Here is a 72,089-nt window from a genome sequence, read left to right as displayed (position 1 = left end):
TGATTTGTACATCATTGAGTGAACAGAAGTGGTTAGAGAAACACATGGGGGTTGCAGCCCAAGGCCTGGGAACAATAGAATGGAGCAACCAGCCCAACGTGGTGCTGGGAAGAAAGAAGCAAAAAACAGAATGGAGCTGTACATTCTTGAACTAAATGAAGCCCATTCAAGAGGCTGGGTTTCTCACTGAACCACAGGAGAGAAATTTAGACTCCACAACTCCCCTACCCCTCAGAACAGTATTAAATTGTCTCAAAGATAATACTCAAAGTATATATAGTATACACTTGGTATACTATAAGTACTTAAAGTATACTGAAAGCAAAAGGACTGCCAAGATTCATATTTGGGCTTGCAGGAAGAAATTGGCAAGTGCCATAAATATTAATCATTGTTCTCAGTCCCCTGCAGGTTGTCAACAGAGACTACATAGTTCTGTGCCTCTCCCTGAATCTAATAACAAATCAATTGCAAAAATAAATATCACTAATGTAAAGCCATCAAAATATTAAATAAAAGCTATATCATCTAACCAAATAGTGTCACCAGTTGGAAAGTTCCATTACTTACTGACCCAAATAGAAAAATAACTAATGTTAAAATTAAAAATGGAAAAAATTTAAAGAGTTTAAATTAAAAAATTTAAAGTAAAAAATAACTCAAGTTAAAAGAAAAATATAACACACAATAACCCGAGACCTCAAGAAACTATGACAGGGGCTGGAGCAATAGCACAGCAGGTAGGGTGTTTGCCTTGCAAACGGCCAATCTGGGCTCGATTCCCAGCATTTCATATGGTCCCTGAGTACCACCAGGAGTAATTCCTGAGTGCAGAGCCAGGAGTAACCCCATTGCATTGCTGGATGTGACCCAAAAAGAAAAAAAAAAGAAAGTAAAGAAAATAAACTATGACATAAAAAGAAAGCAAGTTTCTATAACCCACTTCAGAAACATGGAAAAATGACCACCTTTTAGAGAAAACAAAATTTCATCAAAGATGTTGAAGAAAACTCAGAAGAATGTTTTATATAGAGAACTTAGCAAACTATAAAAAGATACAACAGAACTCTAAAAAGGAACAAAATCCATAAATGAATGAGCTTTGAAATAAAATCAATGGCTAGAAGGTAGAAATTAAAGTTTTAAATATGAAAATTACAGTCTATATTAAGGGATCAATATGCAATATAAAGAGCACTAGAGAAAGCTAAGGAAAAAGAATGGATCAGATGGAGCACTAGACAGTGAGCTCAAAAATTGTATATCTAGATAGTAATATATAAAATTGACTTAGAAGAGAATTGGATGTAAAAATATAAAACTACTCTAAGAGAGGGGGTATGGTGCCGCCAGCAGGTTAATCTGTACCTGTGAGGCGAGTGCATCAGCAGCCTGATGGCGCCTTCAGACTTCCAGATACCCCAAAATTGCTGCTATGCCTTTGGCCAGACCCCGAAAACTTGGGGCAAAGTTTATCAAGAAAATAAACAGCCAAAAGTTAGGTATGTAGGAAACACACCCACAAACCACCTCTGGCTCAGCTATATAATTGGAGGCATGGCATCTCTGGTTCCTGATTGAACTTCTTAATGGCCATGATCCCAGAGACTCAGAAACAAATCTAGAAACCCACTGGCTTTTGGCAAAAATGCGTACGGTCCCTGCAATAGGTTACCGGTGCTGGGCCAACCCAGGTGGGAATAGGTTTCGTGCCTTCGTCTGTTCCCCCTGGCGGCCCACTGGCCACAGTCTTCCAGAGGCCACTGGACAGTCAGGTTTGGGCCCCCAGTGACAAGACACGCAGGGCCTCATGGGATGGGGGTGGAACGGGTCCTGTCCTCCCCACCCAAATGAGACTCCAAGTCATTGCCTACAAATGGCCTCTGTGGCTCCTGATCAAGCTGCTTAACAGCCATGATCCCAGAGACTCAGAAACAAATCTCAAAACCCAGTAGCTTTTGGCATAAATGCATCCGGACCCCACAGTATGTTACTGTCGCCAGGCCATTTCAGGGGGGGGGAAGGGTACTGTCCCTCCACCTGCTCCCCCTTGGCGACTCGGTAGCTGTCATCCTCCAGAGGCCATTGGGTTGTCAGGCTTGGGCCTGCAGTGACGAAACTTGTTGGGCCTCACAGGATGAGAGTGCAACCAGTCCTGGTCTCCCCATCCCAACGAGACCCCAAGTCATCGCCCACGAACAGCCTCTCTGGCTCCTGATCAAGCTGCTCACTGGCCATGATCCCAGAGATTCAAGAGCAAATCTTGAAACCCAGTGGCTTTTGGCAGAAAGCCCTCCAGATTTAAGTGTTAAAATTTCGGAATTTCAAAATCACGTGGCCCTACTGCAGCCACGTGACATCATATGTTATTCATAACCAGCAATATAACACAAATTGTCTACTGTTGCCTTTTCAGCAGATCTGAGTGTTGGGGTAAAATCTCAAATAATAATGGTGGGTCTGGTCGAAATATTGAATGTGATCAAAGTAGAGAGAGAATAATGTGGAAATCATCTGCCCCACAGGTAGGGGGAGGGTGTGGGATGGGGGTATACTGGGGTGTTTGGTGGTGGAGATTGGGTACTGGTGTTTCATTGTATGACCAAGACTTGAACCCGAAAGCTTTGTAACTGCTCCTATGGTGATTCAATAAATAAAATTATAAAAAATGGAAAAAAACTACTCTATGAGAACTATTAAATGCATTTGCAAAGGTTATCATAATAACAGATATTCTAAAAGAGAAAGAGAAAAAGAAGCAACAGTTATTAAAAATAGCTGAAAGATACCCAATATTCAAGTCAATGATATTAATGGATCATATATTTATTTAAATGTAAAGAGAATCTTACGAAGATATTCAGCAATGACGATAGCAAGACCTCAAGACAATAAAAGAATATCAGATTTTCATTAAAATTTTCTGATACTCAGCAAAAAATCCAAGAAAGGTGAAAATACACATATTATTTTATTTTTTGAATTTTGGTGTTTGGGCCATAGTGGAGATCCTTAAGGCTTACTTCTGGCTCTTCACTAAAGGTTAACCCTTGCAGTTCTTGAAAACCCATAAGGGGTGCCCCTTGGGTTTTGAACATGGGATGGCCTCATGTGCAAAGCAAGCTCCCTGTCAGCTGTATTTTCTTCAGTCCAAGAATGACATACTCTATTTGAAATACTTAAAAATAAAAATGCCCAGCCAAGAATACTTCTAAAGTATTTTGTAGATAGATATGAGGAAGAAACAAAGGCCTACACATAGAGACATACACACACACGCACACAGACACACAAAATCTCTCTATCTCCTCTAACTCTTCTCTCTCTTCTTCCTACTCTCCTCTCTCTCCTGTCTCTCTTACAATTATCATACACCTCAAAAGATAGAGAAGCTGAATTTGTCAAACTTGATTTTCTCAACAGGAAGTGTTGAAGGACCTCACTTATACTGAAACAAATATAGTATACAAAAAATTGAACAAAGAAACAAATGACCAGAAATAGTAGAAGAAATAAAGCCTTATATTAACAATTACCCTTAAATTAAATGTATTATATTATCAATCAAAAAGTACAGAGGAACTTTTGGATTAAAAAGTTAAATTCTGTTATATGCTATTTACAATATATTTATTACACTATTAGAACCTAAATAACTTTAAAGTAAAGAGAGAGAAATCAGTCCAAGACAATAAAAATATCAAAGTCCAGTAACTGCTATGGTTACATTAGAAAAACTTACCTATGACAAAAGATAGTAAGAGACAAAAATGCTTATAATATAATGATAAAGCATCAATACAATTGGGAAAAAGACATTAGTAAATATGTGCCAAGCAGAACACCTTCGAGAATAAATCAAATATTACAAATATAAAGATAACATTGTCAGAACAATAGAAGTGGGGGACCTTAACATTTCACTTACAAGAATAGGCAGATCATCTAAACACAAAATCACTAAGAAAACAAAGGCCTCAAATGACATCAGTGAATATATTGACTTGGAAAAATATTTACAACGTATTGATAAAGATAAGATTGACTTGGAATATATTTACAAAGTGTTCCAACACAATGAAATCACAATGTATTTCTGTTTAGCTTAGTTCATGAAATGTAATATCCTCTTGGGGAAGGCATGTTGCAACTCCCAAGGCTCTTTTCTTCTTGTCTCCTCTCTGCTCCTCTTCCTATCCCCTCCTCTCCTATTTAGTACCTTTCCATTTTGATGCAAGTTTCTTTCACTGTGCATATGATTCTTGGCTTGACAAAGTCCCAATTGTTTATTTTACTTTTATTTTCCTTGTATTAAAGTCCCCAAAGCATATAACCTTGCAAGGAGGATACTTCCTTTCTATCTCCTGTTTTTTGCAACGCCCGCCTATCCTTTGCCAACTATAAGACCAAGATGACTGCCCTCCGATGTCTTGATGGATCTATCACATCTTCTAGACAGGCAATGGAGAAGATTATCCATGACATCTACTTGGATCTCTTCGAAAGCCATGTCCACCTGCCCACATACCAAATTCCACAGGATGGATATATCATTCCCAACATTCTCCCTTCCGAAATTCGACATGCCATTTCATTGGTAAAGAAGAGAACAGCACCCGGCCCAGACAAGCTCAGACCCAAACACCTGAAGAACCTACCCTCAGTACTCATCAATAAACTGGCTCAGCTCTTCACACACTACCTTTCTGAATGTAAGGTTCCCTCCCAATGGAAAACCAGCAGGACTGTACTACTGTACAAGAAGGAAGACATCCACGACATTGGCAACTATCGTCTGATCTGCCTGTTGTCTGTCATCTATAAGCTGTTCGTTGGAGTCATCCTGAATAGGATTGGCAGAAAACTAGATGAAGTACAACCATGCGAGCAAGCCAATTTCCGAAAAGGATTCAGCACAATTGATCATATCCACACGATAACCAAGCTCATTGAGGTTTCTCGGGAGTTCAAGATGCCGCTCTGTCTAATGTTCATTGATTTAAAGAAGGTCTTTGATTCTGTTAAGACTGAAGCAGTCATCCAAACCCTAGCCAAACAGGGCATTCAAACTCAATACATGAGGATCCTCTGTGAGCTTCATTGCAGATTCACCAGGATCTCACCATTCTACAGGGAGGTGATCATCCATGTCAAGAGAGGGGTTCGGCAGGGTGATACCATTTCACCGAAACTCTTCAGTGCCACCCTTGAGAACAATATGCGACGACTGGAATGGGAAGGAACAGGAGTGAATATAGACAATTGGCAACTACACCACCTCCTCTTTGCTGATGACATTGTTCTAACAATACCAAACATTTGCCAAGCGGCACAAATGCTGGCCAACTTTGACCATGAATGTGGAAAGGTCGGACTCCAGCTGAATCTCATGAAGACAATATTTATGAGAAACAGTCTCATTCCTGATGTTCCATTCACTCTCACAGGATGAAAATCTCCGAATGCAACAGTTATGTGTACCTAGGTCATGAAGTCAATACAACAAATGACCTGGCACCTGAGTTGCGCAGAAGGAGGAGAGTGGCTTGTAACTCCTTCAAGAGCATTGAAGAAATAGCTAAGAGGACAAAGAACCTCCATCTCCAGGCACATCTCTTCGATTCCACTGTTCTTCCTACATTAACATAAGCCTCAGAGACCTGGGCCCTACGAAAACAGGATGAGAATGCTATTCAGGTCTCCCAAAGAGGAATCGAAAGAGCTATGCTTATCATGTTTCACTCAAATGAGAGAAAGAATCCAGAGTTCCGACCTCAGCTGACAATCAAGAATCAGGGAGACTGTCTCATTTGCCAAGACATCAAAAATCAGATGGGCTGGACAGGTAATGAGATTTGGAGATGACTGCTGGACTAGAGCCATTACCGACTGAATTCCACAGGACATCAAAAGATTGTGTGGCTGCCCACCATGAGATGGTCAGACTTCTTTGTCAAGACCCTGAGTGATCAGTTTGAGGCTGTTCGTGTTCCTAGAATGAGCAGATGCCATTGGGCTACACAATCACGGGACAGGGATGAATGGAGATGTTACTGGTGCCCACTCGAGCAAATCGATGATAACAGGATGTCAAGTGATCAAATGATCTCCTGTTTTGAATTTAAAGATTGATGATTATTATTGAGGTATTGAAGCTGTGTTAACATTTATTCAATTAGTGTATGTTATACACCTTCATACCTTCACCATCACCACTAAATTATCAAAGGTGTTTCACAATTAGAAAGAATTCTAGTCCTTCTCTCTCTTCATCTCACTCTTCACCCCACTAAGTTGTAACCAGTCTGTGGTCAAAATCTAAGGATTTACTATTTTCCATATCCTTCTACAGGGCTTTTTTCTTTTTATTTTTTCACAATAGCATCAAATTATAGTTTTATGTTTGCAGTGCTGCTACTCCAAGCTCACTACCAAAATGCCAGATCCCTCCACCATTATCCCAGAATTCCCTTTGCATGCAATATTCTGAGATCAGTTTCAGTGACTATATCTCAGGGTTGTGTGAATGAAGGCTTGCATAATCTCCTGCTTTGTTTCTTTATACTCTTCAAATAATTGAGATGATCTTGTGTTTGTCTTTCTTTTTGGCTCTCTTCACTTGGCATGCCTTCCTCCAGCTCTATCCAAGTCATAGCAGACTGCAAAATTTCATTTTTTTTCATAGCTTGAGTATTGTATTTTGTAAATATATCACAATTTTTATACACTTAAATGTTGGGAACTTCTATCTGTACTTTCTTCTATGTATTTTGTGTTTCAGATCATATGTACAAGTCTTTAATCCATTTTAATTTTGGTTTTGGTGTTAGATCTACTTTCATTCTATTTCCTGTAGTTGTCCTGTGTTCCTAAATCATTCATTGAAAATAGTTTTCTGGCTCACTGTAAGCATTTGCTCCCTTTGTTATAAACTCATTGTATATGTGCCCTGTGTTTCTAAATCATTGAAAATAATTTTCTGGCTCATTATGAGCATTTCCTTTTTGTTATAAACTGGTTGTTCATATATGTTTATTTTTTCAGCGTTCTCCATCCAATTCCACTGATTTTTATAATTTTTTTCATTCCCAAACTCTGCAGTTTTAATTACTATCACTTTATTAGAGGTTAGGAATTACAATGTATCTACTTTTTCTATTTTTTCTCTAGAGGTTTATATTTCTATTTTAAAGCTCCTATAGTTCCAAAAACATTTTGTAGTGGTTGTTATATTTTTGTAAAGAATGCCATTAAATTCTTACAAAAATTTTATTGAGTCTGTACTTTGCTTTAAATTATATCAGCTTTTAATTATGTTAATTTTTCCAATCTAGGAGAGGTATGTATCTTTTTAGCTTTTCTCATTTTTCCAAGTGTTGAGATTTTTGTTTGGCTGCTTAAATGCAATATAATATTTTTGATATTATGAATATTTATATCCTGATATTCTTTTTGCTAGTTCATTATTTCCATACAGATTTTTTAATATATAATCTTTGTAGTCTGTTGCTTTACATTATTAGTTTCTTATTGCTAAAAGCTTTCTTTTACCAGAGTCTTTATGATTTTTCTTAGTAATTTTTTGTCAAATGTAAATAGTGACAGTTTTCCAAGCAATCTGAGTTATTTTTGCTTTTCTTTCTTGTCAGATTGCTTTTGCTAGGACTTCCAATATGATAGTAAACTATCTCTTGATTTTGTTGGTCTTTTAGATTGTCTTTTTGAGCTATTATTAACTTCTGCTCTTGTAAAAATTATTTTCCTAGGGGGCCAGAATGATACTGCAGCAGATAAGGTGTTTGCCTTGCATGCAGCTAACCCAGATTCGATCCCTGGCATCCCACAGTATCCCAAGTACTGCAAGGAATAATTCCCTAGTGCAGAGCCACGAATAACCTTTGAGCACTGCCCCAGAACCAAACTAAAACAAGATGAAACAAAAGAAAATTAATTCCCCTCATCCCATGACTTTGAGTTTTCTCCTCTTATACTTGTGATTCTTCATATTTCTGAGATAGATTTGCATTGCTGTAAACTTTCACATTGGCAAATCTTTTGCTTTATGCTGCAAGTTAAGCAAAGTTATGTCTTCATTTCCATTTTTCTTCAAGTATTTTCTTTAATTTCCTCATTAACTCACCCAGCGGTTGCTCAGTGTCATGTTGTTAATTCTTCACATATTTGTGGTTTACTGTTACCTTTTTCTTCTGGTGTCCACAAACAGCTCTGTCCAATTTGAAGGTGAAAGTACTCTGGCCAATGGAATGTTCCTGTGGCAGATGTTTCCTTTGTAAATTGATTTTGACATTCATATCAAAGTATTAAAAGTGTATTAAAAGATGTTTTTCTGATACACTGTTATCTTAAAAGGTGTTTTATATTATTTCAATATTGATATATTAATTGAAACTGTGTTATGGTATTTTGTGTCCCACCTAATGTTAGGACATATGTCCCAACATATGGGCAATCTTTGAACACTTGAAAAGAATGTGTATTCTGATATTTTGTGTTGGAATACTTTGTAAATATATTCCAAGTCAATCTTATCTAAGTTGTCATTTGAGGCCTTTGTTTTCTTAGTGATTTTGTGTTTAGATGATCTGCCTATTCTTATAAATGAAATGTTAAGGTCCCCACTTATATTGTTCTGACAATGTTATCTTTATATTTGTTAATATTTGATTTATTCTTGAAGGTGTTATGTTTGGCACAGTATTTGTGCTGCTTGGCTAATGTTTGGCATTATTAGAACAATGTCATCAGCAAAGCGGAGGTGTAGTTGCTGACCGTCTCTCTTCACTCCCATTCCTTCCCATTCCAGTCATCACATGATCTTCGCGAGGGTGGCACTGAAGAGTTTCAGTGAAATGGTATTGCCTTGCTGAACCCCTCTCTTTACATCAGTGATCATTTTCTTGTAGGTGAGATCCTGGTAGTGAATCCATAATATTGCTCACGGAGGATCCTGATGTATTGAGTTTCGACTGGCAGTCTCCCAAACCTTTCTTCACTCTGAGAATGTCACATACAAATTAAGAAATGAGATTGGATTGGCTGTCTGGATCAGGATAATGGATGACATTGAATTCAGGCCAGCGAAATTCAGTTTTATTTTGACACAAATTGGAAATTGTTATAAATGTTGAAGAATGTGATAAATATGAGGTGTTGTGGATATTATCCTTAAAATGTTGTACAGGATGCAGTGGAACGCAAAGAAGCAAAGAGACTGATTCAGCACTCACAGTTCTCCAGGAGTAAATTAATGTCTAGACTTGAATTTTAGGTCTAGAATTTAAAGCATGACATCAAAATTTAAAACTAAAAAGAGCAATTAGAGGATAAAAGAATGCACAATACATTATCGTTCCAAATAACTTCAAGTTTTCAAGTGAGGGATAAAGAAACTATTACATATCACCTCTGCATTTTGTTCCCATAGCCCCACCTGCCTATAAACTCTGCTCATATTAGTTGATCATTTCTAGTGTGGATTAGGAGATGGTTAGATACTTCAGGCCAACATTCAAGCCAAGAAAACTGCAGTTCTTGGAGCCTACAGCACTTCCACTCTTGCAGAGAATCATTCTCTTAGCAAACTTTCCTAAGATCAATGCCCAGGGCAGAATCCAGATCTTGTCAGAATTAGAAATTGCATCACAGCTGAAATAGCAATCAAACAATACACTGACTGAATGCAGATTCGTATTACTAGCATTTACTTACTAATTACCTTCTTGGCTCTAATTCTTTGACCTAGAATCCATTCCAATCTTAAATGAATTTACTTTCTGTATTGATTAAATAAAAAGATCACAGACCCCACCTGCCAATAACCTGCTTCCTCATTCATTTTCTCCTTCATCTGTTACAGAAGAGTGCTATTTATAACACCGGAAGAATTTTTCCTGTGTTCCACTCTTTCCCTACTTTTATTTAGAAACTTTATTGAATTAAAGTTTTTCTTTTAGTGCTTTGTCTCTTATGTCTGCTTTTCACTATTTTTTGAACTAAATCACTCACTAGATGCATGAATACCCTACAATATCTTGCATACAAATTAAAATATATATTCTCCTTGAAAATAATCAAACATTACAGAATTTCATGGGATAACAGAAGTTTCCTAAATGGTAAAATAAATCCTGAGATTAAGGATTGAAGGTGAAATGTTTCTATCTTTAGACTACATTTTAAAGTTTAAAATTCAAGACAGTATGGCACTAGAACAAAACTAAGAAAGACCTTTGAATCAATGAAATAGGACCGAGAGTCCAGAATGAAAACCCACACTTATCAAGCAATTAATTTTTGACAAATGAAACAAGAATGTACAATAGAGAATGGAAAATCCCTTCAAAAAATTATGTTCAAAACACTGAGAGCCACATGTAAAATACTGAAACTAGACCACTACCTCAAACCATACACAAATAAATAAAAGCAGCAGAAAATAATACAGGAGGTAAAGCCTTGGATATGGTGGGTTGCTATTTTATCCATGGCACTGCATTACCCACCAAGCACTGCAAGAGGTCACTGAAGACAGAAAACCCAGGAATAGCTCCTAAGTACAGGATGTGACCAAAATAATCTCTCCAAAATAAATTAAAAATGAATAAAACACTTAAATTTTTATTTAAAATTATAAAATATATAAAAGAAACCATAAGAAAAACACTCTCACAAAATTGTTTTCAGGATATTTTGGGGATGACATGCCAATAACAAGGGAAGCAAAAGCAAAAATAAACTTTTTTTTTACATCAAGATTATACATCAAACATGGGGGATAACTGCTTATCTACCATATGCTCTCTGCCACACCACCATCCTGGCTCCCACCACACACACACACACACACACACACACACACACACACACACACACACCTGTCTTTTAGCTACATCCTGTGCACACACACACACCTGGCTTTTAGCTACATCCTGTGGTGCTCAGGACCTGCTCCTGACTCTGTCTCTAGGGATTACACCTGTGGGTCTCAGAGGACCATATGTGGTAGTGGATAACAAACCTCAGTTGGCTACATGCAAACATCCTACTCACTATCCAATCGTCTCAGCCTCAGACATAAACGATTGGAACTAAGTCGAAAGATAAAAATTTTCTCCATCTCTCCCTTATCAAAAGGACCCCCCTCCACATCTGCAGTTAGATTTCACACTGCTCGCAGTTATATGTCCTCTCAGTGGGTGAAGTGAGGGCAGGGAAGGTAAAGAGAAATTCTCAGGCTAATCCCTTCAAGACCCCCAAGGGATACAACTACAAAGATTCACCTTCAGCATAAAAGAGGCAGAGCTCACTGGCAAAGCACAAGCTTTTCCTGTCCTGTATGGTGTGTTCAGTTCCCAAACCAACTAACAAACGAGAGAGAGAGAGAGAGAGAGAGAGAGAGAGAGAGAGAGAGAGAGAGAGAGACTGAGACAGACAGAAACAGAGAGAAGAACCTACTAATAAGAATGTCATGAAAATTAAATGAGCTATTCTGCCTGAATGAAGTTAAAGTTAAAGACTGGTACACAGTAAATTGCCAGGACCAGGGAAGTCATATAGCAAGCAAGACTTGCATGTAGCTTTCTGAGATTCAATAGGTTCCCCAAACCCCACTAGGAATGATCTCTGAGCACAGAGGCCAGTGTCAGACCTGAGCACCATTGAGTAAGGGCCCCAAACAAACAAAAAAATGTAAATTGTAAAAGAAAGTTTACTGCATTATTATTGTCACTCAATAGCACTGTAGCACTGTCCTCCTGTTGTTCATCGATTTGCTCGAGCAGGCACCAGTAACATTTCCATTGTGAGACTTGTTACTGCTTTTGGTATATCCAATACAACATGGGGAGCTTGCCAGGCTCTGCTGTGTGGGCAGGATACTCTCGGTAGTTTGCCGGGCGCTCCAAGAATAACAGAGGAATCGAACCTGGGTCAGCTGCTTGCAAGGCAAATGCCCTACCCACTATCACTACAGCCCATAACTCAATAAATATATGTAAATCAATGAGTTAAAACTGAGAGTAAAACATTAGACTCCAAGACAGAGAAAACTAGAGACAAAAGTGGCAGTGGCAGAGGAGGAGCAATGGGTTTAACTTTCTGAAAGGAAGACAATCTGCCAATGACTAAATCAGTGCAGGTTCTGTTAAGGGTGCTGAGGAATCGCTCCGTGCTTCCCTCCTGAGAAGCAAAAAGGATTCTCTGCTTCAACATCTTACAATGGTCCCATCATGTTGGAAAACCCTATTTGTCTTCTTGAAATCTCTAAAGATATAACACCATCTATAATATTCCCACGTTACTTCCTTAGGATAAATTCCCAAGAATATAATTACTGGATCAATAAGAGGAAACACTTTCATGTTTCTTGACAGAAAATGTATCTGTTTTATATAAATATTAACTCATTTCACATTGCTTCCAGCAGTGTTGCTCTACAAACTTACCCTTATTCAATCGTAGCAAAGATAAAATATTTATGATGTTTATTGTGTCTTTTTAAAAGACTATAAATTGTGGAATTCTAAATAAAGGGAATTACTTGGTCTCAGACTTACCTGTCAAGACTCTTTTTGGACTTTCAATGGTTTTGGACTTGCAAAGATTTGGGGAAAATAATTTTGCTTAGAGTCAATGAATTTCAACCTTCTATAAAAGTATGGAGAACTAGATAACTATATGTGATTCTTTTTGGTGGTAAAAATATTTTACATATCTGCGGAAACCGTGTTCTGAATTTTCACACTTACCCCGAAATGATATATTGACTTTTTACATATAGTCTTGTTGTAGCACTGTAGCACTGTCCTCCCATTGTTCATCATTTTGCTCTAGTGGGCCCAGTAATGTCTCCATTGTGAGACTTCCGTTACTGTGTTTGGCATATTGAATACATCACAGTAGCTTGCCAGGGTTTGCCATGTGGGCGAGATACTCTTGGTAGCTTGCCAGGCTCTCCGAGAGGGGTGGAGGAATCAAACCCGGCTCTGCCGGGCGAGTCGCGTGCAAGGCAAATGCCCTACATGCTGTGTTATCACTCCATCCATAGTTTTGTTAATAGAACTAATTCACTAATGCTTCAGAGAAAAAAAAGATAGCCTTGGGTTAGACAGTCTTCAAATGAAAATTTATCATTTTTCCACTGTTTGATTCTGAACAATTTTCTAACCTTACAAGGAGAATAATCATGCAAAGCCTTACAGTGCAATGTGATAATTAAGGAAAATATATAAAAATCTTTAATACATTTCCATTCACTAATGATTTGGGGGACTTTCTGTCTTGGTGCACAATCACTTTTCAAAATTCTGTGAGTCATTTTCTCATATTCATATCTTGCCTTTGTCTCTGGCCAGGTGAAAAAATAAGGATCATAAACTTTTCTTATTTTAAGTTGGCAAAGCAAAACAGTGCCCTTTATATTTGCATATAGAGGGTTGCCAGCTATGTAATTTGTCAGCAAACTTTTTGTGATCCAGTATCTTAGGTTAAATGTATTTATTCAACTGAAACAGATTTATAGACCGTGATATATTCATCAGTGATATTATATTTTTTAGACAGAGGAAAATGCAAACATATATGTCTTAGGAATAATACTCCCCAAACAACTATACGTAAAAGAAATGGAACTAAGACATAAATGCCTTACTCCCAAACTTTCAATAAAATACAATTCATCTTATATAATATCATATTCATAAAATGATTTCTGTCCTTTCTATGTGGGCTCTTTCTCCTTTGACTAAATTCATTCTTGTTATACATTCATAAAATTCTGATAGAAATTTATTCTAAACACATTACTAATGTGTTTTATTTTTCTGGAGAGCAGGGATCATTTTGTCCATTTTATATCTCTGTGATACCTCATACAATGACCTATGAGCTCAACACATATTCAGATATATCAATAATTAAGTGAATCCAGTCTAAAATTTCAGAACAGTTTTTATAATTGGAGAGAGATATACTTTAAATATTTTAAATTTTGACACTTTAGAGTCCAAAGCAAAGATCTCAAAATTAAATAGTCAATTCAAGGGTTATCTCTATAATATAATGTGATTCAAATATTAAGAGGCATATTTTGAAATGTTATGTAAAATTGCTCATGACATACATTTTAAAATGCAAAATTATTATTTGATATATACCTCAATTAGTTCAGGAAATTAGATATAAATAATTTGAGGACTTCCAGTTATGACTTTGACAAACTAATGTATATCAGACCTTTCCATCCTCCATAAAAAAAGCTGGTAATAATAAGTGAACTATTTGAAGGTACAAGATGTCAACAATGTAGCCAGAATTTGAGAATTCAATTTTCTGAGTAGAAGAAAAACAGATAACAACAAACAATTCATATCAAAGCAATGGCCTGCATAATAATTAATAGTTAAAAATCAACTAGAGAATCCATGAAATCAGTTCCTGAATAAATGCCAACACTTATAGTTTAATAACAGAGAAATTAGAGCCAAAGGAATAACATGTGAAGTAGAATAAATAATTCAATGAGATTCTGCTAGAATCTAACAGAATAGAAAAAGCATCTCAAGAAGCAGAACAAATGCCAAAAAAAATTTTTTTTCTTTGCTTTTTTGCATCACACCCGGCAATGCACAGGGGTTACTCTTGGAGGCTTTGCACTCAGAATTACTCCTGGTGGTGCTCAGGAGACCATTTGGGATGCTGGGAATCCAACCCGGGTCAGCCACATGCAAGGCAAACACCCTACCCACTGTACTATTGCTCCAGCCCCCAAATGCCAAAAATTTTAAATAAATCTTAAAGCACATATGATTAAAAATAAAGAAATCCATGCCCACTGAATTCCTCAAGGCTGTCATGAAAGTAGCCTAGAGCGGTATTTCTCAATTGGGGTCTGCATCACCTGCTATTGGTCCATAGGATATTCCAAAATGGACCTCAGGTGAAAATATCAAGGCTACCTAAGGATAAAACACAGTACCCAAAAGAAGAGAGAGAGAACAGGGGGGAATGCCCTGCCACAGCGACAGGGTGGGACGGGGAGGGGGGGGCGGGGGATGGGGGGGATGCTGGGATCCGTGGTGGGGGAGGATGGGCACTGGTGGAGGGATGGGTACTTGATCATTGTATAGCTGAAACCCAAGCACAAAAATTTATAAGTCTATAAATGTACTTCATGGTGTTTCACTAATAAAAAAAAATGATTAAATAAAAAAAAAAACTATATGGCAAACCAGTAAGTAGTACAGGGGCCACAGGAAAAATAAAAGGCTGAAATGGGGGTAGAATTGGAAAAACATTGAGAAAACTGGTTTAGAGTGTGGTCAGTGAATCGGAGAAAGAATAGTACAACAAAGAAAGCATTTGACAGAACGGGGGTCCACCAGGGTCACACAATGACAGATCTTCGAGGCCACCAAGTCCATATCTGACTGTGCTTCAGGGTCCCATTCAAGCATTGGGGATCAAACTCTGGACCTTGAGCATGGGAGGAAGACATGAGCTCCATCCCTTTGAATATTCTCCCCTGTCATTGAACAAAATATTTTAACTGTTTTATTCTCAGATCTCTCAGTATTTTCCTGTTTAAGTTAAATGCTATAAGTTGTTTCAGAAAATAAAAGGTAATCAAGGCTATTTTGTTTTATTCTCCAAGTGTTCAAGTTCTGTCTTTTTATGTTTAGATATTTAAAAGCCTGAAATGTATTTCTATATATGACATGAGAATAAATCTGTTTTTATTTTCTCTCTAGAAATAACAAATTATTTTCAAAATATTTATTGACAAGTTTAAATTTCAACTGAGTTCTAGAACTATCTTTTATATATATTCTTATATACACCTGGGTTCTTTTTCTGAGTTTCTTCCATTTGTGTTATAATAATACTGTCCTAATAATTTTAATTTTATATTAAGGCAATTGTCATAGGAGTAGTCATTTCTAGTTCATTCTCTTAATCTCTAAACTAATGTTCTACTATGCTGTAGAATCCCATCCCTCATCTTCTATACTCCCTATGGAATTCTATGCTAAAAAATAAGAATCTAATTCTTTGATATAGTTTCTATATTTTAATATTTTAATTCTATGTATGCCCTGGGATATTTTCTCAATTTTATTTTCCATCCCCCTATTACATTTGCCATCACAACTAAAATAATATTTTATATGTAAATATTCTTGACTATGAGATTTTCCCATTTATAGCTTCTTATTCTTGTTGAGGTTTCTAGTGTCTTCTCTAATCCCTAATCAAATTAATTTTCTTCCCTTGATGATTTCTTCTGTACCCAATATGCCTTTGTCTTCTCTGAATTCTTTTATTTTATATGGTTTTTGGTCCTTTATGTAGAATAGCTTCTTTAGACATGGTTATACAGAGCCAAAACAAACTTTTGAAAAAGCTTTTACTTTTATGGAGTGAGGCCAGATCTACTACTTCCAGCTCAGTGCTCAGGAGTCACTCCCAGTGGTGCTCAGAGTACTAAATGGTCCCCTGAGCACTGAAGGTGAGACCCAGGAATCTGTCATGCAGAGCAGACGAGCCCTCTGAGCCAATTCTCCAGCATCTCAATGAACTTTTGATTAAAAAGCTGAAATACTACTAAATTCCAGTTTTGATGTCTTGCAGTATCTGTTTTTGTCACTGATTTCTTATTGCTGTTCTATCTATTCCTTTCCAGATCTTTTTTATATACTTTTAATTGAGGTTAATTAATGAATAACTGTATAAATATCTTCATGTTTGAAGATAACTTTACCACCCCGTTCCCCCCACCACCACCAAAGTTCATAGCACCTTATGTTACCACTCCCTCACCCGCCTTAGGTTACCTCAGTCCTGTTGTCTGAATCTTCAGTTTTTTATCATTCTTCTTCCTTGAACGATATTTTTGGAAGTAGGTTAAATCTTTTTGACTTCTGCATTACATTTTTAATATTCAGCTTTGCATCTGTAGATTTACCTTTACTTGCTCTATCTGGCATTTAGAGAGCACTTTCAATAAGAGGGCTCATAGCTTCCCAGTAGAATCTAAGCCAGAATACATGTGTGAAGCCCTAGGTTTGATCCCTGGCATCTCTCTCTCTCTCTCTCTCTCTCTCTCACACACACACACATTTTTTTATGTTCTTAAATTAAAATGTGCTAGAGGGAAATACTGAAGAGATTCAAAGACAGCTAATGAACTGACTCCTTTTTGTCATGTGTATACTACACTCAAAGCAGTTATAAAACAAAAGGAAGAATTATGACCTTCCCCTTAAAAAACATTCATGAAAGAAATAACTTTCAGACACAGAGGTTAGAGAAGCTTTGAAATCATTTTTTTTAAGCTCAATATTTACCAAAACTCTAAAAATGAGTTGAACAAGGGGTCCCTTATTCTAAAAATTTATGATACTCCTTATACCACAGGGAGTATCCATAAACTATAAAATTATATGCAGCATATAATTGCATGCATATATATTATATAATTTGGGGAGGCTTGGAACACACCTGATGTATCCCTCAGACCTATGGTCAGGGATCATTTCTGGTGGTACTCAGAGGACCATATGCAAATCAAGTTGGCAGTGTGCTAGGAAAGCACCTTAATTCCAATATTATTTCTCTGGCCCTATATGCAGTATTTTCTGTGAATGGGCATGAATTCATTTTTCAAGTGGTCCACGTCCACAAATATGAAAAGAACCACTAGTTCATGTATATTTTTTATATGTGGAAAGTAAGCAACATTAGCAAATGGATTAGTTCAATGAGATTGAACTAATTTGGGTCACACATGTTATATCTATTATTAGAAGATTATGGTCAGAGAGAAATTTTAACAAATCATTTTTTCAGTAGTTAGTTATAATGAACTTGTATAGCCTACTCCATATCAAACACTTGTGAATAAAAATTTGATGATATATATATAACAATAACAAGAAAAATAACAGTAATGATAAGAACAACCATAAATACAATCATTCTGTCCTTTTCAAGGAAATGCACAGCTTCATGGTCAAGAGTTTCATACAGGGGCTGGAGCAATAGCACAGTGGGTAGGGCATTTGCCTTAAACGCAGCGAACTCGGGTTCAATTCCCAGCATCCCAGGCCCCTTGAACACTGTCAGGAGTAATTCCTGAGTAAAGAGCCAGGATTAACCCCTGTGCTTCACCAGTTGTGACCCAAAAAGAAAAAAAACAAGTCTCATACATTGGTTTCATAAACTAACACCATAAATCATATCAATAAACAACTTGATAAAACACTACGTCTGTAGCACTGTAACACTGCACTGTCCTCCCATTGTTCATCGATTTGCTTGAGTGGGCACCAGTAACGTCTCCATTGTGAGACTTGTTACTGTTTTTGGCATATCAAATATGCCATGGGTAGCTTGCCAGGCTCTGATGTGCGGGCTGGATACTCTTGGTAGCTTGCTGGGCTCTCTGAAAGGAATGGAGGTATCAAACCCAGGTCGGCCACATGCAAGGCCCTATGTCAAACACTAAAATCATGATAACCAGCCTTTAATAACCAAATTTAAAAGATGCAGACTGGAGTGGTGGTGGATGATGAGGGAATAATGAAAATTCTGGTGGAGGGAAGCTGACACCAGTGGTGGATTGGTGATGGAATATTTGTGCCAAAATCCCAACTATAAATAACTTTGTAACTCAGTGTTTTGATAAATAAAATTTGGAAAAAATGTTTCAAATAGAATAAGGCATTCAGAGTATTATCATTCTCCTGTGACTCTAAAATTAGAAATGCAGAGCAATTATAGAATTGCTGAGAAATTATATTATTTTGATTTTCAAAGGGCTGTGTTAAGTTAGCATACCATGGTTAAGACAGAGCAGCCTCAACACTCATTTTGCATGTGCAAAGAAAAATTGGATGTGAGACTCTCCATCCGCTGTGCCTCTGCTTAATGCAAGCCGCAATCAAGTGTCTCTATAGTGAATCTTAGACATCCTTTCTGTGCTCATACCTAAGTAAGACAGAGAGAGCGATGGATGCCTCTTATGAAGCTACTCTCATTTCTTTTGTGGGTTGGTCAGGGACTCACTGAATAGAACATAATCTCCCAGATGCATTTCACATTTCTTCCACTTGATTTTTCACCATCCCTAAGTTATCTCTATTGATGATTAAGATATGAAAAAGGGGGATTGCTACAAAGAAATCTTAATATCACAACTTAACTTTGCCCTTGTTAATTGATAAAACTTCTCTTCGTTAAGGCGATACTTTACAATGGAGCTTTGAGAGTCATCACACATTGTAATGGTGTATGCAAACCACCCACTTTTATCTCTTACCCACCCATGTACACTACATACCAGCTTCAACCTGACATCCTTTTCATTCTAAAAGAGGTACAACAGAGCATTGCTCTCTTTGTGCAATTATCTTCACCTTTGCAAAACATTAATTACACCCTCACTTGTAAATAACTATGCATGTAGAATGTTCTGTGTTCACGATCTCTCTGGATGGCTCTGTCTCACCACCTGCGTTCGGTGCTCTTGAGCCACTGTGTGTGGCTTGGGTCAGGATGGCTCTTGGCCAAGGGTAGACGAAGAAAGAGATGAGGGCCAGGATGGTTGATCTTAGTTGCAGTTTATCACAAGGAAATTTATCCCATAGAAGAAATTTATGTAATGAATGGCCCAGGTTCTCTCAAGCATAAGTTCCCCCTTGCTAGCCTCTCAGTGGTCCATCTTGCCGCCCTGCGCTCTCTCCTCTCTCCACTCTCTAGTCTCCAACTCTCCTGCAGTCTGGCTGACACTGGAACTAGTCAGGTAGTCAAATCAACATCAGAAAGCCCTTCCGGAGGGCCCACCTAATAGGTATTCTAAAGCCCTTCCTGACTGCCCAAGGGTAAAATACCTCTGAAGGTGTTTTTGTCTCCTTTCCTCAGTCCAATAACTATCAACATATCAATACTAGCTATTTTTTTATGGACACAGTAAGAGATCACATTGAGGCTTGTAGGGCATCTCTATTGGGAACATCTTGCCACAGACTCAGACTACAGGACTCAGGCCAGATTAATCATTCCTAACGCTAGCAGGATCCAAATCTAGTTATTACGTTTGGATCATGACAGGATGTGTCCATGACCAAGCTCTTAACTGATAGTTAAGCATTATGGCGCTTTGGCCAGGCCCATCTCGATGCCAGGATAGCACATAGCTTATTGCTTGCCCTGGTTCCATCCAATCCCTCGTCGGGACCCTGCTTTGGGGAGCGCTAGAAAGTAAAAGCAGCTAAGGCTTAGGTGAGAGAACAGCCGCCCAATAGGGAAATATCACTGAGAGTCACATTACAAAAGCATGTCTTCTTGTGTCCATACAAAAAGAACACTGCTCTGAATAAACTATGCAAAGGACTTAGGGAGAAGAGAAAAACAATATTTACAAGTCAACAGAGCACAAAGAAAGAAGTTACAAGTAAACACAGAGGAATGGGAGCACTGTGATGGGAGCAACCCAATAAACCTAAACTACCTGAGGCTATGCAGGAAGGACAAAACAGTTATCCTACACTCACTGGCCTCTGGTATTTCAATGTGCAGTACAGTACAATTATTTTTATATTATCTTTTAGTGTGTACACATCACATTCTAATGTATTTAAACTATCTTATTATATGTACTGATTCGTGTTTCTGTTTTCTCCCACCCAAGTTCTAACCGGTTTAGCTCTATCCTGCTTTAGCTTCTGAGATCTGAAGAGACAGTGCAGTCAGGGTAGGCTTGCCACACTTGTGTTTCTGTACTCTCTGATATTTTTGCAAAAAGAATCATGTTTAGTCCAAGATGCTTGCAAACAACACAAAAAATTATTATTAGTAAAATGAAAGGATTGAAAAAACACAAGCAATTCCAGAAGAAGCCCAAAATCCTAATTCTCTTGGTGAACTTATCTATCCCAAAACTTAAATAATTTTCTTAATGTCAACGACATCGTCTCTGATATAGTAAAAATTAGTTTACCTCAATGGACGACATTCCTGATGAGCCATAGGCTGAGTGGTACCTCATTCTCTTTGAAGCAAAATATTTTTTACCTCAAAGATGAACAGGGATACCTTTCCTTATCCTGACCCAGTAATGATTAATTTTTATTATTTTACACATCTTCCATTTTTATTACTTTCATTTTCTTGTCATGCTTTTTCTTCTAGTACCCTGTTTCTTGGATATCAAAATTCCCTTGTGATGTGTTTTTTGGTGGGGTTGGGAATGGTTCTAAAACTCATAGTTTACCTTTCTTTTCTCCAACACTTTATTAGCCTTCCTTCAAAGTTATTATAAATTTTTGTTTTCAAAAGTACCACAAAGAAGAGAAAACATAGGCTGAAAATAAGAACAATATGAAATGAGTCTTCACAAGTCTCTTACACAAAAAAGGGGAAATTATCATATGATATTCAAGAGAGAAAAAGTTCACTGATCTAGGTCTGTACATTTTTATTTTCCTAGTGATGAATAAACACATTAACTTCTCATATACTTTGCAAGGAGAGCACTTAGTTCTGTGATGTATCATGCTCTGGGGTCCTCACCCTCCAAATTAGGCAAGACAGAATTTGCAGGTAACTCCCAGATTAGCTTCCCACTGATGCACCCAGTAGAATGATCTCAGCATGAGGGCCTGAGCTGTGAATGTGATGGAATAATATTCCCCCAATTATATTAGAGGATCAAGATGAAGGGAGAGAATCACTCTCATAACTAAGCTACTCATAATTAAACTACTTAGAAGTCCATTTCGCCTGACTTGAGAGAAACTCCCTTCTTGGCCTTGAACAAACATGCTGTCCCTGAAAGGAGAGAGATGGCCAAGAACCTAGAACCTGAGGACACCTTCTAGATTCCAAACTTCTTAAACTGTGGCTCACAATTGATCATTTTATAATATGCTCTTCTTTATAATCAGAAATGTTTGAGTTGTCTAATTTATATTGTTTTATATACTTATTGGGGCCAGAGCGATAGCACAGCAGGTAGGGCATTTGCCATGTACGCGGCTGGTTGGCCAACCCAAGTTTGATTCCTCCACCCCTCTCAGAGAGCCTGGCAAGCTACCGAGAGTATCTTGCCTGCACAGCAAAGCCTGGCAAACTACCCATGACATATTTGATATGCCAAACAGAGTAACAACCAGCCTCACAATGTTACTGGGCCTACTGGAGCAAATCGATGATCAATGGAAGGACAGTGCTACAGTGCTGTAAATTTATTGACACAGAGCTGTGTAAAAAAGTCTCTAGATAAAAGAGCTTGAAGGTGGAAGACAAATTTCAGAAGCCCTGTGAATATGAATGTGTTTCCCAGACTGGGTAATATCACTCCCAGGGAGGCACTGGAATGATGGGGTACAGGGGTTGGCAGTAACAGTCTCTGGTGTAATGGGGGAGCTGAGGTCCTTTCTGTCTGTTCACTTAGAAAAGGTAGATTCTCCAGGTGTGCTCTGAGTTATTTTTATCTGAAAAGGTGGTGTTGGGAGAAATAAGTTTGGGAACGTCATGAGACTAATAACGGAATCAAGAGTTAAAAACATTGGAGGCCTTGCACATAGCTGAACTGGGTTCAATTCCAGGCATCCTGTGTGGTCCCCCAATCACTCAGGAGTAATTCCTGAGTGCAGAACCAGGAGTAACTCCTGAGTATCACTGGGTGTGGTCCAAAAAGGAAAAAAAAGAAGAGTTAAAAACAGCCCTTGGTTGCTAGTCAGCAAGAAAATAAAAAGGAGTTGAGTCTTCCTGCCAAATCACCAAGACATGGATTCTGCCAGCAATTTGTGTGAGATTAGAGAACTCAAGGACTCATGAAATAAAAACCCCAGTAGAAGTCCAGATTACAGCTTGATGAGACCCTGAGCAAAGGCCCAGAGAAATCACCCCAACTCCTGTAGCACAAGAATTTTGAAATAGTACATTTGGGTTATTTTAAGCGACTGGTGTGAGTTTGTTAAGTGTCAATAGAAAACTAATGCGGCCCTGTTGGGCCATCCCACGCTTGCAGCTACTACTCACTTCTCTTACTGAGTTGGCAGAGACCCATTAACCTTTGGTCTCTGGAGGCCTGATTCCCACTGCGCTATGTACAGTGCTACTCCCTGTTCTCAAACGTAGGGAGGATGCACATTCTTAATTCCCAGCAAAAGGTTCTTCTTTTTTCTCTCAAGTCATACTGTTTTCTTTTGATATATATGGTTGTATTTTATTGTAGTCTTAGAAACGAGGACCTGGGAGTGGGAGGCCAGTGACTGTATTCTGGCTATTAAAGTACTTGAGGTCCTGAGTTTCTCTGCTGAAAATGATCACTTCACTGTTTGTGTCAGAGAATAAACTGCAACTCTAGAGGGGAAAGCAGCCCATTCAGAATAATGCAGTTGCATTCCATTTTGTAACATGATAATTGGTAGTAATAGTATGCAGAATAAATAATGTTCTTCCAAAGCTTCCCTTAAGCAACTCTAGGAGGGTTCCTTGATCTCAGAGCCAGGCATAAGTTCTGAGCACCTCCAAGGGTGGCCATAAAACAAGTATAAAACAAAGTAATCAAGGGGCTGGAGCAATAGCACAGTGGATAGGGCGTTTGCCTTGCACGCAGCTGACCGGGGTTCGATTCCCAGCATCCCACATGGTCCCCCAAGCACTGCCAGGAGTAATTCCTGAGTGCATAAGCCAGAAGTAACCACTGTGCATTGCTGGGTATGACCAAAAATTAAAAAAAATAATCGAAAGATGAAATAAAACCCTAAAAACTAAAAACCCTACAACTTTAGTTAGAATTGATCAAATTAACAGGGCGATGTTAGTAAGAGAATATGAAATTGCCACAAATAAGCCTTATTAAATAGGCTATGTTAAACTCCACTTAAAACAAATATATTAATCATATTAAGCATTAATGGAACATAAATACAATTTACTTATACTATAAGTCAAGTCTCAAGTAATTACATTTTTTCTCTGAACAACTGGTCACAAACACATGATTAAATGACAGTGTGCTCATATACTTCCTCTGTTTTCTTGATCTCCAGAATAATAAATACTTTAACTGTTGAAATACAGTGCTTTTCCATGGATTTTAGGCAGTATATTTTTTGTTGTTGCTTTTACTGTCATCCTTTATAAAAAACCTCAGTGAAAGAATGGTGTCAGAGCCAATTCCATTGAGGGAAAAAAAATTATAAAACCTAATGATATACTACAAGTAAAACAAACTCATGACACTTTTATAAATTCCAGATATATATCTGTCCTCTATTGACGTTTAAACTCTGTTGTCTCAAGTTAATAAGTTCCAAATTTATACATTACCACATCCCTCTTGACTTAGAAATTGTTGTATAAATCCTAGAACAGAATAACACTCGGCCATTTTCAGCTCTAAAAAATTGTAAAGGAACTATTTATAACCAAGACTTGGGGACAAAAAACATATCTTTATATTATTTTGAAATAAGTGTGAGATTTTTTTTATCTTATTTTGATATTTGGAACTTCATTCTTTAAAGATTCACCAAGTGCCTTACAGGACACAGGTCTTTGGTATGTATGGCATTGTTATAATCTATAATAAGACAGTTCTATGCTTATATACATCCTCGGACTTCTGATGCCACACAGGTTATCATAGCTGACTTCTGTATTCCAAATTGCCCATATTACCATATTCCGAAACAAAAACAATTGAAAAACTTCGACATTTAGTTTATACCTTCACTGTATCTTAGGATCTTTTCTCTTTTCAATTTATTAGTTTATTCAAATTTATTCAATTTATTCTTTTCTCTAGTCAATTTATTAGTTAAAAAATCATGTGGATTTTTCTTGAGAAATCCACATGAGACCAGTTAAGGATAACTTCTAAACAGAAAGTAAGTGTTCTTTCTAAAATGGGAGAAATAATTCTTGTAAGTAATAACCTCTTGCCCCAAATAAAAGAGTGCAGAGATTTGAAAAAGATATTTTTTAGAGACTTAAAAGAGAATTTGAAGTTTCAAATACTTCTAATAACAATTATATAGGTCTGGGAATATTCAGAAAGCATAAGTAAACAGATATTCTTAACACTTATCCATGCTAAGTAGCTTCTAAATTAGATTTTTTTTCAACGTCGTATTGTTTGAGCCTCAAGGAGTTTTGTTTGGTTTTGTTTAGTACAATCACCAACAATGTACCAACATCTCTTCACCACAATGGCCAGAATCTCTCTATTCTTTGCCCCTCACCCTCACCCCAGAACAAAATTCAGTACATAAATCAATGGAATACCATTAAAAAATAAATCCAAAAATTAACACCACATACGTGAGAAGTTGATTTATAACAAAGGAGCTGAGAATATACAATGGAGAAAAATGATTATTTAAAACAAATAGTTCTGATCAGAGTCCCATGAAACACTTGGGGAAAATTTAAATTGTAGCAGTATCTTCTATCATACAAAGAATTTTATTTTGAATATATTTAAGATGTGTCTTTAGCAAAAACTACAAAATATATACATGATAGCATAGGCAATATATTCCCTGATATAGGTTTCAGTGATGTCTGGAGGGACTCCAATCTAATGGCAGAGGAAAAATAACCAAAATACACACAAACACACATACATACACAAACATAGAGACACAGAAACATGAACATATATATATGTATATATGTGTGTGTACGTGTGTATATACACACACAAATATATATATTTGTCTATATTATATATTATATTAGACATATATATGTGTCTATATATATACATATATAGACACATATATATGGGACAACCTCCAATTTAAAAAGGTTCTGCATGAAGAAACTAGCAGTAAAATAAGAAGATATCTGACCGAGTGGGAGAAACTACTCATACATCAGGTATTTGACAAGATATAGACCCCAGGTATATAAAGGACATGTAAATCTCAACAATGAAACAAATAATCCCAGGAGAAAACAGTCAGAGAACTAACTAAATATATATCTAAAGAATACATACTGATGCTCAAATGAGGCAAATAATGTACTTATCACATTACCAGGAAAATGCCAATGAAACTTACAGTATGCTACTTACTACCTGATACCTATGACAATGGTCTCCATCAGAAACACCAGAAGCAAATGCTGCAGTAGGTGTGGGGGAAGTGGAACTATCAAGTACTATTGGGAAGAAAAACTGGTCCGATGTCTATGAAAAACTTCCAAATTATTAAAACTGTTCATCTCTGAAGGTATAGTGAGGATAGTGTAGCAGTACTCAGCATAGCTCTTACCATCCCTTGATGCTAATAGAAATGAAGAGTCTTATCAGAGGTTATAGACAAGTATAGACATGAAAGGCAGACTGCCCTATGCACCAGCTGTCTAGGAGCAACAGTTATCAGATAAATGTTTCCAGTTTGGCATCAAACTTATCTGAGGATTTGTTAGAAATTCAAATGCAAGGGCTCCATTAAACTTCTATTACATCAAGAATTCCTGGATTGGTACTCATAAATATGTGTTTTGACACTACCTCTGATTCCAATATATGTTCACAGTTTTTAAATGCTAAGAACACAGCCACAGGAGGATCTGAGGTTTCCACTCACAGGCCACACTAACAGGTAACAGAGCCCAGGCAATGTGCGCTCAGATATCAGCCTGGCAGAGAGTAAGCAGAGCAGAAAAAGGCATCGAAAGGAAGTGGGGAAAGCTACAGAATAATCCATAGATTCATCATTATTATAGCAATATTTTTATGTCCCAATATTAATATTTTTATTAGCAATATGGGATTCTGCACCAGGTTTTCACTCGGGGCGCCTCAGAGTGGAGTGGGTGAGAGCCCTCCCCACACCAAGGGACCCAGTCCGGCAGCTGACCTCCACTACACAACCGACACCACACTCCAGGAAACTTTTCAGATCGTGTAGCCACAAAGCAGCCGCACCACACATCATAAGACACTTCCTACCCATTTTCCATAATTACCACACCTGGGGTTCAGACAACAAACTAGGCAACAAATCATAGAGAGAAATATATACATATATATTTTATATATATATATATTTATTTATTTATTTGCACACACACACACACACACACACACATACACACCCCTCTTAGAGAGCCTGACAAGCTACCGAGTGTAACCTGCCCACAACGGCAGAGCCTGGCAAGCTCCCCATGGCATATTCGATATGCCAAGAACAGTAACAAAATAGGTCTCATTCCCCTGGCCCTGAAACAGTCTTCAATTGTTGGGAAAGATGAGTAAGGAGAGGCTGCTAAAATCTCAGTGCTGAGACAAATAGAGACGCTACCGGCACCCGCTCGATGAACAACCGGATGACAGTGATACAGTGATTAGCAATATAAGGTAAAGTATGGTTGAGTAAATGACATGATCAAAAGAATACTTGACTTATATAAATCATTTCAACAAATCTCAATTGTTGAGAATCTAATATATTATCTATATCAGAAGTCTTATGTATTACTACCATCTCTAAATTCTTAATTGTAAAAGTATATTAGAACTTCCTATTTTAATGATAAAGACCTTAAAGGTGAGTTTGTCTCAAATATGAAACATGACAGAGTAAAGATTTAAATCTAGATATTTTATAACAAAACCCTTGTTCTTCACATGACAGATAATGCTACTTAAGCAAAAATTGCCAAGATATAACTAAGCTTAATCCTCTGATGATATAGTGCTTAATGACTAAATTGGCTTTCTTCCATATATAGAATGACTCACTTTTCACAGGAGAGAACCAATTTACTCATGTTGTCCTGGAATAGATAATAAGGTCTAGGATTTTTGAAATAAAATTTTATTGATTTACTATTAGTTTACAACAATATATAAGCTTCACACTGAATTTTTGCAAAAAAAAGTTCCTTTTGAAATATCAATGCACCAACCAAGGATACAGTGTCAAAATTCAATCTTTCAAACTGGTGTTCCTTCCCTCCTCTCCTCTCTTCCTTCTCTCTTTTCCACCTAGTGAAAAGTATAGATCTCAAAGTCTGAGAGATTCTTTCCCTGCATTTTGTTACTTTACTTGCTTTGCTTATTTTCTATTGCATATGAGAAACAGTTGGTATTTTTATTTTTATTTCTCTTATAACAACTTCAAGTTCCATCAATGTTGGCAAGTTCATCTTTCAAAAGACACAATTATTCATTGCTGGTAGGAATGATGACTGGTTCAACCTTTGTGAAAATAAATGGGCATTCCTCAAAACACTAGAAATTGAGCTTCCATATTACTCAGAAATACCACTTCTGAGAATATATCCTGGGGGCCCAAAAACAGGTAGCAGAAATGTCATTTGATCTTCTGTGTTCACTGCAGCACTATTTACAATAGCCGGACTCTGGAAACAACCTGAGTGCCCAAGAACAGATAACAGGTTAAAGAAACTATGGTACATCTACACAATGAAATACTATTCGAATGTTAGGGATAATGAAGTTATGAAATTCACTTATAAGTGGATAGACATGGAGAATATCATGCTGAATGAAATGAGTCAGAAGGAGAGGAATAGACATAGAATTCTTGGACTCACTTGTGGGATATAACATACAAAAAACATACTATGAGACTAATACTCAAGGGTAGTAGAAACAAGGGCCAGGAGGATTGGTCCATGGTTGGAAGCCTACCTCAGGTGCTGGGGGAGAAGGCAGTTGGGATAGAGAAAGGACATCTCTGACAAATATAGTTGGAAATAATCAATCTGGATAAGTAAGAACTGCATAGTGAAAGTTCAGAGACGGAGACGGAGACGGAGACAGAGACAGAGACCATAGAGAATGGCCCAGGGAGGAGGGTGGCAGGAGGAAAACTGGAGACAATGGTGGTGGGAAATATACACTGGTGGAGGGACGGGTGTTAGAACACCATATGACTGAACTCTGACCATGAACAGCTTTGTAACTCTGTAACACACAGTGATTCAATAAAAAAATAAATAAATGAATAAATAAATAAAAGATTTTCACCTTTGCAATAGCAAGGTAATGTCCCATTGAATAGACTTGCCACAACTTCTTTATTTAAGCATATATCAAAATGGACATTTAAATTGTTTCTAATGTCTTCACTACTCTGAAAAAATGGTGATTTCTCAACTTTTAGCAAATGAAAAACAAGACATGAAAAACATCATACACTATGACCGAGTGGACTTTTCTCAAGGAATGCAAAGATAGTTTAAAAATACATTAGTGCAATCACAATGTAAATATAGGAAAAATATATGATCACATTAATGCTGATCACATTAATTTAGAGAAAATATTTGAGAAGTTCCAGCACCTACTGATGATAAACATGTTCGATAAAATGAGAGTAGAAGAAAATTTTTCAGCATACTTAAGCCATTGACAATAAATATTTGAAGTAGTTCTTATCCTAATATCACACAGAGAGACAAGTTTCCCCACTCTCACCACTATTATTCAGTACTTTATTTTAACATCTAGCATGTTTTAATTTACTATAATAAAATAATTTCATTTAATCATTAATTTATTATTTCATGGTTTTTGTTCATTTTATGCTCAAAAACTTGTTTCTCACTATTGTAATCCCTGCACACATTTCTGGAAAGATTTTTGCAGAAAGTATTTCTAATTTTGTTATTCATTTGCAAAATATACCAGTTTCATTTTTTTCTTCTAATTTTGATTCTTTTTCTTGTCTAAGTATTTTGTTTAGGACTTTCAAAGATTTGCCAACCAGAAATGGTGAGAATGGGCATCTATATTTTAACCTCGAATGTAGGGAAAAAACTTTTACTCTTTCATCATTGAATCAGATTAGAACTGTGAATCTGTCATATGTGATATTTATTTTCTGTGTGCCGTTCTTGTGAGGTGGAGCAGTAGTACAGCATTAGGATGTTTGCCTTGCATGCAGCCAGTTCGGCCAAGCTGGGTTCAATTCCTCTGCCCCTCTTGGAGAGCCCAGCAAGCTACCGAGAATATCTGGCCCATGTGGCTAAGTCTGGCAAGCTACCCGTGACGTATTCAATATGCCAAACACAGTAACAAGAAGTCTCACAAAGGAGACGTTACTGGGCCTGCTTGAGCAAATTGATGAACAACAAGAAGACAGTGTTTGTTGTGTTTGTGCTGTTTCTGTGTTATTTGAGGATTAGGGATTTTTTTTGTCCTCTATAATTTATATGAACATCTCTCAGTCCTTAATTCTTTGAAAGGATAGGGTGGAAGGGGTCAGAAAGAGTAGAGCAGGTAAGGCATTTTCCTTGCACATGGCCCATCTGATTTGATTGTCAGCATCATGTATGGTCCCCTGAGCATCATCACCAGGAGTGATTCCTTAGTGCAGATCCAAAACTAGAAGTAAGTACTAATTACTGGGAGATGTGGCCCAATCCCTCCACCCCCCCCCCAAAAAAAAATTAAAAAAAAAAACAGAGAAGGTTGAATCTTCTTTAAAACTGTGATAAAATTCACTAACAAAGCCATCTAAATATGGGCTTTTGTTCTTAGGAAGACATTTTATTACTAAGTCAGTTATATTTCAGGGAAGACATTTTATTATTATGGCAGTTATATTTGGGAGATTGATCCTATGGGGATTAAATAATGTTCATCTTTGTATTATTTTATTTGATGGAAAGTCTAATTTATAAAAAATATCATAAGTTTTGGCCTTTGTGATATTTACATGAAATTTTATATTCCAATCTCACTCTGAGCTTTTCTCCAGATCTTAAGAGGGTCTCTAGTATGTATGACATAGAGTGTGTCTTTTGATCAGTGATTTCAGACCATTCAATTCAAAGTAACTTTTGAAATGTGGTAATTAATGACTACCATATACCATTCAAAAATACTTCTGTGGTGTATATTTCTGTTTCTATCTGCCTTTTCATTGAGGTGGCTGTTTCTGATGTTTCTTCATTTTCTCTCTTCTCATTGCTTTTATTCCAGATACTTATTTTGTGACACCCAGGAGAACTGCATTACACTCAACATTTTTAAATTTATGAGGACAACCTCTCAAACTTAGATTGTGAAGTTCAGATTACCAAGAGTGGGTGTGATGAGAGAGAGGAGGAAGAGGTGGGCTAGTGGTGACATAGGAAAAATGTTAGATGGTCTTGGGCACTTTGGTAGGGGATTTGGTAGGGGATCAGCATTATAGTAATTGTGGTTCCTAAACTATAACAGATTTAACCTACATTTAATGTTTTTTTAAGTGTTATTCTTAAAGATAGGATCCTGAAAGCATAGAGATAAAACAGTTGAATCTTTTGGCATAGAGACATACCCCATTCCTTTGCATATACTCTAGTAAAATCACAAGTTGGCACTTTGATATTGAAAGGCAGAGACTTCCTAAATAATGATTTAGATGAAAAAACACCACTATGATCCAAATTTGAGACTGTTTCTGATTATGTGGGAGGTGATAGATTTGAGGCCACATCTTCAAAAAGTTGTAAATTTTTAAGACGACGCACATACACACACACACACACACACACATACAGGAAGAACCCTCTTGTCATCATAACTTAAGTCAGCACATTTATTACCATCCCCTGGGATAGACAATCCATGTGGATGGTATGCGGAATATATAATTAAAAGTCTCTGTGCTTAGAGGTGCTCTGTGATTAATGCCTCAGGTAAGCATTTTGATTCCTATACTAATAGAACCTGACTAGCTCTGAACACTAGTGTTGTTCAGGTACCTCAAGAGTAATAAAAGGTTGCACTTGGCTTATTGCACAATTCCTTGAGTCATTAATTATAGCTGCCCAAAGTGGAAAGTTTATAATTAAACATATAATTTACTCTTCTACTTTTGGATGAAGTAAATTAAGGCAATTAGATTTCTTTTGATTAAGCATATGGAGCCATTTACAAAGTGCACAGGTGTGTACAAGCAGAAGGTGGGTTACAAAAACATCTATGTTTCAAGTGTGTTTTGTCACTTTGTTGTCACTCCTTCGCTGAAGCAATTATGTTAATCCATTTGAAGTGGATTTCTTTAATTTTTCTGGTTTGCTGCTGTTTTGTTTATTTCTTTGCATCTTTGGGTGCTTAAATAGCAGCAAGTAATGATCAGGTGTAAGTACCAGCTAATCACAAAGATAATTTTAGTTAGAAATGTCCACAAAATGCCATTTTGAGAACATCTTCTGTACCAGTCAACTTCTGCAAGTCTCAAGATTCATATGACATTTTAAAAATTGCAATTGTAAAACAATTATACATTTTTTCTGTTTTATTGCAGCAACTCTGTTTCAGTGTTTTCAACCTTTCAAAAAAATTTCAGCAATATTCTCTACTATTTGTGTTAGATTATGCATATTATAGTTGAAACTCAGAAGCACTTTTTTAATTCAGCACATATCTTCCTGGAAAAGAATGTCTCTATTCTCCTTAGGAAAATAGTTTTTTATATTGAATATCGCTACTGTACCTGCTGTACTATTGCTACTGCACAGCGGGTAGGGCGTTCGCCTTACAAGCGGCCAACATGGCCGCCCCGAGTTCGATTCCTCCACCCCTCTCGGAGAGCCCGGCAAGCTACCGAGAGTATTCGATATGCCAGACACAGTAACAACAAAGTCTCCAATGGAGACGTTACTGGGCCCGCTCGAGCAAATCGATGATCAACGGGAGGGCCTTTATTTATTTTTATTTAACAAAAATAATAAGTGTATTTTATGTTTTAGAATATAAATTCTAGCAGTAAAACTTTCCCTGCCTTATTTTCTGAAATAACATGGTTAACAACAATTCCCATATTATTGTTTTATGCTTACAATGCTCCTTCACCACCTTACCACTGCATAACTAATGTTGTTTTTAAAGTGGATTCTAGAGAGGGGGGGAAAAAGCTATCTCTGAGCTTATAATATGCCATATTCTTTACTCCAGTGAGTCTATAACTAAAGAACCAACATTTGAACAAAATAATGCCATCTTGAAAAGGCATTCGGAGACAGGAAGTGTGAACCTATGACAAGAGTGTTACCGCCACACAATGTCTATAATGTCTAGAATCTCTCCTTTCCCTTCAGGGAGAGCAAATGTAAAATTTAAACCTCCAGTTCCTAGTGGGTTTATGTTATACAGTTCTCTCTAAATAAATGCATATAGTATGTCCAAACTAAATGGGGTGTTTGTGGTGGCGGGGGGAGGCGGGTAAAGTAAGCTGGCATGATCCCACATGCACATGGGTCCGCATACACACACAATTTTGTTGTTGTTGCTGTTTGCTATAAACACACCTAATGGAACCAGGAAAGGTAAAAGAACAGCGGCAAAGAAGCCTGTGAAGATGCATGTGACATGGAGGCATTAGCTTCGTGTTCCAATGGCGACAGTGAAGCAGAGCTCCATGTCCCTAATAATAACATGGAGCACATACCAGGTTGTGACTGAAAACTACTAGAACTTCTTAACACGCAGGAAGACACAAGTCTAATTTGTTGAAGCCACAACTTCAGATCACATTTACTCCAAGTGAAACAGACTTCCTGGTTAACCAAGCTATGCCATTCTTCTCTCTTTTGTCCCCTAGAAAGTGGCAGGTTTTCCAATCTCATGCCTAGGGAAAAAGAGATGTCTCTGCATTCTTTCTGCAGCTACTCAAAGCATCTTCCAAGTGACTTTCTTCAAAAACGCAGACATGGCCACAAGATGCAGGTATATTTTAGACTTGGTGTTTTATTTCCTGTTCATCTATTTTCTTTAATGTTGAAAAGAATTGGAGCAAATATTGATTACTCTTAGACAGTGCTAATGGCATTGGTTCCCACAGAATCAATCTTGGCAGATAAATAATAAAACCTCTTTTCCTAATGAACTTTCTAAACGGCACCATTTTTTTCCTCCCTCTATAACTTCACCTCTATTTTGTAGCATAGGAAAAAATTGCAAGTGACCAAAAGCTTAATGTAAGAATAGCATAAAGGTACATGCATATAGCTTTCAAAGCTCTGGAAGTTGATTAATGACAACTAAGTAGAGGGGAAAGGCTTATTTAATATCCTTTACCAAAAATACCGGACAGGTTTTCTTTTCTTGTTTTATATTAATTAATAGACCTCTTAGTATTGCAATTAATGATGAAGTAAATGAAATCATTGACTTCCCCAACATCTGGTATTAGGTAAGTGATCAAATCAAAGTTACTTGAGATTAAACAAATTACAGGGTAGAGTTTGAGAATATAGGTGTGCTTATTGCTTACATTATTAAGAAGAATGAGCATTGGTAAAAGGATGCTAATTCAGTTTACGTAATTTTTACATGTTTAAAATTAAAAATAGTATAAATAATACATGATATGATCCTTAAAATGCTGGAAAAATAATGCAACCATTCATTTGTCATATATTACAATAGATATTTAGGTGTATAATTAAGGTCTAACAAAGTCTAATAAACTATAAGCACTTCTTATATTCATTACACTTCTTTTACCCTAAGGAAATGTTGTAGAAGCTCAATCTTAATACTGGGATCAAGATATAGATTTCACAGCTTACTGCATTAACACAAGGTATAATTTGACCCTCAGTATTACAATATCTGAGGCATAGCAGGTATCCGTGGATAACACTTGTAATCCCTAGAATTTGCCTGTAGTGCTTATATTTTCAGAACTGTGAAAGTGTTCCAAATCCTTTATTTTATTTCCTTGAAACTGTTCATAACAGTTGACCATCTTATTTTTATATTTAATTGACAGAAAGTCGAAGGACAAGTAGACAAAGTAGATGGCAGACTGGAGGTTGATAAGTGTATAAAGTCATTTAAATCTCTTGTAACTTTGTTCAGAGCATAATTTTCAGTCACTGCCCCTTTTTATTCTTTTTTCTCTTTTGCCATTAACTGTATTGACTGTTCTTCTGTCAGTTATAATGACAATAACTATATTTTCCATTGATGACGTTTTGAGTCTAAGTCTTCTGTCATCATCTTGCATTCAAGTTAAAATCCAATATTTCCAGCATCTCATTAGACAGTTTGGGGAGTTAATCTGTCACCTCAAAATCAATATGTAAAAGATTGAGCTCCCCTAAACTGACTCATCTCTCCATCACCCTGTGTCTCCAATGACACCACAATTTTCAGAAGCACTCAGGCTTGAAAACCTCCAGTTGCCTGTGAAGCAGATAAAGTATAAATATCTTACTTTCCTCAAATCCTATTGCTTATAAATCACAAAGCAGATTTTTATCTTTGTTTTTCTGAAATTGATGGGAGGGAGGCAACTAGTTTGTCAAAATTAATTTTAATGTCTTTTCAATCTCATGCTCATCAGTCTACACTAAACTTTTTTTTTTAAGAACCATAAAATAAATACTTTCATCTTAGTAGGCTATCTAGTTCCCTTTGGAATTTTCAACTTCATGGTAATACAAGAACAGTCATAGAAAATATAGACATTGCTGGACTGATAGTACAGTAGGTAGGGTGCTTATCTTGGCACATGGCCAACGGGGTTCGATCCCTAGCACCCTATATGGTCCCCTGAGCACCACCAGGAGTTATTCCTGAGTGCCGAGCCAGGAGTAATCCCTAAGCATCACCTGATGTGGCCACAAAACTAAAACAACAACAACAACAAAAAAAAAAAAACGGAAATAAGAATGAACATGGCTATCCCCAATAAACTTTATCTCTAAAAGAAGAAGACTCATAGAATCTAACAGTCAAATTATAGCTATCTGCCCTGCACCATCCCTTTTTGTTTACAGTTAGGTCAGACATTTCTCACTGTTTTGCCTAAAAGAAAGTTGTCCTTGTACATATATGTCTGAAGTTTGATTTGTTTGTATTTTAAGAATTGTTTACTTTCCATTATATTGTTCCTTTACTGAAACTTTCATTATGATCAGACTGTATAGAAAATGGTATAACACTAAAAAAAAGCCTTCCATATGACCCAGAAATTCCACTTTTTAGCATCTTCCCCAAGAATACTAATACAATAGAAAGCTATTTGCACTGTTGTGTTCATTGCAGTGGTATTCACAACAGTGAAGACTTGGAAGCAACCAAGTGCCCAAGAATAGATCTGTGGATAAATTGTGAGATATGTAAACACATACACACACATACATACACATATGTGTTCCTATGTGTACACAAAGGAATTAGCTGAGAAAAAAGTTAAAACCCTACCATTCTCTGCAATGTGAATGGAACTAGAGACTATCTTCTTGAGCAAACTCGATCAAACGAATACAAACCAAATACCAAATGTTCTCACTCAGATGCAGAGTGTAAAGAAACATTATAACAATGGCCAGTGGTAACAGAACCACTATAACCACCATTATAACAGTCTTCCTCAAGAACTGGGTTTGCTAAGCAGGAAGCAGAGTAGGGAGGAATGAGAGAGACCTGAGCAGTGATTGTGAGATATTGGCTTCCTGGTGATAGGACTTAGTATAGAGATCACGAATCACGACCATCCTGTTATTCGTCGAATGCCTTGAACAGGCCCCAGTAACGTCTCCTTCATCCTAGCCCTGAGATTATATTCAAGGCTCTTTAGGAGAATGAGACCCAACATTGTTACTGGTATTTGACATATTGGGTACGCCATGGGGAGTTTGCCAGACTCTGCTGTGTAGGCAGGCTACATTCGGTAGCCTTCCAGTTTGTCCAAAGTAGGAATGAGATAATAAGATGTCATTGGTTGGGGCGGGGAGGAAAGCTCAATCTGCTCCCCTCCAAGGGGCCCCGGTGAGGACAGCCAGGCACAGGGGCAGGAGATATATATATATATATATATATATATAGAGAGAGAGAGAGAGAGAGAGAGAGATTGTATGGAAATCATGATGCCTAAAAAATGGGGAAAAAAAACTCCCTTCCTTCCCCCTAAGCAATTTAACATAATTCTGGGGTATAGAAGATGAGGTAATTATCATCATAGCAAAACATAATTTTGATAACTCCATAGTGAATAATGTAGCACTGTCCACTGTCCACCCATTGTTCATCGATTTGCTTGAGCGGGGACCAGCAATGTCTCACAACAAATTGTGAGACTTGTTGTTACTGTTCTGGCATATAGAATACATCACAGGTAGCTTGCCAGGCTTTGCCATGAGGGCGAGATACTCTCAGTAGATTACTGGGGTCTCCAAGAGGGGCGGAAGAATCAAACCGGATCCGCCATGTGCAAAGCAAGCACCCTACCCACTGTACTACTGTACTATCACTCCAGCCCAGTGAATAATGACAGATTTTCTATTCCAGGAGTTGGAAGAAATAAACATTCTTGCCCCAAAAAATATTTAGTATTAGAAATTCTGAGGTGAAATGCAAATATCACATTGAATTTTAAGAGAAAGAGAAAGCCTTAGAAATCTGGAGCTTAACATTATCCCTCCAGAAGGTACCTCTGGATCCCAGGGGCTGACTTTTCTCTGATAACAATGCTTTGAAGGGAAGTTGAAATATCTCTATGAACATGTTAAATATAATAAAATCCTATATCTCAAGACTTCCATTTCTTCTAGCCTTCCTAGTGTACCACAAATCACTAATTCCTTTTGAGGAGAATGTGCTCGAGACATCATTTCTCAGGTGTCAGAAGAACATTTGCCACAATCATTTTTGTAGAATTTTTGATGTGGGTCCTCCAGCTTGTGTATCTGGGGACAACCAGAACCACATCCAGAGGTGCTAGGGGTGAACAGCAGAGGTATTCATGGCTAGAATTAAATGATATCTGCCTGGTCAGATATTGTTTCTGAAACCCACATAATGTTACTAGGGGTGCGGGTGGGGACAGGGAAACAGCACATTGGGCCATTACTCAGTGGTACTTTGGGGCTATTTCTGGCACTGTTCTCAGGATTGACCCCTAGAGGTGATCAGGGGTCATATGTGATCCTGGGAATTGAACTAGAGCATCCACATGCAAGACAAGTGCCTCAGGTCCTGTACTATCTCTTCAGCCCTAAGCTTACATTTATTAACGATTTTTACCCCTCAAATCCTCTCTGTTGCTAAGACTTTAAAGCCTCTTTTCTTCCCATAAGCACTTATAAATTTCATTCACTGGTTTAAAATGTGATTTATCACCATTGTGTGCAAATGACTACACATGCTTGCAAAAAACAAGACAGAGACACAAAGAGAGTGAGAGAGACAGAGAGAGCAGACCTTGCCCTTAAGTCCAGGAACTTGCCCAAGAAACATTAGTTAAGTGATAAATTGTGATCACATGAAACTTATAGTCTGTTTTCATATCAGTTCACGTTCAACTATAACACAATGCTCAATCACCAATTTCTCTGAATCCTCAAAGCTCATGCTCAACATTACATCACATATCACTATACATAATAAAAATGGCTTAACAAGGGTAGTGCAGAATGTAAGATGCTTGTTTTGCATGCAGCAGAAACCGGTTTGATTCCTGACATGACATATGATTCCCCAGAGCATCACCAGGAGTGAGTCCTTGTAATAAAAAGGTCAGCAGTGAGTCCTGAGTCCTGTGTTGTCTAATCCCCAGTATGATTAAATATTGAACATTCAAATCTGTTTTCCTATATCACAAAAATGTATATTATTCATTTGTTTACTTTACTCTCCTATCATTTTAGAGTTATGAGACACCTTAAGTATCCTCTATAGTATTACTAGAACATAAGGAACCGATGAATATTCTTTCCTGTGAGAACAAGTCACCTAGAGAAATGAGACCCCTTATGTCAGGGAAACTTTTTTTAATATATTTTAATAATTTTAGCTTCAGAAAATTAAACTATAAACTAATAACTTTACTGTCTGCTTCAATTTGTTAAAGACTGATGTGCCCAGGTTTTCTGCTCTAGTAGAAACGGATTTTTTCTTTAAGCAAACAACACCCTTCTTAAGATTTAAGATGTTATTTTGACAGACAGCCTACTTTCTCATAACTTCACCAATATCTATTTTAATACTATCAACTCTCCATGGGTTGGAGCCATAGCACAGTGGTAGGGTGTTTGCCTTGTGCACAGCTGGCCCGGCTGAGCTGGGTTCGATTCCTCCGCCCCTCTTGGAGAGCCCGGCAAGCAACTGAGAGTATCTCACCTGCACAGCAAAGCTACCTGTGACGTATTCAATATGCCAAACACAGTAACAACAAGTCTCACGATGGAGATGTTACTGGGCCCGCTTGAGCAAATTGATGAACAATGAGGGGAGGACACTGACAGTGACAGTGACAACTCTCCATGATCCCCAATTTTAAACTGTTATGTGATATATTTACTGCCTTATAAGAGCCATCTTGAACACTTGACTGCACATCTCAATACATTTCTTTCTCTGACATCCTACAGTTCAATGTTTGGGATTTTGGTTTTGGTTTTATAAAATGTTGCCTTGACTCAGTTATGAACCTATGGCTGGATTCCAGTTTCCCTTCTTAGACAAGTGGTTAAGCATACCTCAACTTCCTTGCTTATCCGGCTCTCATTCCAGTCTACTATGCACTTGTCTTATTGATCCCCCGGGGTCAACTCTGAACAGCCGCATTACCCTGGATTCTAGGAAACCATTTAAATCAGACAGCCTACAAGAGGCCCACAAAAACCAGCACTCCTATTACTGTTAGCCATACCCAAGCTTCACCCGAAAACTTTCCAGATTGCTATGATCTTGTGCTGAGGTACAAATATGCAACTGCCTAGAAACTCTCTTGTGATTTCACTTTAAGGGTGTCATTAAGTTCGGACATCAATTGAATTTTCAAATCTTATGAAACATCCATCAAATACTTTCCAAACTGCCAAAAAGTGCCTCCTTTACTAAAAAGACTTCATAGGAGGCTTTGCTAAGCAACAGGTCATTTGAACAGTCAGCAGCCAACAACTCTGTTCTTCAGATCATATTGCCAAACGTTAGAAACTCTCTTAATTGGCCACTGGTAGAATCTACTTTTACTCTGGTTCTTGATATTTCTGGTCTACAGATTTATTATTTCTTATACACACATGTGCAACATAATCTACAGTTCTAAGATCCTTATTAATTGATCACAGAATGTTATACTCAAAGACTGTACTTTAGAAAGTATTATTTTATATATTGGGTACATCTAAAGGCTTTCAGAAATTAAAACAAAAGCAACCAAAAACTAAGAAAACATGTAATATCCAAGTCTGTAGGTTAAAAATGGGGGCAAAATGTTTATAATGAATCAGGATCTGGGTGAGACATTTTCTTTCCTAAGTTCTACTAATTTCCTCCTTATCATAACTCAAGAGACTAGGGTAATTTTACCTGACTTACAGAGATGAAAAATGAATCCGAGGGACAAGTTTGTGGCGTCTTACTTGTCTGAGCATGTTTTAACTTCCCTTATTACTATTCTAAACCTGTTTCTATTATCGAATGCCTGCTCTGTATCTGGCCTATGATCAGCTTTTTAGACAATGGTGCGAGATAGATATTTTTATCTCTTGTTTACAGTGGAGGAAATAACTCTCCAAGTAAGTAAAGAGAGCAGTCTTAAAAGCAATTTAATGGATTCTAAAGTTTTTCTTTGATCTGCTCCCCCTGATACGCTTGGAATAGCATTTAAAATCATTGTCTTTTCACCTCATGTTGCCTGAATGGAAAAAACAGAATAGCTCATATTCATATTGCATAACTGCCTTCAGTCCAAGAACTCAAAAAAGTTCTGTTTCTCTGACTACCAATTTTTTAAAATGTTATTATAAGAGACTTCTTTTGTCGAGACCCTTCCTTTTTTGCTCCATTTCATGGAAGAGCTAATTTGTTTCCTCTTCTCTGAGACTTAACTTCAAACCCTGCTTCAATTTCTCACGTGTGTACCAAGTAGGAAGTAATGATTATCTATTAACTTAGTCAAGAAATTATCTTACCATGGGGGAAGGGGACAGATAAATAGCACAGAGAGTAGGGTGCTTGCCTTGCACGTGACTGACCTGAGTTGGATCCCTGGGCACCTATATGGTCTCTCAGCACCGGGAGGAGTAAGTCCTGAGCACAGAATCAGGAGAAATCCCTGAGCACTGCAGAATGTAGCCCAACACAAAAACAAATTATCTTACATTTTCAAAGCTTAGCCTATTTTCACAAAGGGCGGTTTGCTTGATAAGAGTAGGGACAATTAAGAGCAAATGATACAAAGAAAGCAAACTTAGTTGGTTAAATGTCTTTAGTAGGGACTATCTAAAACTCACCTTCATCTGTGATCATAATACAAGAATATTGAAATGGCAGCACCATTGGTAATTGAAATTCACCCATGTGTGATGATAATGCTTTCAGAAGATTTGGGAGTTCTTGTACAAACATTGAATATGTCCCCATTAAAATGTGACTAATACTTACAAAGGAATGAGGTAATTTTTCAATACTGAGCAAGAAACATTGTTCCGTCAAAGGGGCATAGTTCCACACTTAAGGCACAATAAATACAAAAACATAAATCAATAAAACACACTGACGTCTTCACATTAAAGGAAGGATAACATTTCAGAAACTTGCACATGAAAGATTTCTCATTTATAAACAGAGCATTGTTGATAAGTGACCCGTCTCTTTAGCACTAACTACATTTCACAAGTTTTAAAGATATATTCAACTCAATTCGGGAAAATGAGGGAAGATATTTAATAAATGTTAATTGAGCTTCACCATAACAATTCAAGTGTTAGTGAACTGCATCTCTCTAAATCCACAGTTTTATTGTCTGCATGATTTATTTGACTACCAACTGTCATTGGAACACCTAGTGAATCATTATCTTGTCTTTTTCTTTTTTTTTTTTTTTCAGAAAAAGGCAAGATGTTTATTCTCTCACTGGGCCTACATAAATTTTATTATATCATTGAAAGTAAATTTAGTACCAAGGTTAAAAAAGTAATTTTGACTTTTCTTTTTATATTGATATTTAGTCATATAAAATCATAATTTTAAAATATAGTTTGTAAGATTTTTAAGTATACCTAAATTGTTATTCATTTAAAAACTAAATGAATGAAAATATAAATCTACTAAATTCTGAAAATCATTTATTAGAGGACTTCTTTACTTAAATTATTTAAAAATTTTAACTTAAAATTTGCTCAAGCGGGCCCAGTAACGTCTCCATTGGAGACTTTGTTGTTACTGTGTCTGGCATATGAATACGTCACGGGGAGCTTGCCAGGCTCTGCCGTGCGGGCGAGATACTCTCGGTAGCTTGCCGGGCTCTCCGAGAGGGGCGGAGGAATCGAACTCGGGTCGGCCATGTTGGCTGTGTTCAAGGCAAACACCCTACCGCTGTGCTATCGCTCCAGAAAGTATATTCTGAAAATCATTTATTAGAGGACTTCTTTACTTAAATTATTTAAAAATTTTAACTTAAAATTAAAAGTATCATTAGCTCTTTTGAAGTTTTATCAGTTCTCTACAAGTAAGAAAAACTTTCTGAAAAAAACTTAATTCTCATAAATTTCACCAATTAGACTTATAGCTACAGTGACTTCATTCCTCTTAGTGCTTTAACTACTTACATTAGGGAAAGTGCCTTATGCCTTCTAGTCTAGTCTTATCCTCAGTCTATTCTTCCAAAATTATTTTAATCAGACTTTAGTTGTAGAAAATGTATTAATTATAACAAAAGTTAGATATTAATACAAGGTGATTTTGTATATTCTCTTAACCATTTATATCCTTTAATTATAAGAACTTTAAGGTTAAAAAACATTTGCCCAGTAATTTATCAAACTCAGTATTACCAGGTGACCTTCTCAATGCTGAAAGATTGAACGTTGAGAAAGCAATTTTTCCTGAGCTCCTGCGAGGGCATCTCAGCATTTTATGTAGCTATTTTAACCATAAAGACCCCATGCAATCTCACAGATTTACCTAATTTCCATTTGTTCGCATATGTTTGAAATCCTAACTAAAATTAAAGCTAGCTTATTTTTAGTGGTTTACTTTGAATATGTGTATTTTGCTCTCTTAAGCTGTTTTCAATGCCTTTCCTTCTGGTTCTAAATCCATGTAATAAAATTCTGTAGAGTGCTTTGTGTGGCTAAAACATTTATTTGGTGACATCTTTGAACTTGTCAAAATCGATATTATTTTTACCTTGTCGTCTTAGATGGCAAAGTAATTATTTGTAAAATTATTTGTAAAATATTTTTATTTTTTAAATATTTTAATTTTAGTATTTAAAATGTTTTAAAATATTTTATTTACAAATAAAATTATTTGTAAAATAATTTTTACAAGTCACTGTCACTGTCATCCCGTTGTTCATCAATTTACTCTAGCAGGCACCAGTTATGTTTCCATTTGTCCTAGCCCTGAGATTTTAACAGCCTCTCCTTACTCATGTTTCCCAACGAATTTTTACAAGTAATAGAAGTCAATCCAACCAACATCTACTTATCTTTCAAGTGCTTCATCATCCCATGTTCAGTCCAGTTAATGTCAACCCTGAGTAGACTGGAAACAAAAACTGTCATCGATCACCAATTTTCTTCTTTTCTTCCTCAAGTACTTTGCATTTAGGGGACCCTCATTAAAACTCCTAATTATACTTACTGCTATTTTAGTATGGGGAGATGGTGTGATTAGGTTAAATATCACAAAACATTACTCTCCAGATAAAGTGATAGAAACATAGATGACCACAAATAGACAAACAGAAAATAACACAGTACAGAGCCCTTCTTCCCCTTATCAGTATCCAATTTGTTAATAGCTCATAGGCAAATTCCTTTTGTGGGAATTCCAGATACTAATCAACTGCTTCTTTAACCTGTGAAAACAAGAGATTAGACTCACCAAAGCTGGTGGAAAGATTTAAGACATTCCCTCAACAAAAAAACTGACTGACATGGCAGATATGACAAAGAGAGTTTTCAGCAGTCAGTTTCTCTCAGGCATTAGTTTCATGCATGGGATTGTTCCAAATTTTCTGAGGAAGATTCCAGAAGACTGATTTCTGTTTTGCTAATATGAAGTTCTGACAAAACAGCAAAATCTAGCAATCTGGAAGATTTGAGCTCTGGATTCCATAAAAAAAAATGATCTTTCAAAAAAAGATCCAGAATAATCAAAGTAATAGAAAGAACAATGAAATCCAGAAAAATAGCAGAGAAGTAACATGCATGCCTATATGCAGTTGATCAATGGATCAATGCCCAATACCACATATAGTCTACAGAGCACTACCAGAAGGAGTAGGAGCAATCCAAAGGATAAAGGAAGAAAAGAAGAAAAAAAAGAAAAGAATAAAGGGGGGAGTTGGCATACAATTCCTGGTTTCACATCAAAGAGAAAGTTATGTACCTAAACAGAATTGCACAATAACAATAAAAATAGACACATCAGTCAACCAAACCTAATAGTATTCAGAATTAAAGTCACTTATATTTGGTAAACTAATATTTGATAAGGGAGGGAGCCAGGAATAAACAATGGGACAAGGCTGGTCTTATCAAAAAATGATAATAGAAAACCACATGCAGAAAACTAATGCTGGATTCATATCTTACAACCATCACTAAAATTAATTCAAATTGGATCAATGATTTTAAACATAAGACCTGAACTAGAAGCATACAAAAATGAAACATGGTAATAAATCCTTTATATTTCTCTCAACAACAATGCTTTTAATATAACACAAGAAATACAAATAATAAAGAAAACTTATAGGTGGGAGCATATTAAATTTAAAGCTTCTGCATGACAAAATAGTGAACAAAGAGAAAAATCAACATGTACATAAGAAAAAAATTCCATGCTACAAGTACGGAGAAGGCTATAAAGTACCTGACTCACTGTAGTATCTCTCCAACTCCTGATAGGTTTTACAAAATTTCCTGAGCATCTTTGGGTGTATCTCAAATTCTGCCCCCTCCTGTCCTCCTACCCCCCCCAAAAAAAAGATTTTATAAAGTTTGTATTCATCCAACTTGATTAGAAAATATCTCAATTATGAAATGAACTAAGCACTAAATATACATCTTTTCAAGGAAGATAATCAGATTGCCAATTGGTAAATATCTATCAAGCTGCTCAACCTCACTAATAAGTAGTATAATACAAATCAAAACCCTGACAAGTTATATTTTCACATGGTGTATATGGCTAACTATCATGAAGAAAATATGAGATAACAATTGTTGGTAAGGATAGATGGTAAGGAAAATCATGCCCATTTAGTCTTAAAATGTAAGAAACCTTGACAATATGGATGAATTTGAATATTTTATGTTAAATTAGGGTTGGAGCAATAGCACAGCGGGTACACGGCTGACCCGGGCTTCAATCCTCTGTCCCTTTCAGAGATCGTGGCTAGTTACCAAAAGTATCCCGCTCACACGGCAGAGCCTGGTAAGCTTCCCATGGTGTATTCGATATGCCAAAAACAGTAACAACAAGTCTCACAACGGAGATGTTATTGGTGCCCACTTGAGCAAATCGATGAACAACGGGAGGACAGGACAATGGACAGTGCTATGTTAAATGAAATAAAACAACCACAGTAAAACAAGACTATATGGTTCTATTTATAAGAGTTTCCTTGGAGCATCACATCATAAAATCAAATTATGAAAGTCATTAACAGGGAAGTGAGGATATCTTAATCAATGGGAATAAACTTTTCGTTAAGAAACTAGTAGATCTGCTGTACAAAATTGAGAGAAATGTCTGGAGACGAGAATTTATTGTAGACTTATAAATTAGTAAAAAAAAAGAGTAAATTTTACAGTGTTATTATTATTAATAGTAAATGTCCCACCTAGTGGTTTCTTGCTACTTTACGAAAAAAAATTATGCAATTCAGCCCAATTTCCAAAGCTGAATTTTATTTTTCCAAATCAAGGAGTCCATGAAAAGTTTGAACAGAAAAAACCCAGAAGTACTACTCAGTAGTAAAATTTAGGTTCTCAGATAGGGTGCCTTTGCACTCATCCTATATCACTTCACAGGTTGGGAGGGATCCAGTGGTGACACAGGACACTGTGATGACATAATCTGTCTGGATCTTTGGGGTCACCCAGAGGTGAACCATTAACATTCAAAATCCCCAATTTATTCCTTGCACTGAGGATGCAGAGGTGAGGGTGGGGTGAAACTTTCAGGATTTTTTAAATAAAACAATTTAACTGGAGAACTGTCAGAAATTCCAACCAAGTCCCCTGCCATTTACCTCGCAGCAATGGCATCCCAGACAGCAATAGCATTTTGCTTCAGAAAAGGGCTCCTGACATCCTGGACAAATTATAGGGGACAGAAAATCATATTAGCAACTATTTTCAACAGTAATGTAATGATCCAATAACGACACCAATGTTAGTGTAATAAAATATTTTTAGTGTTTTTTAACATTTTTAATATTTTTTAACATTTTTAACGTTTTAATATTTTTTCAAAATTTCAATATTGCTTATTTTGGTATTTTGTACCTATTTGCCAAAAATTAAAATGGAACTGAAACAATCTCCCCCCTTTTTCAATGAGAACTATGTTAAATTTTAGAAATTAGCTTCCTTATTTAGATATTTTTGACAAATACTTATTAAAAGGAAATTGCTGGGGTTTTGGGGGTTTCTTTTGTTTGCTTGTTTTTTGAGCCAAACCTGGCAGGTCTCAGGACTTACTCCACTCTGCACTAAATGATCTCTCCTAGCAGTGCTCCAGGGGCCTTATTTTATGCCAGGGATCCATCCTGGTTGACCCAATGAAAGGCAAATACTTTACCCACTGTACTCTATCCCTGGACCCAGTGGAAATAAGTTTGCATTGATAGTATGTTTTCAAAACTCTCCAGCAATAATGTCTTTCAGATGTTTAATTCCTAATATATTTTATCACTAAATGAGCTTTTTCTACTTGGCTTAATCACATATTTATGATGACATGATATATCAGTTAGTTCTCTGATGATGAAAACGTTCTGAAGACAAATTGGCTCAAAATAAATATTACAATCACCAGCATAGTATTGATAACCAAGTGGCATGTTAGATTGATTTCACAACTTATTAAATGTGTCTTAAAGCAACTTGCCTGAAAAATCACATTCCTTAGAAAAATAACTAGATTTGTTGCAGTTTAGGAGGCTAATGTTAATTCTGCAAAGGTAAAAATTAACATCTCAAAGTAAATGTAAAAGGTATGCACTTCTCATATTCTTCCAGTTCTTCCTGGCTAAAGGTGTAAAGTGCCTTTTCATATTCTACGAGGTGCCACTTTAGCATTGTCTATCTCGAAATGAATTTCTTTTATATTTCCAAAGTTTTAAAAATGCCAGTCAGATAACCAATCATATTGCTTCACTGCCACATCTTCCAATTAAATTTTAAAACAGGAAAGTTTCTCATTGACAGAATGGAGTTAGAAATGTATTTCCTAGCATTAAAAATAAATCCTAATCTTTGCTCTTAAAACAAATTCCTAGTCACATCCTTAAAAGTATTTTCAACTAGACATCAGGCCCTCTTGTAATTTGAAGTTCTGGATAAACTTATCCAAGTTCTAATAATAAATACAACACCACCCCCCACCTCCACCCCACTAATACTGATTCCATCTCCCGTGGGTGTAACTTAGTTTGAGAGCTTTGTTACCTTGCAGGAGTTTAGAGCACATAAACCAAATTCCCACAAAAGAAACAGCTGAGTGACTTGGTTCTGTCTGTAGAAAGAACTCTGGTCTCCATTAACACCATAACCTGCTAAGTAATTGGGACCCAATTATGTAATCTTATAGTTGTACTAGTATCTGGAATTTAACTAACTGGAGACTTCACCACCTAAATCCCCCTTTCCTAATTTCTTTCTACTAACAAACATATAGGTAAAAGCTATATAGGGCTGAAGCGATAGCACAGCGGTAGGGCGTTTGCCTTGCACGCAGCCAACATGGCCGACCCGAGTTCGATTCCTCCGCCCCCCTCGGAGAGCCCAGCAAGCTACCGAGAGTATCTCGCCCACACGGCAGAGCCTGGCAAGCTCCCCGTGACGTATTCGATATGCCAAACACAGTAACAACAAAGTCTCCAATGGAGACGTTACTGGGCCCGCTCGAGCAAATCGATGAATGACGGGAGGGCCTTTACTTTTACTTTACTAACAAACATATAGGTAAAAGAATCTACAGATGTAGATAGAGAAAAATAGATATATGAATAAGACTATGCCAAATATATTAAATGTTAGCTCTTTCCTGATTGGAAAAAGACTGACAGATGGCATTATCCAAAATCTCAAAACTTCAAACATCTATCACACCCATTCTCTGAAAAGTAGCCTAGATCATCCTAGAGAATTATGTACAAACAGAGGAGGTACAACCAATATATATTTCATTATCACTCCAATTGCTACTGTAATGTCCTGATTATGATTATTTATTTCAATTTTCCCAACTTTCCTTATACAAGGAAATAAGTATTCAGTTCTCAAAAATATGAAGATTTTGATGCACGATTACATAGCCCCTCTATTGTTCATAGATATTACATGCAATGTCAAATTTGTTTGGGCACAGACATTCTCATACTGGAGATATATTTTCTAATTTCCAGTTTCTCTGCATTCATACCCAAATCACTCTAGATGCTAGAAAAGCTGAGCCCAAGAAAAAATTATTCTAACTGGGAGTTTAATGGCAGGTTGGGAAGAAGAGAAATGCTGCCATCTCTTCAAATAAAAGATTCATGAATATTAGCAATATAAAGTAATAATATTTTATTTAACATTTACCAGCATAACAGCCCATTGAGTCACCATAATTGTCAGAATAATTGACAAGAGGAAAATTTGCAAACAAATTTCCTTTCTAAATTTCTTCCTATTCTTTGTCAAGTTCTGTCTTTCTCCTGAATTGATGGCAATCTGACCAGTTATGAAATAACGTATTCACTAGGAAGAAAAACATATTTCTTCAAATTTATTAATACTATATGTTTTCTGTGTGTGTCCCTTCATACTCTTCTTCTAATGTGTTAGTTTGCTTGGTCAGCAACAGTAATTTTTCATTACCCTTTTTGGAACTAAGTTATATGCTCTCTGGATGAATGGCCGGCCGTGGACAGAGGACTCTGTAGCCATTCTTCTCTTGACATGAAGTGGAATGGCATCCAAAGTTCAATAATGAAAATGCATATAAATCAGAGCTAAATTCTAGGCTAATGTTTTGGTAATACCACATCACAGATGTCAGTACTCAATTAGCTAAAATACTAAGCAACCAATCCCCCACATCCTATAAATCATTGTATTTTTCTGCAATAAGACCCAGTCTGATTATTATATTTTACCTTGATTTAAGATAACATCTTTTGCATTCTCTAAACATTAATTATGACTAGAATTTCCTCTTCTCTGCAAAAGCAAATAGGTAATTAGATTATCAATTTCAGCATCCTGCCACTTATCTCATTGGAGGCATTTAAAACAATTATCTCATCTATTTGTTCCCTTTAAAGAATACCAAGCATGGCTTCCTGTGTCTATTTGGAGAAATTATCACTAAAAGTGCCAAGTGTGGGAAATGAAGTGCAATGTAGCACATAATGGGGTACAATTCACAGCCAACAAAATGTTAGATTTCAGGGAATCCCCAAATGGCTCCAAAATTTTTCTCCAAAACCTCCCTCATAGGTGCAGATTTCAGAGAAAGATACAGGATGAAGGGGAAAAAAATCTATTTCTTTAGTAATTCACTATTGATATTCCTTGCTCAGAATTTAAGACTACGGCTTTTTACTGTCTTTGAAAATGGACCTAGTTAAAAAAAAATAAGAATGCTCAGGAGTAAATCAAAACATAATTTTTTTTCCTTTTTTTTTTAAAGAGAAACTACAGAATTGATCTCATTGCATCTACATTAACATCTACACAACATCTACACAGATATTTGTGTATAATTATTTAGCCATTCAGAAAAGGAAAGAAAAAACACTCATAATGAGGACAGGCATACAGGGTGACAGTTTACGTAAATCTAAAATTTTATTTTTGTTGCTTCAATTCTGTATAAGCTGCATTGCTTGCAAGGATCCTTAAGGCACTGAGTTATATAGAATACAGAACAAGAACAAATAAACTCTGTTTTAAAATTGCCTTTCTTTGACCATCCCTTAATTGCTAAGGGACCTACAAAAATTGTCTTGCTTGAAAAACCTATTGTTTTCCTAGTTTCATTGATGTAGAAGTTAAAAGCTTCTACCTCTTCTCTTGGGTCAGTACATCAACTGAAAATACCTTTAAAAAGGACACAGATACACAGCAATTCATTTTTTAGAGTTGTTGAGAGGGTATGCTCTGGGAAAAACACACTTGCAAAATTTGAAGCGTTTTCAAGAGTGGAAAAATAAGAGATGGCTGTGTGTAGCCTGAGAGTTGAGTCAATGTTGAATGTACCCGACTCCTGGCCTTATGGTAGGTTTTAAGAAATTCTGGAGTGTGTCTGGTGCAGGCACTTGACCCCACTTCAGTCTCTGACACTTCATGGTTTCCTGATTCCCAGTAGATCCTTAACACTACTGAGATGATCCTACCTGCCCCCCATGCATCACAGGGCTCATTAGAACAACAGCCTCAGGCCCTACACCCGTCAAAAGTAGAATTGTAGCACTGTCCTCCGTCATTCATCCATTTGCTCAAGGGGCGCCAGTAATGTCTCCATTGTGAGACTTGTTGCTACTGTTTAGGTCATATTGAATACACTACAGGGAGCTTGTTGGGCTCTGCTGTGTGGGTGGGATACTTTCAGTAGCTTGCCTGGCTCTCTGAGAGGGAAGGAAGGATTGAACCCGGGTCGGCTGTGTGCAAAGCAAACACCCTACCCGCAGTGCCATCACTCCAGTCCTGCTATCACTCCAGCCCAATCTTTACCTATTCCCTATAGGTAGATAAAAATACATTTTAAGGAAGAAAATTTCTTAGAAAAATTTTCTAACTCAAAAATACTCCTTTCTCAGAAATCAGGATCTTTACCCAAGGGTTCTCCCTTGGAGTTCTGAATGACTTAGGACTTGAACATTTTTTTAAAATTTATTTATTTATTTTTATTTCTTTTAATTTTTATTAGTGAGACACCATGAGGTATAGTTGTAGACTTACAAATTTTTGTGCTTGGGTTTCAATTATACAATGATCAAACCCAAGGACTTTAATATTTTTGTCAAATAAAATATATTGTGTTGTTAGCAATGTAACATCCATATTCTTGGTTTGGTAGTTTTCCAGTTTAGTAGTTATTGAAAAGAGCAATGTCTTGAGGGTAAGTGAAACAGAACTAAAGGGAGAAAATTAAGCTCTGGATGGAAAGTAAGAATCTGAAGTAGTTCAGTTACTTCATTTAGGTCTTAATGAACATAAGAACATCAAACTCTTTCAAAAGTGATTTGGTTTGATTTTGGTTTTTCATGTGTATAAATATTTTAATGACCCCTAGTTAGAAGATGAGGAGTTTCTACCTCTGCCCTGAATCCTTCATAGCTTCTTTTGGCTGTAGTAAGTTGCTTCAGTATTAAACTGATTTGAGCTTCATATTTTGAATTTTCTATATGCTAAGTGGCTCAAGTAATTTAACTCTCCTAATGCTTATTTAATTTGCAATTAATGAATTTTCAATTAACAGCTGTGTACAAACTGTTTAGCACATACATGTTCTGCAAAACAGTAATTAATACGCAGAAGAGCTAAACTAGCTGTTTGGATGAGAGAATTTTTCCTCAAGTGCATGGGCATAAAACTATAGTTTGGTTATGTGTCCAAGATACAAGTTTCAGGCTAAAGTTATTGCTAAAGAAAGAGATGGATGAAATCTTTGAAACAAAAGATATGTCTAGAGAAGTACTTTGGCCTAAAAACTTTACTTTTTTATGAAAAGCTGACAGTTGAGCAGCACATGGGGATGGGTGAATGTAGTTTGATAGGATCAAAGGAATATAACACTGGGTTTCAGTTTCATTCCCTCTGGTAGAGTTAGGATTTTCCCTCATAAATGTGTTTTTTGAGCCATTTATGTGGCTGATTTAAACTTGTAGAACTTATTGGCTTGTTCTAGATACAGATATTAATTTGAGTCTCAGTGTTTTATGTTTTCCTCATTAGCTTTTATTTTGGATTGACAATAGTTAATCTTATCAGTTTTCTCTTTCTTTAGATCTTTAAAATACACATAACTTGAAAAAAATTCCAAAGTTTGGTGTTTCCACATCTGATCTTTCTAGAAAGTTTTGTCATTTCTCCTTTAGAAATAGAGTACAGCAAGGAATATTTTCTTCTGTAATCTGCACCTCTTGTTGTTATAATATGTAGAAAATATTTTCATTTATTCACCCTCCTATTTCATTCATGTTAACTCAAACTATGGCATTTTCTATCATATTGAAGTACGAACTCAACAACATCATCTCTAATATTTTATTATTTTATCTTTCCAACTCTAAGGGGTTTTGTTGTTTTTTTAAGTGAATCACCATAAACTTTCCGTCATGCAATGTTCTAATTTCCATCCCTTCATGAGTGTACTGGTGCCGTGTAATCCCATCAACGGCCAAGACTCAGAGACTATAAAAACCTGCTCCCGGAAGAGAACAATGCAGTCTCCTGCCCCCATGCCTGGCTGTCCTCGCCGGGGCCCCTTGGAGGAGAGCGGGTTGAGCTTTCCTCCCCGCCCCGACCAGGACTCTGGCAGCCGAAGACCTCCACGACCAGCCACCACCATGCTGAGACCACTCTCCGCACACATGAAGGTACCGCAGAGGAACCAAGGCAAGCGGGTCCTGGGGGGGGGGGGGGGTGGCTGATATATCCAAGCCTACTCGGATCGGGGCTGAGCATCCTCCACCCAGATCCTCCGAATTCTAGTAGGCGGGGGTCACACCCACCAACTGGCCCCCTGGCGCTGTGTAATCCCTTCAACGGCCAAGACTCAGAGACTATAAAACCTAGCTCCCGGACATCTTATTATGACATCTTATTATCTCATTCCTACTTTAGACAAATTGGCAGGCTACCGAATGTAAACTGCCCACACGGCAGAGTCTGGCAAACTCCCCGTGGCGTACCCAATATGCCAAATACTAGTAACAATGATGGGTCTCATTCTCCTAAAGAGCCTTGAATATAGCACTAATCTCAGGGCTAGGATGAAGGAGACGTTACTGGGGCCTGCTCGAGGCAATCGAAGAATAACAGGATGGTTGTAATCATCTTGATCATGATCATGAGTGTACATTCACCACCATTAATGTCCCAGTTTCCCTCTGCCACCCCAACCCTCGCCGCAGGGCCCCCCACCCTTGGTGCCCTCCATCTCCACCCCAGTCTGCCTCTATGAAAAGCACTTTTCTTCTTTCTCTCCCTCTCTTTCCTTCTGGGCATCCTAATATTTTAAAGCCCTTAATCACTTATTTTAGTTGTCATTAAGATTTTTAAAATTTCTTACAATTACTTATCCATTCTCCCACTCTTGCCATTAGTGAGTTTTTATAATAAAGCATTTACATGTTATTTACAATTAATATTGGTACATGATGAATATTGCATATTTTGTTGTTTATTAATCTGTGGAATTATAGGTTGACAAGTTATAATAGTATTCTAGTAACCCAAGTTATAATAGTATTCTAATAAACCCAAACTTGATAAAATAGAAGCCTTGAAATTCTTTATGATCCTAAACTACAAGTATTAAGGATTCTAAAGATATAACTCCCAAAAAAGATCTGAAAACTACTAGTTTTTAATCCAGCCACCCTGAGAATCCTCTTTGGAGGTTGCTATTGTGTTGGGCTACTATGATTGTCTTTATGCTTTTGAATTAAATAATTTGGTTAGCTTTTAAATAATTTTCATATAACCCTCACAAGTCTTCCCTAACAGCAATATCAAAGTAGTCATTTAAAGACAGTTTAATTTTTGGCATGGAAAAATTAGAAGTGAGTTGGAAAATGTTGAATTATTAATCATAGTTTGAAATTTGAAGTCCAGGCAAGTCTTCAAATATGATAAAACAAAAAGTGTAACTGAAATAAGGCCTATTTCATTGTACTTTAAACAGGAATTTCTTTTGTCTAATCTCAGTTCACAGCATTTTAGCTGAATCGATATTAATTTTTCAAAATGTCTCAAGAAATAAACTTAAAATATCATATTATTTGGTTATTTGGTTTTTGTTTGTATGAGGCCAAGGGCTAACTCTTGGCTGTGTTCAGGCATCACTTTTGGAGGTGCTTGGGTTTAATCCCTACATTTATATGCAGTTTTGGGGATTAAACCAGAAAGTGTGTAAGCAAGTGCTTTAAACCCTGTACTTCTCTCTGGCCCCTAAATGTCATATTATTTGTGTTTGATCTTCTAGAAGATACTTCCTTCTAGATAACTTTAACATAACCAAATTTAAAATGAATGCATTTTATAAAATCACAGTACTAGAAAGGTCCCAAATTGTATCTCAATTTGTTTGCTCAAAAAATTTTTTTGAGAATAGTCTTCTGAAACATTAGTGACGATTTTCTTCAATCTCATTAATGACAGAGTTGTGACAAGAAACTGCTAAAAAATAAAAATTATTTGTCTTTATTCTCTATTTACTCTCTACTAAATAAGATTTATACCTCTGTTGAGATCAAACAAAGCACCAACTATTTAAAGAGTATATTCAAAGGTTAATTTCCAGTATTTTTATTTCAACATTTTTATCTCAAATTCTAACAATGGGTTTAATTTTTTTCTCAGCATAATACAGGTAGATCACTAAGACTATAGACTATCCTCTGCAGATATTGGATTTTTCTGCCATGGTGCTAAGTGCATTTTTGCCACTGATTTCCAATGATTGCAACTTGCAGAAAATTGAGAAATGAATCTATTCTTTTTATTTAGTCAATTACAACTCTACTCTCCCTGTGCTTCTCATCATCATATACTTAACGAGTCACCACTTATACTACTTTCAATGCAATATACTGACTTCAGTCAGTCTGCTTGGAAACATGCTGGGTTGCTGCTCCCCCATCTCCCATTAGAGTTCATCTTTCCGGAACTCATCTAAAGCGCAAGCATTTTCATAGTCAAGGGGAAAAAATGGTCTTCATAAGAGCAAAGCATTTCAACAAGTGCTTGTCCACCAAGTCCCAATTCATAGATTAAATTACTTAACATCTTCCATTTCACCAACTTATTTTTAGAATAATACTTTTTCAATGCATTATTGGCCACGAGTCTGAGAACAGCAGGGTTAATATAGCACATGGTAGAGCTAGTCCATCTGTTCAGGTTTCCATCCAACCATGTCATTTTATGAGCTCTCTCTAGGAGATTTTTGGTTATCCAATTTGTAGTACTCTCTAATATAAACAGCCTGGTATCACTTGAGAAGCTCAGTGAGCCAAGCTAAATGATATGAAATTGCTAGCAGAAAATAGGGTTAAATTAAAAATACCTTAAAATATATGTTTTTACACATACTATGTGTAGAACAAGTGTGGATGTATGATTTTTCTTTTTCTTTTACATTTGGAGCATAGGTAATAGATGTTTATATAGAAATTTTTGAAAATTTGAAGAGATAATAGAGGACTAAATTTTCTTGTAATTCCACATCTCAGAAATAATCATTGTTAATTTGAAGTTATATATTCTCCATAGCTATCAGCTCATAGGGAATACTATACAAAAAATGCATCCTGGGGTCACAGATGTAGAATACATACCTTACAAGTATGAGACCCTAGATCAAAATCTGACACATCTACCTCAACCAGTATCACTGGTATAGCAGCAGTAACTATAACAGCAACAATAAGAATTAAATAAACAAGTTTTAATAATAATTCTCTATTTTTAAATAGATTTCTCATAATTTAAATATTTTATCCTATAAACAATTCTTAAATTTTGAGTATTTTTTAACTGTCTATATTCAGATAATAGACCTTGAATAGCACTGTCCTCCTGTTGTTCACCAATTTGCTCAAGCGGGCACCAGTAACATCTCACAACAAATTGTGAGACTTGTTGTGACTGTTTTGGGCATATTGAATACGTCACGGGTAGCTTGCCAGGCTTTGCCATGTGGGAGAGACAGTCTCGGTAGCTTGCCAGGCTCTCCAATAGGGGTGGAGGAATCGAACTCAGGTCGGCCATGTTGGCTGCGTGCAAGGCAAATGCCCGACCCGCTATGCTATCGCTCCAGCCCAGGCCTTGAAAAACTAAGCAAATTTAAATAATTGGGTTCTTTTATTAATAGGTGCAAGGTACTACTACACATTTTAAATATTTTCTTTAAAAACACACTAAATATGACTAATTTTTATAAACTTAAATGTAAATAGCTCCTAGGAAGTCTCAAACACAGATGACTAAAGTAGTTTAGGATTGACCTTTTTAGCAGAACACAAAAGCAAATAATTTTACTTAAACATGGAAATTTTTTAAGACGCTAGCTGTATTCATTTATTTTACAGTTTTCCTGATTTTAAATGTCTATCTTAACACATGGTTGGGAGTGCAAATATACCTAAGTACAGGAGTAATAGATTTTGAGTGTGGGAATGTTAAAGAAAGCCCACATTGGATAAAGCAGATTGTGTGGGGGAAGTAAAACAGGCAAGTCATGATGGATTATAAATACACAAGGATAAGGCAGGTTCTGTTCTTTAAATTAAGGTTTATTAAAGGTCTCTTAACTTCCAGTCACAAGATCCTAACTAAAAGTACAAGACCCTATAGGGCCATATTTCCCAATTTATCTTCAGCAAACCTCTTATGCCCAGGACACACAGTCATGAAATTAATTCTAAAAAAGTAATAAAAGCTTTTTCTCCTGACAGGAAACATTTAATTAGAGCAGCACAGTTATACTGCCTCCAGCAGTCCTAGCTCTAATCTCAACAGTGGTCATTTTTGATGGAAATTTTGTGCTGATTTCATGGTGACTTCCTGGAAAAAGTTGACATATTTCATGGTCATTTCATGGACTGAAAAAAAATACACACAACAGTGATTTAATTATTATCACATAATAAAATCTTACTTTCCAAAATGCCATCTTTGTGTGTCAAGATTGAGGTGGTCTCATCTATTATATCTCTGTAATTTTCTTTTCCAGTAAACAGTTTCCAATGCAAATACTTAGGACTGCTCTCATTCACCCTCCATGGATACAGCACACTCAATTCAAAATAACCAAAAAAGTAACCTAGCATCTTCCTCTTACCCCAAGAATGAAAGAAAACAAAAATGGAGTTTGAAGGCAGAAAGCTGTAAAACCTAAAAGTTGGACACACACACACACACACACACACACACACACACACATTTCAGAGAATTGCATCATACAGAAAGCATGCTGTGTCTTGCTCTGCTGCTTTTGGAAAAACTGGAGCAGAGTTTCAGGAAAGAATTAAAGGAAGTCATTTAGCCTACTGCATTAGAGTAAATCCTACATAACATTGTGTATAGGTTCTTGGAAACTGCAACTTCTAGTAAATAACATGTAAATGAAACCCACTTTACCATACACTAACTGATCAATAAGAAGTTCTTCCATGTATTTCCAATCACAAAATATTACCAAAATACTAAACGAAAACTCAAGGCACTTATAATACTAAACACTAACTTGTGTCTATTCATTCATTCCTTTATATTGTAACCCACTTATCCTGGTTTAGATCTCCTATAACTTGAGTCTATCTTGACAGCTAGTCCAAGCAGGACACAACCTAGACCAAATGTGATTCCATCACAGAGCACACTCCCACATATTCACACTTAGACTATAGCAGTTTAGATATGCTATCAGTTTAATACGCTTAACTTTTAGATGTAGAAGAATAGCTGGAGTCCATGGAGAAACATAAAACAGACATGGGAAGAACATGTAAACTCCACACATAGCAACCCCATCAGGAAACAATTTTTTTCATGATGCATTATAGTTTAATGACTTTATAGAAGTTGGTTTGGGAACTACCCATTGGGCTCAGGGATCACTCCTGGCAGACTTGAGGTGGTGGGAATTAAATCTCATTCAGATGCTATACAAAGTACTGGTTGAAATCCACAAGAAGAAAACATTCAACCCTATAAGAAAATGGGGCAATGAAATGAACAGAAACTTCCTCAAAGATAAAATCTGAATGGCTAAAAGACACATGAGAAAATGCTCTACATCATTAATCATCATGGAGATGCAGATCAAAACAACAATGAGATATCATTTCACACCACAGAGACTGGCCCACATCCAAAAGAACAAAAACAACCAGTGCTGGCGTGGATGTGGCGAGAAAGGGACCCTCCTTCACTGCTGGTGGGAATGCTGACTAGTTCAGCCCTTCCGGAAAACAGTATGGATGATTCTCAAAAAAACTAGAAATTGAGCTCCCATTTGACCCAGCATTTCCACTCCTGGGAATATATCCCAGAGAGGCAAAAAAGTATAGTTGAAGCGACATATGCAGTTGTCTGTTCATTGCAGCACTGTTTACAATAGCTAGAATCTGGAAAAAACCTGAGTGCCCGAGAACAGATGACTGGTTAAAGAAGCTTTGGTACATCTACACAATGGAATACTATGTAGCTGTCAGAAAGGATGAAGTCATAAAATTTACATACAAGTGGTACTACATGGAAAGTATCATGTTAAGCGAAATGAGTCAGAAAGAGAGGGATAGACATAGAAAGACTGCATTCATCTGGGGAACATAAACTAACAAAATAGGAGAGAGACTAACACCCAAGAATAGCCAAGATAAGTACCAGGATTACTCCATGGCTTTGAGGACAGCTGCACACGCTAGGGGAAAAGGCAGCTCAGATAGAGAAGGGAGCACCAAATAAAAGGTGTTGGGAGGTTCCTCTCAGGATAGGAAATGCGTCATGAGAGTAGATTATAGTCTGAACAAGATTGCCACTTTTTGCAAACCACAGCACTCAAAAGGAGAGCGATAACAAAAGGGAATGCCCTGCCACAGAGGTAAGGGGCGTTGGAGGGATACTGGGACTGGTGGTGGTAGAGAATGGGCACTGGTGGAGGGATGGGTATTCGATCATTGTATAACTGAAACCCAAGCACAAAAATTTGTAAGTCTACAACTGTACCACATGGTGTTTCACTAATAAAAATTTAAGGGAAAAAAAATCTCATTCAGATGCATGCATGTTAAGAGCCCTACCCATTGTACTACTTGGAAAAGAGCTAGTCTTGCTTGAATGGCCCTTGGGAGGAGGTTATATACAATGACTTACAATTCCTCCAAGTTGTCTTGAGCTGGAGGGCTCTGAATAAAGAAAAGTTAATCCAAGTATAGTTTTAGGTAAAGCTTTGCCTGGTTGGTGTCATTTCCACTATCACATCACAACCTTTAGATTCTTCTGTGCCTTTCCTTGCCTGAGGGCTGCACCCTTCTCTGGGTGGTGCCTCAGATTTCTGCATCTGGATGATGCCTGAGTCTCAAAGAGCTCAGGATTTGCATCCCCAAGGGAAGTCGTCTTCTTACCTTAGAGCTACTTCAGACTAGGCAATTTCTTCTTTAGTTTTACTATTTCCCTAAAGTTCATTACTAGTCTCCTCTCCTCCACTACTCATCAGCCTGTACCCGCACCCTTCATTTTTCCCACTGCTGGCACATGAGTGCAGATTCTGCCTATGTCAAAATCTCATGCTAAGTATTGAATGAGGCCCAAACAATGGTTTATTGAATTTAAGAGTTCTAGTCTGAAAGATATGTCATATAGATTAGACAACTTTATTTTAGGGGTGACTCTCATCCAAAAGTACTCAGGGCTTACCCCTGGCTCTGTGCTTAAGGATCTCTCCTGGTGGGCTTGGGGAATCATGTGTAGTTCACAGGGATTTAACCTGGGGAAAGATGCACACAAGGCAAACACCCTATGTACTGTACCATGGTTTAGGCCTCAACTAGACAACTTTTGAAAACATCTGACTCTGGTGCAGAAAAGCTTTACCTCATTCAGAGAGGGCAACAGTATTTAAGAAAAAAGAATGGTCCTAGCCTAAGCTTTTGTTCCAATCTTTTATATACAAAGAACTTGCTAGTTCCTGCTTTTACTAGCCACCTATAAAGAAATGTTCCAAGTAAACAGACCTGTAACTTGGATTTCACTGTTGGGGTTTCTTAAAGAGAAGTTTCAAGGCCTTGATAGATTTAGAGCTATAGTTTCATTTTCTCTCTGTCAGAATGTGGTCACAAGATGACACAGGTGGAAATGGTTTTGATGTAGGCAGAAAGATAGGAAAGGGCCTATGACAATTTAATTCCTAGGAAGTAGTAAAACAAATAGCACCAAGGCAGCAAAAAGCCCACCTTGAGGACCTCTGAACCAAGGCCAAGGCTGATAATTTCACTCGGAGCCAGCAGACCCAGAGAAGACTGGACCCTAATCTAGGAGAAGCCCCAGCAAAAACAATGGCCACAGCGGAACTGCAATGTCACTCCCAGCTGTACCCACTTGGCAACGGGATCTGACCTAGATTAAAGGCCCACATGGAGCAGGTTGGAAAAATCCTATAAAAGTCAACTTGATTATAGGAAGCGTGTGCATATGCTGCCTGGGCCCATGTGCTGTGTGTGCTCACATAGCAACAAAGGACATGTGGCCCCTGAACACATATGTCGCCCACATCTCTGCTTTTGAGATGTGTACTGGGACTTTATCCATATTTGGAGAAGCCCATGTTCTCTCTCTTAAGTCTTTTCTTTTTTTCTGTTTTCTCTCCCCCCCCCCTTTCCTTCCTCTCTCTTCTCCCACTCTCCCTCTCCATTTCTCTATCCTCCACTCCCTCCCTCCTTCCCTCCTTCCCTCCTTCCCTTCCTCCCTCCCTCCCTTCTCCACTTTCTCAAAACCTCCAAATAAATTTTTTTTATTTCACTGCTCATCTACTCCTGAAATTCTCATCTGCAAAATTCTTTTCTGTGAGGTAGGACAAGTACCTGGAAGTCCTGGGCAAGGCCTAGGACTTCCTTTCCTGCAAAGAGAAATTTTCCTCTCCGGCCTGAGTTCACAGCTCCCCAAGATATTAGTTTGTCGGAAGTAAATACCTGACTGAGAAGACCAAGAGGATATCAGGTGTGGATAGTGGGACTGGCAGGGCTCTGGCCTGTGGCCGACTGGGGTACATCCCAAGATTTTATCAGTCCTAGCTTTCTTAGCCAGTCCCAGGGTGATAGAGGTGGATCAGGAGGAAATGACCATCTCTCTCCTCTCTGTCTCACATAAGCCATGCATGGGGGCCCACCAACTTCAGTTTTACTCTGGAGAGATGACCCCAACTAGAAATTCTGTTAAGTGTAACCACAGTGGAGGTGCTTAAGGTAACCTACCAAGTCCCGTTCCATCAAGGTAGTCCATGAAAAAAAGGGGATCCAGGGACCTAGATTTTTATGAAGAACCAACTACCAGACTGAATTCTTCCTTGAGGTTAGTTCTCTATTTGGGCAAGGTAAATGACATTTTCATATTCGTAAGTCACCTACTGCATCTGTCTGAAATTTAATATCATAGTTCAAGCTGAGTCCAAAAAGAATCTTTTCTTTAGAAAAGGCCTACCTTACAAGAGCTCCCAGATGATGTGAAGGACCATTTGGGCTTCACATCACATTGACTACAGGGATCAGCCATGGGTCTCACTTCCTTCCTGTTTGTGGCAGCTCTGCCCAGGCTGGTAGTCTAGATACAGAAACACTCAAAGCAGCATCCAGAAGCAGCATTAGTATTTCTTGACCCAATTTCTCTTTAAAATACTGATCTGAAGCATATTAACCTGAAATGAGGAACATTCCTCTACAGAGACAAGATATATGTCTTACTCAGCAAGCACCAACACCAGAGTGAAAAATAGAGATCACTGTGAAATGTCAGTGCAAAGTATGCATCAAACAAGAAACCAGACAGAGCAAACATCACCCCAGTATTTACTGTTTACCAAATATGGGCCAAATTGCAAAATGGGAATTTCTTAAAACTTAGTGTAGCTTAGCAGGGGCTGGAGCGATAGCACAGCGGTAGGGTATTTGCCTTACAAGCGGCCAACATGGCCAACCCGAGTTCGATTCCTCCACCCCTCTCGGAGAGCCCGGCAAGTTACGGAGAGTATCTTGCCAACATGGCAGAGCCTGGCAAGCTACCCATGACGTATTCAATATGCCAAACACAGTAACAACAAGTCTCATGATGGAGATGTTACTGGGCCCGCTCGAGCAAATCGATGAACAACGGGAGGACCGTGACCGTGACAATTCAATTCACAGGAAATCTAGTTGTATATACACAAAATACCCATACATTCAGCCTAAGAAAGATATGTCTAAGTCTCTAGAATATAAATATAAATCTCTCCCTGTCGACACTTAACTTCAAATACTTGCCTAAGTCTTGGCCAGAATAGATAAGTCCCTTTTCATAAGGAAAAAATGGGCAGTGGGCAGCAACCAAATTATTCAAATTGATTTTTTCAATACCACAACATATAAGTGAAATAATGTTTTAAAAAGTGAATGAAATAGGAAGTATAAGATTTTAAAAAACTTTCACCTTCTACACTACAAATGATAAATGAAACATATTTCTATGAAGTAATCATTATGCTATACATTGCAGTAAAATTAGTGAAAACGAGTAAGGGAACTTGAAATATATGCAAGTTGAAAAAATATGCACGGCAAAGTCTGGCAAGCTACCTGTGACTTATTCGATATGCCAAACACAGTAATAACAAAGTCTCACAATGGAGACGGTACTGGGCCTGCTCGAGCAAACTGATGAACAACGGGAGGACAGTAACAGTGAAAACATCAAATGAAATAAAACTTTTTAGAACTTCCTAGAAATAAGACCTATGTCTACATATCAAAAATTTGTGCCGTGTGCTAGAAAACATGTCAGAAATTATTACTATTCAAAACATTTTGACCAATAAGTGTCAAAATATAGAGGTCAAAAATTTTTAAATTGAGTTTTATTGAGCTTAATTTCCATTCCCCACTCAGATAGCAAATAGTCATAGTATAGAAATTTTGAAATATTAAGATAAAAAGTCTATATGGACCAATTTTAAACATTTACTAATAGAAGAAATTCAAATAACTTTGGATTCCTTCTCATACATTAGCTAACAGAAAATAGACAAATATTGATTGGTCACACAACCTCCAAACACAAAATATCACTTTAGTTGTCCTTTTATTTAGAAGCAGATTTAACAAAGTTTTGTATTCAGTTACTTCAAACATACTTATTGATTATTATATTAGAGAAATTTCTGAGTCCAGAGATATGAGTAGACAAATATTTCTTCATACAAATTACATTTTGTTACAGAAAGACAACAACATCAACTAAAATAATTAAAACATCAATTAAAATTTTAAAATGCATAAAATGTGCTAGAAAAATAAGTAAAAAGTAGAAAATAATAAAATTGGTAGAAAAAAGCATATATAAATAATGGTAAAATAGTTGTGGTAAATATTCTAGAAAAATGAGAAATGATTTGATATAGCAAAGACTCTAATACAAACTGGAAATAACCAAACTCTAAATAATATGGGGATCATAGCTAAAAGTTTTGATTAACTATGAAATAGAGGAAGGGTAAAAATGTGAAACAGGAAAAGAGCAAGCGCAAATATCCTGAGATAGAATATGACAAATTTATGCAACTAAAGAATGTTTGTGACTCAGACAAGAAAGCAAGGATGCACAAGAGATCAAATTTCAGAGGTACAGAGCATCCTATTGCAGTCTGAAAGGAAGTACTAAAGGTTTATTTTTTTTTTTAAAGCACTGAGATTTCATCGGCTGGCTTATTTAAGAAGTGAGTTGCCATACCAGATTTATATTTTTAAAATATCATTCCAACATCAAGATTAAAAATAGATTTGAGAGCTAAAGTACACCTATGAAGAGTTATGAGACCTACCACTTGGCATAGGTGAAAGTAGTACGTTCCCCATAGAAAGGATAGAGAGAGAGCTCCAAAGGATGTTTAGGCAGTATAACTGACAAAACTGTTAATAATGAGAGCTAATGTTTTGTATTTGCTGAGCTATGTACATTCAGTTCCAAAGCGATGTGCTCAGTGAAGCAAGTCTGCTATTCTATTATCTCAGGCATTGCTATATCCAAGAGAGACCTTCTGTCAAAACAAGTTTCCACTGAATAAAACTGACACATATTTTTTAATGATTTATCAGGTACTTATTACAATGAAAACCAGGATAATTTAAATTTGTAACAACTGGTTGTTTCAGCTTGTCATAATTTCAAAATATTCCATTTGATCTACCAGTTGATGTTCATAGAATACATGCTGTAAAACCCGGAGTGTCAACAAAAAGAAAAAAAAACACCGGAAGTATTACTGGTGAATGAGAAAATTGGTGCATACTTCCCGAAGGGAAATTTTTGACCAAATGTATCAAAATATTAAAAGAGATTTGTATCTTTGACCCATTAAGACACCTTGTGGGTAAAGAAACGGACTTCCATGTGGAGACAATATCAGCAAGCAAGTTCTTAAGAAGATTACAAATAATAGCAATATTATGGAAGTAAACATTCTGTAAGCAGCGGTCCTCGGCTGTAGCAAAAACATCTTCAGAAAAATGATGGCTTTATCTCCTGAACCACAGTAAATTGAATCTGCTCTTTCTGGAGTAGAAGTCTACCTTTTTGATAAATTTTTTGAATCTAAATGGATTTAAAGATGCCACAGGGAAATAGTTTAACCAATACCTACCCAAACTTCTGCTCTGAGCAAGCATATTACCAAGCTAGATGTGTAAGATCTTCTGGAAATCTCAAACGCTTTTCCTCCCACCCTCAATTTTTGGGATATTTTTGAAGGAAACTCCAACTGACTTTTTTAATTTCTCACCCGTTGGCAATCTTTTCAATTTTGGGCAATATTTCACAGCCTTTCCAATTAATACAAACTGGCTGCCAGAAACTTATAACCAGTGTTGCAACAAAAATAAATAAATAAGATTAATCTCTGAATTTCAGCACCCTCGTTTTTAAGATCTTCCCTTCTCAGTGGGACCAATCTTTCTATCCATAATTACAAATTAAAATTGAATATGTGAAATGTTTTTCCTCACACCCAGGATATCAATACTCCCAAGAAACATGTATGGCTTAAAATGATCAAATTCATAGTTTTGATTTCTTAAAATAAAATTTTGAGCATCAGTAAACTTACAGATGGAAAAGGGCATATACTTATTAAAAACAGCAACTTATATTTTCTACTCAATAATTTAGAGAAATTTATGCATTAATTCCTTATTTTTGAATGTCCTTTTACTATTTTCTAAGATGAACTTTAAAGTACATTTTGGGTGAAATTAGTATTTTCTTAGTTTCTTTTGCAATATTTAAAATAGGTATTTACCAGGTCAGGGTGAGATACCCTGACAATATTGTCCTAGTGATTTTCTTACAGAGCTTTGGGAGGAGGTTGAGGACTCACAAGTGGGTTCAGAGCAAGAGCCCATGAACTGAAGTACAGGGTCAGGTAAATTTGAGCTTCACACAGTGAGATTAGGGGATCATGCACTGCCAGGAATCAAACCCAAGTGCATGCTAGGCATAAGCCCTAATTGCTATACTGTCTCCAGGCCCTTCTCATAGAACTTTTTGTTACCAACTTATAGCTAAATTGTGTGTATGTGTGTGTGTGGTGTATGTATACACTGGCGCCGTGTAATCCCATCAATGGCCAAGACCGAGAGACTATAAAAACCAGCTCCCAGAAGAGAACAGTGCAGTCTCCTGCCCCCACACCTGGCTGTCCTCCCTGGGGCCCCTTGAAGGGGAGCGGGTTGAGCTTTCCTCCCTGCCCCGACCAGGGCTCCGGCAGCAGAAGACCTCCAGGACCAGCCACCACCATGCTGAGACCACTCTCCGCACATATGAAGGTACTGGCAGAGGGACAAAGCCACGTGGGTTCCGGGGCCGAGCTCTCCAAGCCTACTCAGATTGGGGCCAAGCATCCTCCACCCAGATCCTCCAAATTCCAGTAGGCAGGGGTCACACCCACCAACTGGCCCCCTGGCACCGTGTAATCCCATCAACGGCCAAGACCCAGAGACTATAAAAACCAGCTCCCGGAACCTTATTATGACATCTTATATGTCTTATTATGACATCTTTTTATCTCATTCCTACTTTGGACAAACTGGCAGGCTATCGAATGTAGCCTGCCCACACGGCAGAGTCTGGCAAACTCCCGTGGCGTACCCAATATGCCAAATACCAGTAACAATGATGGGTCTCATCCTCCCAAAGAGCCTTGAATATAATCTCAGGGCTAGGATGAAAGAGACGTTACTGGGGCCTGCTCGAGGCAATCGACGAATATATATATATATATATGTATATATGTATATATATGTATATACACACTTTTTGTGTATATCTCTCTTGTTTCACAAGTTAACTTCCTAAAAGTAGATATCTAGAGATAATTCTAAATGTATTATGATTTGGATATGTTTTCCATCCTTGGGGATCATTATTAGTAAGAAACAGTAATTGGGCCATGAGACTGTACAATGGGTAAGACACTTGCCTTGCATGAGTATGACCTCATTTGAAGTCCCAGTACCACAGAAGGTCTCCTGAGCACTTCTAAGAGTGAACCCTGAGATAGAAGTAGGAGTAAACTCTTAGCACAGCTGAGCGTGCTCCCCCAAACACATACACACACACACGCATATACACATATATACATATACAATGCATATATAATGTGCATACGTATAGATATTTTATATATACACACATATAGAGAGAGGCAAAAACCACGAAGGGATGATTGAAATTGTTTAGGACTGAGGGGTTATATTTATATTTATATTTGAGACAACAGAGTATGAATTAGGCCTCTGAAATATTTCACACACACACACACACACACACAAATCACTAAAAGTAACTTGAAACTTAAGGAGAAAGCATTAAATAGCCGGCAATATGCTTGTGGAATATATGGGATATTTCTAATCATAGCAAATACATAATGTAATGGAGAATTAAATAAATATAAATTTATATATATCCTCCAAAATCAATTGCCATAGAAAACCTCAAGGACTGTTAGTTTTAATCACATCTGCAAAGGAGATAATCGAGAAAATTCACAAATGAGATTAAGATGGATTTTTTTTTAATTAAGAAATGACAGAGCTAAGAGAAGTACAAGCCAAAGTGTCTCCTTGTGGCAAAATTAAAACCAAGGAACAAGGGAAATAGGAGAAACAATAGAGCATAAGTGACAGAGCATGGACAGGGACATAAATTCAATTTCTGTTATCACATGGTCCCCCAAGCACCCTTGGGTGGCCATGGAAGTCTCCAGCTCTACCAGGCCTAAGGAATTAATTAACAACCCAATATGCCTAGATTGAACATCAGTGGGAGTAGACCAGGGCTCCCAAGACCTGAGGGTGAGCCCTATTTTTATTATAAAGTAAAAATTAAGATGGACCCTCCTCTACCTTAACTACTCTCCATCCCCCAAATTCTTTCCAACCACTGACCAATCCTCCTGACCCATTTCCCCTGGCCTTAGATATTAGTTTCATACTGTTTACACACACACACACACACACACACACACATGCATTCTATATCTGTCCCTCTCCTTCTGACTCATTTCACTCAGCTAAGAGGAGGGTTCATTATAACAATCACTGTCATTGTCCCCTCATTGTTCATCAATTTGCTCGAGCGGGCCCAGTAACATTGTGAGACTTGTTACTGTGTTTGGCATATTGAATATGTCACGGGGAGTTTGCCAGGCTTTGCCATACAAGCGAGATACTCTCGATAGCTTGCCATGCTCTCTGAGAGGGGCGGAGGAAGTGAACTCAGGTCGGCCATGTTGGCTTGTGTGCAAGGCAAACGCCCTACCCGCTGTGTTATTGCTCCAGCCCATTATAACAATACTAGTTGAAAATGATCAATGGACAAGAACTAAGTGTTGATAAAGGGAAATACATGATAACCTTTCAGCATCTGTATTGCAACCATAATGGCTACAATGAGAGAGAGAGAGAGAGAGAGAGAGAGGAGAGAGGTGCCTACCACAGAGGCAGGTGGGGGTGTGGGGGAGTGCTGGAAGGGAAGGGAGGGAATCTGGAGATGCTGATGCTGGGGAATTACATTGGTGGAGGCATGGGTGTTGGAACTTTGTATGACTGAAAAGCTATCACAAACAGCTTTGTAGTGGTCTATCTCATAGAGATTTAATTTTTAAAAAAATGTAAAAATCAAGGAAACTGATATAGCTTGTAAAGTCTGCTACAGATGAAAAAAGTTTATATGTTAACTGTTGTTTTTCTTTTGATTTTTTAAATTTTTTCCTTTGTTTTTATTGAAATAAACTCACTACAACCACCTACAACAATATGTGTGGGGGAGGTGGGGGGAGGGACTTGCTCAGGAAATACCTCATAATATTCAATTCCTTGTATTACTATTATTTTGCTCAATTCTGACAATTAACTACCTGTATTAGTCATACCATACAGTTGTACAAAACTGATCTGTCACAAGACGTAGGTCCAAAGTTTCTCATATCTTCTACCTAATCTGGCATCCATTTTATGATTTGCTAGAGCAACTCACATCTCAGGAGAAAATTTATGTTTACTTATTTATTAAAAGATATGATGAGCAAGGCGATAATTTAACAGACAGGGTTTTGCATGCCTGGCCTGTCCCAGCACCTGACTTTAAACCACAGCACCATCTTCCAACAAAGTATCTCCCAAAGTATTGGCAGGGTTGCTTTGGAGGCATCCAGAACGTGAGCAGTACTACCATGCTGGGCTGAGCATAGAACTGCCTGGCCCAGGTGGTTAAATGTTGCAGGGATTGGCCCTGTAAGTCCCTGAGCACTGCTTGAGATGTGCCCTCAGCCCCACCAAAGCAAAAATAGAAATAGACATGGTAGAGGACTCATATGAGCATTCCAGATGAAGGTGTACAAAAAGCAGGGTCCAGGAAGGTTCCTAATATAGTAGCTTTTCTCTCCATGTAACTCCTACTCTCCTAGTATATGACTGCATTCACTAACCTTGGAAGCTAACGAAACTTCAAATGTTGAGGACTTCTATGAAGGTTTTTCCAACATGCCTGAAAACCATTAAGTTTATTTCTAGTCCTTTTCTCTCTGGAGAATGTGAAATGAGGCTAACACTTGCAAGCTTATAATATGTTGACTTGGGTATAGATCAATTTTTTAAAATTCTATTAGTTTTATATTTTCTCCAAAAAGGCTAAATATTTGTAAACGAAGGAGAGGGCTTGAAAGAAATAATGTAAATCTGGCAAATTCACTATTTTCAGGGAATCCTGAAACTGAGAAATAACAGAGAATTTCACGATCATGATCATCCTGTTGTTCATTGATTGGCTCGAGCAGGCACCAGTAACGTCTCCTTCATCCTAGCCTTGAGATTTTAAAAAGTGCCATATTCAAGGCTCTTTCAGGGTTAGGAGAATGAGACCCAACATTGTTACTGGTATTTGGCATATTGGGTACATCACAGGGAGTTTTCAAGACTCTGCCGTGTGGGCAGTTTACAATCGGTAGCCTGCCAGGTTGTCCAAAGTAAGAATGAGATAATAAGATATCATGTGGCCGCGAATGGGGCTGTGCACTTCCGGGAGCTGGGTTTTATAGTCTCTGGGTCTTGGCTGTTGATGGGATTACACAGGCCCGGAGGCAGTTGGTGGGTGTGACCCCTACCTACAGGAAGATGGAGGATCTGGGTGGAGGATGCTCAGCCCTGATCCACGCAGGCTTGGAGATCTCAGCCCCGGGACCCACATGCCTTTGTTCCTCTGTCAGTACCTTCATGCGTGTGGAGAGTGTTCTCAGCATGGTTGTGGCTGGTTCTGGAGGTCTTCAGCTGCTGGAGTTCTGCTCGAGGTGGGGAGGGAAACTCAACCTGCCCCCTCAAAGGGAATTTATTTTTATATAAATATGGAAACAAAACATGGTGAAATAAATACTGCCCTTTAAAAGAGTAATGTGGATGCCTAGCAGGGAAATGCAAATCATTAGGACATTGAGGGAACACTATACACCTGTGAGAAAGGCCTGATTTCAAAAGGCCCAAAACAGCAAATGCTAGCAGGGTGTTAGTTAAAAAGGAGCTTAATTCACTGTTATAGGAAAGTAAATTGGTCCAGTCTCTAAGTCAATCTGTATGGACATTTCTCAAAAAATTAAAGCTTGGATTACTATATAAGCCAGCAATTCCACTATCAAAGAACAAAAAAATCAAAGACATATGCACACTTATGCTCAATGAAGCACTAAATGTAACAGTCAAGATCTGGAAACAATCCATATACCCGAGAACAGTTGAGTAGATAGAGATGTGGTTTATATACACAATAGAATACCATTCAGTTATCAGAAAAGATGAAGTTCTGTATTTTTTTACCACATGGGTAAAGAGTGTCATGTTAAGTGAAATACGTCAGAAGGGAGAAGAAAAATACCAGATGGTCTCATTCGAGTGTGGTATATAAAGAAACAAAAAAGGAAGTAGATGATGTCCAATTAAAGCAAACTCTTGGATTAAAACTGCATAATTGACATTACTAGCAAAGAGTAGCCTGGGAGGGCAGAGCAAGGTCCAAAAACTGGTGAAGGAATATTGGTCATTCGGTGAAGGGCAGAGAGTGCTAACAGTAAACCTTTATAACATAAAGCAATGCTACCTCAATAAAGTAAATAAATGAATAAAATAGTGATACTTATGAAGCCCTAAACATGCACCTAGAATGTTTAGATCCCACACTAGTAATTATTTCCATTTCACCCCTCTCGGACAGCCCGGCAAGCTACCAAGCTATCTTGCCCACACAGCAAAGCCTGGCAAGCTACTTGTGACGTATTTGATATGCCAAACAAGTAACAAGAAGTCTCACAATGGAGATGTTACTGGGCCCGCTCGAGCAAATCAATGAACAATGGGAGGACAGTGCTACAGTGCTACACCACTAAATATCCAAAAGCTCAGAGAAATCAAATAATTTGATTATTTTTGCTAAAATAACAAACAATGAAGCCAGGATTAAGACCAAGTTCCACCCCATGCCAAGGCCAACTCTCAGAGCCTGCTCTATTTGTTACAATAAAAATACGTCATTCAGAAGCAGTTTGGCCTCAAATATTTAGTTTGTTTTAGTAGTAAATATGCTATAAAGTTAATGTGAACCATATAAAATATGGAAGAATTTCAGGCAGGATTATCAGACACGCCCAAAGTATTACAAAAAAATTAAATTGTGGTGAAAGAACAGCCATAGGTAGAAAATGCTGAGCAATGTTAGTTTGAGGGAACATATTTTTTTGTTTGTTAGTTTTGTTTTAGGACCACACCCAGAGTGTTCAAGAACAACTCCCAGCACTATGCTCAGAGATCAATCCTGGAGGACTCAGGGCCCATATATGGTGCCGGGATCCAACCGGGGTTGGCAATGTTCAAGGTAAATGCCCTACCTGCCATACTATAGTTCTAGCCCTGAAGGAAAAATTCTTCACCAAGGAAAAGAAACTATCAGACAGAAACATAAACAATCTATCATTCCTCTTGGACTTTCAGGGAAAAGTCTTAAGAAATCATTTTTGCTTCCTTTTCGCTCAACCAGTTGATTTTACTGAGATCTTGCAAAGACAATTGTTGGAATGAACTATTCCTATATTGTACTGTATTTACTTGTTTGGTCTGCAGTAACAAAATACAGTATAAGTGGCTAGATCAGGAAATTAGCCTCTGACAGTTCTAGAAGTCCAAAATTACAGGAACAAACAGCATTGCGGGTTTACATCTGAGCTTTTTTTCTCATGACTTACAGGTAACTGCCTTTTTATTGCTGTGGCTCCATACAAGCTCAAGCAAAGAAAGAAATCTCTTTTTACAAAGGGTCCTATGACTTCATTTGACATTAATTGCTTCCTAATAACCCTGTATGTTAGTAAGTCTCAATAGAGGTTA

Source organism: Sorex fumeus, unplaced genomic scaffold (assembly GCF_029834395.1).
Source record: "Sorex fumeus unplaced genomic scaffold, SorFum_2.1 ptg000003l, whole genome shotgun sequence".
Classification (NCBI taxonomy): Eukaryota; Metazoa; Chordata; class Mammalia; order Eulipotyphla; family Soricidae; genus Sorex; species Sorex fumeus.
This window is presented reverse-complemented; position numbering follows the sequence as displayed.